At 42.0% G+C, this 72,089-nt stretch overlaps 1 protein-coding gene and 1 pseudogene across 4 annotated transcripts in view; one reads left to right on the forward strand and one right to left on the reverse strand.

Annotated features, from left to right (window-relative positions):
* Positions 1 to 15,956: 15,956 nt before the first annotated feature.
* LOC129854834 (ethanolamine kinase 1-like) lies at positions 15,957 to 44,645 on the forward strand (annotated as a pseudogene).
* A 20,205-nt stretch (positions 44,646 to 64,850) lies between these two features.
* The window catches only part of LOC129854990 (transcription factor SOX-6-like), a 184,290-nt gene continuing 177,051 nt past the window's right edge, over positions 64,851 to 72,089 (reverse strand). For all 4 annotated transcript variants that reach the window (XM_055922213.1, XM_055922214.1, XM_055922211.1 and 1 more), the window contains one exon: positions 64,851 to 68,160. In XM_055922213.1, the coding sequence (XP_055778188.1) occupies positions 67,857 to 68,160 (304 nt within the window). In that variant the 3' untranslated portion in view covers positions 64,851 to 67,856. The remainder of the gene's footprint in view (positions 68,161 to 72,089) is intronic.

A 72,089-nucleotide genomic window follows, 5' to 3' on the forward strand; every position in this document is an offset into this window, starting at 1 on the left:
TGTGTGTGTGTGTGTGTGTGTGTGTGTGTGTGTGTTTGTGTTTGTTTGTGTGTGTGTGTGTGTGTGTGTGTGTGTGTGTGTCCTGCTGCTCTAACATAACATACATGGGTGAGAGTTTTAAGCACTTATAAATATATTATAAACTAAAGAGTCTAATTACACATTGAGCAGTCCGGAGGTAAACCACTTTGAATGGCTGTCTGTGAGTCCTGCTCTTTGTCAGGACTAGGGCTCTGTAACTGAATAAGCATACGGGAAATGTTTTCCTGAATAGCTTTATTTTCTGCACTATTGCCCACAATTTGTCCTGACTGAATATAAACAGTAAATATAACAACAACAAAAAACTGTTATTACTCTTGATACTGTTTCTAACATGTATGATTTTATCAAACGAGAGGGGGCCATTAAGGCTGGACAGTGATTTTCTCAGAGATGAAAGTGAATATGTAATTAACACTCCCTATAATTGCTATCAGACATTCTTTTCATATGAAAACGAAATGATTAACATTCTCTTTCAAACCAAGGTCAGATGCCTAGTCAGACATATTTAATAAAACAGGATCAACACACGTTTGGCTGCTAAGCGAAATGTCATGGTATCGTATGCTCTGTCGGTTGCTTATCCACACAGTCGTGGGTGAACAGGGAGTACAGCAGGGGAGTTGTTGCTTATCCACACAGTCGTGGGTGAACAGGGAGTACAGCATTAGGAGTTGTTGCTTATCCACACAGTCGTGGGTGAACAGGGAGTACAGCAGGGGAGTAGGAGTTGTTGCTTATCCTGTATGTGTGCATATTAATATGCATTTATAGGCCTGTCTTAGTGCATTAGGAGGCATCTCACCATGCTAAACGGTCTATTTCAGTGCACCGTGTAGTGCTAATTTCCCCTACTTAGAACTAAAAACAGTAGCCAGACCTCAACTCTCCATTACTCGCTATAAAACTAAATTGGGGACTCATCTGGTGACGTGGTTATGGTGGCTTGGTCTCCGACAGATGATTTCAGCACTAACCCACTGCCTCTATCCATAAACACAACCCCAACCACTCCACTGCTTCCCTCGCATTTATTAACATTCAAAGACCGGGGAAGTCTGCTAAAACGCTTTCCGAACACGGAATATATAAACCAGGAATTGTACAGTTTTATTGGCGAGTATAAGCGTGTTATCGAAGTAGGTTTAACAAGACTAGCCGTGGTGAGGGATATGGCTGCTTTGAGCAATGAGCCGAACGGATTCATAGAGGGTACTACGGATGAGTCCCAAATGGCATTCTATTCCCTACATAGTGCACTACATTTTTGGGGGTGATATATACAGTACCAGTCAAAAGTTTGGACACAACTACTCATTCGAGGGTTTTTATTCATTTAGACGATTCTACATTGTATAGTAATAGTGAAGACCTCAAAACTATGAAATGACACATATGGAATCATGTAGTAACCAAAAAAAGTGTTCAACAATTCAAAATATATTTTACATTTTGGGTTCTTCAAAGTAGCCACCTTTTGCCTTGATGACAGCTTTGCACAGACTTGGCATTATTATTAATATTTGTTGTAAAGATAAAGAAAAACCCTGACTGGTACTGTATATACTGTATATTTATTCTGTTTTTTTCCCCTCCAATTTCAGATTACTTAAAGTTGCATAGAGTAAGATGGTTCCCTATAGGTCCTGGTCCAATGTAGTGCACTATGTAGGGAATAGGGAGCCATTTGGGAAGCCTGAGATCCTTGTAGAAGCTGCTGTTAGCATCAGACTAGAGCCAAGCTTTGTGTGGGTGACCTAGTGGACTGTGGTTTGGATGGCACTCCAATGACGAACAATGTTTAGAGCTACAGTATATGGTTATAGAAGGTTACAGTACAACATGATCTCAACGGTTTCCGTCCTCCTCTGCTTTACATTTGACAGTCGCCATCCTGTTGAGTGTTTCTCCAACATTTGATGTCTATCCTTACTCTTGACTGTCAAGTAAATTGATTGGTTAAACATTGCCTACACACTTCCATTACACACTGGAGACAGTACACACACGCACACGCACACGCACACACACACACACACACACACACACACACACACACACACACACACACACACACACACACACACACACACACACACACACACACACACACACACACACACACACACACACACACACTGTGTGTTTACTTACTCTGTTTTCCTACCAGGCATAAGAAAGGGCCTCACTGCATCTGTAACAGTACTCTTCTTGCGTTGTGTACAATCAATCCTCGACACGAATTCCAACGTGTTGCACCAGTCATGGAGATTTATTCTGGTAGGAACAGCACAAAATTGCACGTCATGCAATGCACGGCTCACCATCAACTCTGCACTCACGCACGCTGGTTTGGTGCTGTTCACTGGGCCATGTAGTTACCAAAATAATACAATTACAATATACAATATAATATCTTTAACAATGTACCTGGTAGGAACAGCACAAAATTGCACGTCATGCAATGCACGGCTCACCATCAACTCTGCACTCACGCACTGTACAAAATATATGAACCCCCCCCACCAGACACAGTAAGTTGCTAGCTAGTACTGGCGGGAATTCTTTACAACCAAAATGCACAACCAATATTCTTCAAAAAACACTGCATCTGATGTGTGATGTTCGAATAACATTTACAAACAAATGTATATAAATTGTACACTTAAATCATCACTTGGGAGTATAAAAATCACTTTTGATGTACAGTGCTTTGCAACCAACAACTTACCGCTGGTTTCGTGCTTGTTCACTGGGACAATTCTAACTGAAACATCCTCCCTCGTAAGCAAGCTACGCAAACCAGCCAATAAGATGCCATGTTGAGTAGGTGACGGCAAGACAAAACTAACACCAAAAACCCATTGGCTTAACAATAAAGTGGCAAGGGGAATCACCAATAAAACCCTGTTACACATCCACTTATCCCCAAAACAATAAGTTACATGCTTTTCTAATGAAGAATATTAATCATTCCTTGCTTCTAGATTCCCTATCTTAAAGCAGCGACTTCTATAGTGTGAGTCCACAGAAGAATAGTTAAGCTTTGTCCCCTACGTCACCCTCTCCACATAATCAACTGACAGCAGGACAGTGTCATGTCTTGGTTTGAAGAGTAAGCCGTATTAAATGGTGTAACAGGCAGCATTAGAACCTCAAAATACCAGTGTACACCCACAGTTATTACCATTCCCCCTTGAAAAAAAAAAGAAGGCATTTGTCTGGCAATAAAATTGGATATCAACCTGTCTGAAAGCCGACTCGGTTTGTCTCTAACAAACGTTAGCGGCGACGGCAAACAGTTTGACACACTTCCATAAAATGCGAGTGAAGGCGAACCATCCTTTGGTAATAGCCCCTCATTGTTTGCTCTATTCATACCGGTGTGGGATTGAAAAGAAAATTGAATGCCTTGTGATGTGATAAATGTGTCCATTACTGCCTTTGAACACAAAATGTCCATGGAAATTACAGAGGGGAGCCAAGACATCAGAGGGTGGGGAGTTGGGGGGAGGGGGAGAGCGCCGGGAGGACATATTGGATTCTATTTGAGCTGAAATATAAATATACTGTACAGCCAGATGAAATGAGGCCGTGCTGCATGATTTCTCATAGGCATATCACAAATGAAATCCTTTGAGAGACCCAATTGTAAGACTATATAAAAAGGTTAAATGTCTCCATAGTGCTCTGTACTGTAAATAGCTGTTTGATAATGGACACCGTCTAATGTTTGCCTACAGTAATAAAAGGGAATATTTCCTGTGAATAAGTTCTGAGACTTCCTTCCTCCGAGAGGAAAAATAAATGGAGATATGTGGAGTACAGTATGTGCCCACTGTTATGACAAAGGCCATCTTGGATGTTCTCAATTATAAAAATCTATATAAGTGTCATTTCTTCACATCTTACAAAACCATCTTTGTGATTCAACAGAGCTTCATGTTAATTGAAGACCTGATGAAATTATACATTTATTCATTTATTCATCACCTTAAAGGACATGGTCGCAATCCAAATGACACTCCGTTCCCTATATAGTGCACTACTTTTGACTACTTATGTAGGGGATAGGCTCTGGTCAAAAGTAGTGCACTGTGTAATGCTAACCATGTAAGCCTATATGGTGTTTGGTTCAGAACATACTATGTTATCTTTACGTTGATGGTTAGGTTGGATAAAGTTATGATCAGAAATATTGTCTTAATCTTTTACTGGTTCCTGATAAGAAACTGTTGTTGTGATAAACTCTTACAAAATACTTTTATTTTGAGGAAACGCTGAGGTTATCGCTGAGACATTGTAGAAAAATACAAAATGATTCATTGTTAGTAAAAATGGGGCTAGATTGTATAAGCCACACACACATGCATATGTGGAAAGATTGGAAAGAGATTGTAGACAATTGACCCAGACAATTAAAGAAGACTTGGGTAGTCAATCAATGAGTCATCTTGCTTGAATACATCAAAAAGTAAAAAGAGCTAGTCTGAAGTTGCACACAGATTTCTAAAGTTGAATGAATTTTGCACAATCAACCATAGTCCATTTTGTCTTCAGTCTGATGATACTGCAGAAAAAGACAGGGCAACAGTACCCGACACCACCCCAGTCAAAATAACACAACTCTGTTATTCTCTCATGTTCTCTTCAACTCTTGTCTGCTTTGTGATCTTTTTATCAATTATTCATTTCTCCCCAGTCATCTCCAAGGTCTGCCTCTCCCCTGATTCAAACAGGACTGTGAGTCTGAAACGGAAACGTGGATAAAAGAGAGGGGGATAGTGACAGTGTGAAAGTATGTAAGGAAAAGTGACAGAAAGACATAAAAGGTGTGCGGAGTCTGTGTGTGTGTGTGTGTGTGTGTGTGTGTGTGTGTGTGTATGTGTGTGTATGTGTGTGTGTGTGTGTGTGTGTGTGTGTATCTGTGTATATGTGTGTATCTGTGTGCGCGTGCGTATCTGTGTGAGTGTGTGTGTGTGTGTGTGTGTGTGTGTGTGTGTGTGTGTGTGTGTGTGTGTGTGTGTGTGTGTGTGTGTGTGTGTGCGCGCGCGCGTGTGTGTGTGTATGTGTGTGTGTGTGTGTGTGTGTGTGTGTGTGTGTGTGTGTGCGCGCGCGCGTGTGTGTGTGTGTGTGTATGTGTGTGTGTGTGTGTGTGTGTGTGTGTGTGTGTGTGTGTGTGTGTGTGTGTGTGTGTGTGTGTGTGTGTGTGTGTGTGTGGGTGTGTGTGTGTGTGTGTATCTGCGTCTGTATGCCATCCCAGTACCCTTCTACCGTGCTACTTACTGTATGTCCAACTTGTATGTAAAACATGTTCAGCCAGCACTACTTTGAATCTCTGCTGTTCTACAGTATCTCCTAAATCATTTATGTATACAATCATCTCCCTTTCAATACACAACATCTTTGATGGCGAGGCGCCCTTTGATGACAACTGAATTTAATTTGCGTCTAAAAGCCTGGAAAATATGAATTCATGATGATCAACATAATCACGACTTCTAAGAAATTACTGTAATTATGTAAAATTAGAAACTTTGGACGACATTCTAAATAATTCAACATGTAAACAGCCTGTTATTACATATCATCCATTCAATGTGGTAGAATGTTAAAGGGGAAGTTCAGGATTTTACAAATTGATGTTAAATGGTTCCTCACCCTAAAAGTAATCTATGGGCCAGGAGAAACTGTAATCCATACCCTAGTATACCGTATACTGGGGTAAACCGTATACTGGGGGATTTTGAAATATAGACCATTTGATTTTCTTATTTTTATTTTTATTTTTTTTACCACATTTCCGTGGTATCCAATTGGTAGTTACTGGTAAATCTTACAGTCTTTCTTGTCTCTACACTGCAACTTCCGTACGGACTCGGGAGAGGTGAAGGTCGAGAGCCGTGTGTCCTCCGAAACACAACCCAACCGCACTGCTTCTTGACACAACTGCCCACTTAACCTGGAAGCCAGCTGCACCAATGTGTCAGAGGAAACACCGTGCACGGCCCGCCACAGTAGTCACTCATTTATTTATATTTTATTTATTTCACCTTTATTTAACCAGGTAGGCTGGTTGAGAACAAGTTCTCATTTACAACTGCGACCTGGCCATGATAAAGCAAAGCAGCTCGACACACACAACAACACAGAGTTACACATGGAATAAACAAACATACAGTCAATAATACAGTAGAAAAAGTCTGTATACAGTGTGTGCAAATGAGATAGGATAAGAGAGGTAAGGCAATAAATAGGCCATGATAATTACAAATAGCAAATAAACACTGGAATGGTAGATGTCCGGAAGATGAATGTGCAAGTAGAGATACTGGGGTGCAAAGGAGCAAAATAAATAAATAAATACAGTATGGGGATGAGGTAGTTGGATGGGCTATTTACAGATGGGCTATGTACAGGTGCAGTGACCTGTGAGCTGCTCTGACAGATGGTGCTTAAAGCTAGTGAGGGAGATATGAGTCTCCAACTTCAGTGATTTTTGCATTTCGTTCCAGTCATTGGCAGCAGAGAACTGGAAGGAAAGGCGGCCAAAGGAGGAATTGGCTTTGGGGGTGACCAGTGAGATATACCTGCTGGAGCGCGTGCTACGGATGGGTGCTGCTATGGTGACCAGTGAGCTGAGATAAGGCAGGGATTTACCTAGCAGAGACTTGTAGATGACCTGGAGCCAGTGGGTTTGGCGGCGAGTATGAAGCGAGGGCCAGCCAACGAGAGCATACAGGTCGCAGTGGTGGGTTGTATATGGGGCTTTAGTGACAAAACGGATGGCACTGTGATAGACTGCATCCAATTTGTTGAGTAGAGTGTTTGAGGCTATTTTGTAAATAACATCCCCAAAGTCGAGGATCGGTAGGACGGTCAGTTTAACGAGGGTATGCTTGGCAGCATGAGTGAAGGATGCTTTGTTGCGAAATAGGAAGCTGATTCTAGATTTAATTTTGGATTGGAGATGCTTAATGTGAGTCTGGAAGGAGAGTTTGCAGTCTAACCAGACACCTAGGTATTTGTAGTTGTCCACATATTCTAGGCTAGAACCGTCCAGAGTAGTGATGCTGGATGGGCAGGCAGGTGCGGGCAGCGATCGGTTGAATAGCATGCATTTAGTAATGCACAATGGGACAAGGACAATGGGACAAGGACCCTGCTGGCCAAACCCTCCACTAACCCGGACGACCCTGGGCCAATTGTGCGCCGCCCCATGGGTCTCCCGGTCGCGACAGAGCCTGAACTCGAACCCAGAATCTCTAGTGGCACAGCTAGCACTGTGATACAGTGCCTTAGACCACTGCGCCACCTGGGAGGCCTGACCATATAATTTTCAATACAGTTTTGTTGGTTAGGGGATGATAGTTAACTTAATCTCCAGCTCAGGGCTTAATCTTAATCTCTTTATCTCCCGCTCAGGGCTCCAGCTATGCATTTGGTTTTGCTAACTTGCTAGCTAAGTGGCTAGCTTGCAAGATCAAGCTATTTGGTTACAGCAGAGACAATCAATCTCCTCCTGGATCAAGATCCTTGCCTGTATTTGTTTCGTGCTTCAAAGAAATGCATTTGGAAAGAAATAGTGCTCCTTGTGTGCACTGCCAGTAATGCTGTATACCTTGGTATGGTACAGGAACGGTATGAAGGTATAAAAATCTGGATACCGGCCAACCCTAAAACATGGTTCCGCTTTTTTTAAACAGAGGAAACCCAGCCATCTACCTTAAAGTTGTCAAATCTGGAACTTCCCCTTTAATATATTCCATGGCAATGAACTAGCGATTAGTAATACTGAATTGATGCTAAATAATGTGATGTTTAATACATTTTCAAGAACACCACAGAGATGGCTATGCTCAGACAGGACCCTTGGTAAAACGTCTTTGCAATCACAACAGCCATCTTCCAAACTATGCAAATGTCTTCTTCACCCATCGAACACAAACTGCAACTCACATTTATGACGGCAGTCAAAGGTACTGTACTTGTGGTAGACAGGCAGCCACAAAAGGTGTTAATATATAGCCCCTATCTATGAGCGTACATGTTTTAGCTTTGGTAATGCCTTTGCTCGAGTATCTGCGAGCTCGATGGTTAATGTGTAACTACGCAAACTAACTGAACTCAAAGTGGTGTGGATGCCCAAAAGGAACTTTGATAACCAAACTGGCATGGCGTGCTGAGTCACTGGACATAATGACTGGACGCATGGGTGACAAGGTAGCACCGTAATGACAGTTTGAGCCCACACCACCGCAGCACATCGCTGTGTCTGAACGCTGTACTGAACACTATGTGGGTCTGAGCACCTTTTGGATTTGCATTACATCACTTGGTTGAACAACATTCCACTTACTACTAGTTTGCCTGAACACCGCTCAACTTTTTCTGGCTACCGTTCAACTTGGTCTAAATACTAATTACCAGATTGGGCTGACTACTTCTCATCAGGTTTCAGACCCTGAACCGTCTTGAGCGTTGACCCTTCTTCAGGGGGTCATGGATTGTGGATCTTAAGGCCCCAGAGGTCAGCTACTGCACCTGGATGTGTGTGTGGATGAGAAGGAGCCTCACAGTGGTGTCCTAGAGGTTCTCAGCAGACTGAGGCCCCAGTGGAAGCCACAGACTATCCAGAGGAAGGTATGTGAATGGATGAGAGGTATCATGACAAATCTAAGTTGGCGCATCAGTATGTCAGTGGGCAGAAATTGGCAGAAAATGACCTAATTTCAAGCATGGTTTTGGTTCTAATAATGTAATTTCAGCCAGTTTTGACCACTGGAATGTAAGTAAGAAGTATTAGTGTTCTGAGAAATTAGTACACTCTTAGAAAAAAAGGTGCTACCTAGAACATAAAAGGGTTCTTTGGCTGTGCCCTTAGAAGAACCCTTTGAAGAACCTTTCAGTTCCAGGTGGAACCCCTTTGGGTTTCAATGCACAACCTTTTCCACAGAGGGTTTTACATGGAACCCAAAAGGGTTTGACCTGGAACCAAAAAGAGCTATACCTGGAATCAAAAATAGTTATCCTATGGGGACAGCCGAAGAATCCTTTTGGAACTCTTTTTTCTAAGAGTGTAGTATGTTCCCCTGGTTTTCTTCTGGTGTGCATCAGACCTTGAAAATGTTTCATTGAAAGACATTCCTCTCAACCTTCAACCGGACACTCAGACGTAACAACTTCTGCAATAAGGTTGGACACCGTGTTACATTAGTAGAACATCTGTCCTCAGCTAACATAGCTTCTCTGAAGGATATCACACTTAATTTGTGTGTGCAAACAGTGGGGCAATCTCCCAGAGAAATGGGATCCATGTTTGTCAGGGTCACACTGAAGCGAGACAGTGACCTCTCAATCTAGAGTAGGTCTAGTTTAAGCACACAGAGAGGTGGATGCTAACTTCCAGAGTTCCCCCTCAAATGCACATTGTGTCAGTAGGTTTGTGGGACTACGAGCAAGCGATTCAAAAAGGAAAGAAAAGGGGATATATAGACATCTCAGAGAAAATCTATCATATTAAAGGAAGCATAGCCTCTCAAACTGTCTACGGATTAAGTTGAAGCTTTTCTGTCTGCTTCAAATGTTTTTGCTCTGTCAATCTCGACTCCCAGACAGACATGCTTCAACATAATTCAGAGGCTCAGTTGAATAGATGAGTCAGGTTGAATCAGGGCGACAGACTCTTCAGTCAGTTGGATAGAGAAATTATCCTCCTCAGCAGAACTTAGACCACGACAGCTAAACTGAGTGTACAAAATATTAAGAACACCTGCTCTTTCCATGACATAGACTCACCAAGTGAATCCAGGTGAAAGCTATGATCTCTTATTGATGTCACCTTTTAAATCCACTTCAGTGTATATAAAGGGAAGGAGACAGGTTAAAGAAGGATGTTTAAGCCTTGAGACATTCAGAGGGTGAATAAGCAAAAGATTTAAGTGCCATTGAATGAAGTATGGTAGTAGGTGCCAGGCGCACCGGTTTGAGTGTGTCAAGAACTGCAATGCTGCTGAGTTTTTCACAATCAACAGTTTCCTGTGTATATCAAGAATGGTCCACCACCCTAAGAACATCCAGCCAACTTGACACAACTGTGGGAAGCATTGGAGTCAACATGGGCCAGCATCCCTGTGGAATGCTTTCAACACCTTGTAGAAACCATGTCCCAATGAATTGAGGCTGTTCTGAGGGCAAAAGGGAGTGCAACTCAATATTAGGAAGGTGTTCCTAATGTTTTGTACACTCAGTGTAGTTTCACTGACTGGGTTGTGTTCATTAGACATGAAACCGAACAAAACGGACTGAAACAGGGAGGTACTACATGGACTTTACGTTTCCGTGGCAAAGATGAAAAGATTTCCTACTGCAAAACTTCATAGATGTTGAGATTTCACATCTATTCATTACCAAGGCAATGTGAGATCACAGATTCATTCAATGAATGTAGTGGTTCTCATACCTCTATTGAAGTACGAAACAAGTGGTCTAATCATCTTTTAAAAAACCCCATCAAATATTTTTCTAATAAAATGAGGCAAACACTTCTCCTTGAACCAAGCACCGTGTTTTGGCGTCAGAAATACAGCTAATTGTTCTTGCCAGGTAATTGAAGAGCATGCATCCTCTAATTTGTATGAAAAAAACCTTCCTCTGAATCTTAGAATACGGATCCTCTGGTTACCACAGTCAGTAAATCAATCACTTTTATGATGGATCAACAAAGCAAGCTATTCTCTGTTAGCAGAGGTTCCGTGTAAGGTGACTGCACATCAGCATATATTGTTATTGGTGAAAAAGCCTATGGGTACACACTGGTTGAATCAACGTTGTTTCCACATCATTTCAATGATTAAGTTGAAAATTAAGTTGAACCAACGTGGGAATAGAGATGCTCACCACATTGTGCAAACCCAGAACTAAATCTTCTGTATACCGGCCAGATAAAAATTGTTCTAAGAGTCTGTCACGAGAGACAGTGTAAACTCCCTCAAGTTCGCTACAACATTTCTGATTGCTAGCCAACGAAAGGCAGATTCTAGATAGTATACACCCCTCACACAAACAGTTTGTAAATGCATGGTCTTTGCTTCATATTCAAGAAAAGGTTATGGCGTTGATTTCTTGCTCCGACATACCACATCGGTCTGATGACAAAAGCCGGTCGTATTTGATCACAATATTTTGTGTTAGATGTGGCATGTTTGTTGAAGAGTCTCTCATTCCAGTGCTATGAATACTTCATCAAATGTCAAGGCGACAATGTTTGTTCTCTGCCGGTGTTTCATGCGGTCCCTTCGGAGATTGAGGACGCTTTGGGCAACAGTGGAAGTGAGAGAACGCTCAGCAGGCAATGAATGGAAACAAACGTGCAATGATGAGGCCTTGCTAGCAAACACAGGCCAACACAGACTGCTTATGGAGGGTCTGATATTGCTGACAAAGGCAATAGCATAACCACTGAAAAGTGTCCTGTTGGTGCTCAATAATGCAAGTTGCCTGTTGGGTTTGTCCCTCAAATTTTTACAATCAGTTACTTAATACACTGGAGTGACTATAAACGCTTACAAGAACAATGTTTAAATGTGTCCTTTTAATATTCCCTCAGATTAAAGGGATAGTTTACCCAAATTACAAAATTCCATGTTGGTTTAAGCAGTTTAAGGAACAAGGTAAGACAGCAATCCATGTTTTGGTTTGGTTTACCTAGCTACTGTCTCCAGGGAAGGTAATGGTATGTCATTTTGTAATTTGGGTGAACTCTCTCTTTAATGAGTAGAACCAAACCCTGCTGACTGCTCCCTCCCTAAGCGAGTCTCTGCTGGCTTTGAATAACACATGGGTTTGCTCTCTTAGTGTTTATTGGGTTCAATCATCATAGAATTGTTATCTTTAAGGTATAAAGTTGGAATTCATAAACTCCTGTGACCTGTCATAATACCATAACTTTAAAGGCAATAGAAATACCTCCCAATTAAAGTGTTATGCAATTACTTTAAACAGGAACTTGTGACTTTTTGTTAGTTTCATATTGAATGTTGTTGTTTACACACAAGGGGCAAGCCCATGCAGAACACTCCATAGCACAGCATCACTACTATTTTCCCATTTTAATCTCATGTAGTATCGACCCTATCCTGACATCACAACCACCAGACTATCCCCACTATCCTGACATCACTACCACCAGACTATCCACACTATCCTGACATCACTACCACCAGACTATCCACACTATCCTGACATCACCACCACCAGACTATCCACACTATCATGACATTACTACCACCAGACTATCCACACTATCCTGACATCCCCACCACCAGACTATCCACACTATCCTGACATCCCCACCACCAGACTATCCACACTATCCTGACATCACCAACACCAGACTATCCACACTATCCTGACATCCCCACCACCAGACTATCCACACTATCCTGACATCACTACCACCAGACTATCCACACTATCCTGACATCACTACCACCAGACTATCCACACTATCCTAACATCACTACCACCAGACTATCCACACTATCCTGACATCACTACCACCAGACTATCCACACTATCCTGACATCACTACCACCAGACTATCCACACTATCCTGACATCACTACCACCAGACTATCCACACTATCCTGACATCACTACCACCAGACTATCCACACTGTCCTGACATCCCCCACCACCAGACTATCCACACTATCCTGACATCACCAACACCAGACTATCCACACTATCCTGACATCACTACCACCAGACTATCCACACTGTCCTGACATCACCCACCACCAGACTATCCACACTATCCTGACATCACTACCACCAGACTATCCACACTATCCTGACATCACTACCACCAGACTATCGACACTATCATGACATTACTACCACCAGACTATCCACACTATCCTGACATCACCACCACCAGACTATCCACACTATCCTGACATCACTACCACCAGACTATCCACACTATCCTGACATCACCACCACCAGACTATCCACACTATCCTGACATCACTACCACCAGACTATCCACACTATCCTGACATCACTACCACCAGACTATCCACACTATCCTGACATCACTACCACCAGACTATCCACACTATCCTGACATCACTACCACCAGACTATCCACACTATCCTGACATCACTACCACCAGACTATCCACACTATCCTGACATCCCCACCACCAGACTATCCACACTATCCTGACATCACTACCACCAGACTATCCACACTATCCTGACATCACTACCACCAGACTATCCACACTATCCTGACATCACTACCACCAGACTATCCACACTGTCCTGACATCACCACCACCAGACTATCCACACTATCCTGACATCACCAACACCAGACTATCCACACTATCCTGACATCACTACCACCAGACTATCCACACTATCCTGACATTACTACCACCAGACTATCCACACTATACAGACCAGGTCTATTATAATACAGACCAGTTATAATATAATACAGGCCAGGTCTATTATAATACAGACCAGGTCTATTATAATACAGGTCAGGTCTACAGGTCAGGTCTATTATAATACAGGCCAGTGTATTATATTGTAACTGGTCTGTATTATAATAGACCTGGTCTGTATTATAATAGACCTGGTCTGTATTATAATAGACCTGGTCTGTATTATAATAGACCTGGTCTGTAGTATAATAGACCTGACCTGTATTATAACAGACCTGGCCTTATAATGTGTCTGTATTCTAACCTCAGACACATCTCAACATCAACTGTTCAGAGGAGACTGCGTGAATCAGGCCTTCATGGTCGAATCGCTGCAAAGAAACCACTACTAAAGGACACCAATAAAAAGAAGAGACTTGCTTGGGCCAAGAAACACAAGCAATGGACATTAGACCGATTGAATCTGTCCTTTTATCTAACGAGTCCAAATGTGCAATTTTTGGTTCCAACCACTGTCTATGTGAGAAGCAGAGTAGGTGAACGGAGGATCTCTGCATGTATTGTTCCCACCGTGAAGCATGGAGGAGGAGGTGTGATGGTGTGTGGTGCTTTACTGGTGACACTGTCATGATGTATTTAGAATTCAAGGCACACCAGCATGGCTACCACAGCATTCTGCAGCGGTACGCCATCCCACCTGGTTTGCAATTAGGGGGACTATCATTTGTTTTTCAACAGGACAATGACACAACACACCTCCAGGATGTGTAAGGGCTATTTGACCAAGACGGAGAGTAATGGAGTGCTGCATCAGATGACCTGGCCTCCACAATCACCCGACCTCAACCCAATTGAGATGGTTTGGGATGAGTAGGACCGCAGAGTGAAGGAAAAGCAGCCAACAAGTGCTCAGCATATGTGGGAACTCCTTAAAGACTGTTGGAAAAGCATTCCAGGTGAAGCTGGTTGAGAGAATGCCAAGAGTGTGCAAAGCTATCATCAAAGGGTGGCTACTGTGAAGAATTTCAAATATAAAATATATTTTGATTTGTTCAACACTTTTTCTGGTTACTACATAATTCCATGTGTTATTGCATGGTTTTGATGTCTTCACTATTATTCTACAATGTAGAAAAAATTGTCAAAATAAAGAAAAACCCTTGAATGAGTAGGTGTGTCCATACTTTGACTGGTACTGTACATTTACACACATACATACTGTACATTTACTGTACAGATCTGCAAACATGACCCACAATTCACAAAAAACTACAATTGACCCATATTAGGTTTTTCCCAAGGACCATTTGAACAGTGTCAATCCACTGGGTCTCACACTGGATCGTAAAGTTAATTATAACAGTGGAGCATGGAAATGGAGGGATGAGGGAATGGAGGGATGAGGGAATAGCGGGATGAAGGAATGGAGGGATGAGGGAATGGAGGGATGAAGGAATGGAGGGATTGTGTGTGTGCGTGTGTGTGCGTGCGTGCGTGCGTGCACGTGCGTGTAAAGTAAAGTTGGGGCGCTAATTCAGATTTGGATCCGGAGGATGGTTTCTCAGTGGGTACCAGAGTAAAGGGTATGTTTTGTTTTTCAAGACACAGTGATATAGGGCCAATATGTCATTAACAATTTGATGGCTCCTCCAGTTATGCTAGTGGACAGAACCCAGACAACAGATTTGGCTCCTCCAGTTATGCTAGTGGATCGAACCCACACTGTTAGCCGTTTTTGTAATTTTATCAGTAACTTACCCTATTAATTAACAGTACGATACTTTATACACTGAATACAGTAGATAACTGTAGAATGCACAGTAAAATATTGTACATTTGTTTTACAGTACACTATAAGAATCTTCTGGAATTGCAACAGTAAAACACTGTAGAATGCACAGTAAAATACCGTAAACGTGTTTTACAGTATTAATTATGGTGCATCGTGAGAAAATGTTGTGGGCGGGGAAAAAAGGCTCTTGCTCATTAACATATTTTAGGGCATGCCATGCAAAAGGATATATTTGTTACCATGAATATCTCAGTATTGTATTGGCACTATCCAGAGATATATCATAAGATATCTTGTTTTAATTACAATTATTTTGAAGACCTTAACTGCATCAATATTTTCAGTAATGGTTACAGAAATGTTTTACTTGCCATGGCTGGGATGTGTTTTTTTTAATCAATCTTGGTTGAATGCACTGACTGTAAGATGCTAAGATGCTAAGGGCTCCTAAGTGGCGCAGTAGTCTAAGGCACTGCATCTCACTGCATCTCGCACAATTGCCCCAGCGTCGTTAGGGTTTGGTCAGGATAGGCTGTCGTTGTAAATAAGACTGACTTAACTAGTTACATTTAATTTTTAAAAATGTAAGGAGAAGAGCACCCGCTAATTGGCCAAAAGGTAAACGTAAATGTAAAAAATGTATGCAAAGAACACTGGGTAAAATGTCGCTGCATGGGTAATTCCAGTAATATACTGTAAATTAGATTACAGTAAAATGTTCCCCGTAAAATTGATTACAGTAGTTGCACTGTAAAATAAATTACCTTAATTTACTCGCCAATTTCTGCCAGTAAGTTTATGTCGTTTTTACAGGAAATGTTTTACAGTGCAGACAGCAGGTTTGACTCCTCCAGCTATGCTAGTGGATAGTATTCAGACAGCAGTTTTGACTCCTCCAGCTATGCTAGTGGATAGTATTCAGACAGCAGGTTTGACTCCTCCAGCTATGCTAGTGGATAGTATTCAGACAGCAGGTTTGACTCCTCTAGCTATGCTAGTGGATAGTATTCAGACAGCAGGTTTGACTCCTCCAGCTATGCTAGTGGATAGTATTCAGACAGCAGGTTTGACTCCTCCAGCTATGCTAGTGGATAGTATTCAGACAGCAGGTTTGACTCCTCCAGCTATGCTAGTGGATAGTATTCAGACAGCAGGTTTGACTCCTCCAGCTATGCTAGTGGATAGTATTCAGACAGCAGGTTTGACTCCTCTAGCTATGCTAGTGGATAGTATTCAGACAGCAGGTTTGACTCCTCCAGCTATGCTAGTGGATAGTATTCAGACAGCAGGTTTGACCCCTCCAGCTATGCTAGTGGATAGTATTCAGACAGCAGGTTTGACTCCTCCAGCTATGCTAGTGGATAGTATTCAGACAGCAGGTTTGACTCCTCTAGCTATGCTAGTGGATAGTATTCAGACAGCAGGTTTGACTCCTCCAGCTATGCTAGTGGATAGTATTCAGACAGCAGGTTTGACTCCTCCAGCTATGCTAGTGATTGGAATCCAGACAACAGGTTTGACTCCGGCTATGCTAGTGGATAGTATCCAGACAACCGTAGGCAAACCTCAGGGCCAGTCTCCATCTATCAGCCTGCTCAGTTTGATAGCCTGTAGCAAAAGCCCACTGGCTCCATGACACCACAAACACTCTGCAAAACATGCACTCTAGCAATCAATAGGATCCTAAATGAAACAACATTTCGTTTGAATAGATTGCTTAATGGAAAGATAGCAGCTATCTATTTCTGGTCCAGAGTTTTTTTCTGCAATATCTTGGCTCAGTCTCATCTGTAGTTATGGTATAAATTATCCTAGTTTTTTTCCCCTGCAGATTGATTGCGACAGAAATTGGAAAAATCCTCTCGATCGAGTTCGAATCTGACAACCCTGCAGAGAATATTCTGTGGAAGAAGATGGCACAATTTCTCAAACTTGTCCAGCAGGCTCAGAGCAGAACACCAGCATCGCAGAGGTGAGTTAACACTACAAGATCTACTTAGACATTTTCTATTTTGCTAAATATTTTTTTGTAAAGCAAAGATTTGCACTTTCCTCTTCTTCCATGAGATGTGTTGACGGTGAAGTCTGACTCGTTTAGCCTGTTCTTTCTGTCGCTATCAGTCCACTCTCTTGCCATGTGGCACCAAGCAATGATTGGCCCATTGAGGAGGTGGGGGAACAAAGAAAATAAGACATTAGCTCGGCTTCCTCGAACGGTCTCTCTCCATTATCAATCAAATGTTCTGTGTTGTTTACGATTGCTGTGAGGGTTGAGGGGTCGGAAGTCCATGCAAACTAGAGTCAAGCTAGAGTCCTAAAGTACTGGGTCTGCTTTAGCTCTTTAGATTGAAATAATATCACCAGACTGTTCCAGTATGTTCTTTGTGTTTTGTGGAGAGAGGTCAAGAGGTCAAGGCAATTAGCTATGGATTGGGTCATCCATTTAATAGACAACTGCTATGGGGAGATTGGGACCTTTATGATAAGAGAGAAGCAGCTTCCTGCATACATCTGAGATGGAGCCAACATGTCTCTAGTAGTCTTTTTTTAAACATTGCTATGACAGGACACAGGCAACTAACTTTCTGTGAGTAACAGCCCATATAGCTCTATTCTGAAGTGTTGTCATGATGTGACATTACACAGGGGGGGATTATTATTATTATATGATAATGGAAGTATAAGCAAACCATTTTCATAAATCTTTGAAGTAACTAAGGGCTCCGTTCAATCGGTATCGCTGAACCGTTACAGATTGCGCAATAGACATTTACAGGAAATATCCGATTGAGCTGACATAGGCAGCGTTTACATTGAATGCAGTCTCCGCTAACGTGGAAATGTTACCTTTAAATTTAAATCACAATGTAGTACTGAACTTCCGTGACACTGATTGAATAGAGCCCTAAGATTATGTTAACAGCCAAGTATGTAAACGAAATTGCTAACTTGTAAGCAATTTCCTTACATAAAGGACATTTCATTTTACAGAGCGTATACCAGCCTTTATCACAATTGCACCGCATTCAGAAGTCCAATAGATGGAGCTATATTGTGATATATTTTAAGCTGGATCACTCGATCCACATTTAAAAGTCTCAAAATGAAATTCATATGACAAGAAAGCATCAAAGAGAGAACAAATATTATATATCATACTCAATATAAGGTGATTTCTGTAAAAAAAAATATATATATATTTTTACATCTCTCATTGTAAGGTGTTCCACTTATTCAAGAAATTATTGAAATGTATTGGCTTTTACAGGTCAATAATCAATAAAAAACATACATTAGATTGCTTTGAATGTGTGTATGCATGTTGTTTCGTACACAGCTAATTCTACTTGTATATTTCCCAGAATGCCTTGCTTTTCGAGTGAATTGTAGCGTTACCACCCATGATTGTATTTGTTATACCCTTTCAAAAGCAATATTTGATAACCTTTAAAATTTAAGTGTGGCTTCTGTACCTTTAGAGACAGAAGAATTCTGTATAGAATATTAGGTATTGTTTCCCTGTGTTGTTTTTCTGCTATTTTTTAATGGTAGGGTAGATGTTTTCTCTCTACTAAATGTATTGGTAAGTTATTGTATTTAACAGACTTCAAAGTACTTTTCTTAGAGGCGAGTGGTCTGAATGCAGGCAGGCTGCACACAGGCATCGTGAGATCATTTCATTGACATTTCAACCAGAAGTTGCCGCCACTACAGACAAGTCAAATGCCTGTTCAGTGGCGCTTCAAAACTATCTCCAGAGAAGGTTTCATGGCGGCTTTTTAAAAGCTGTACCCTTTCAGACAAACAAACATGCTGTAGCCGAGGTGCTTCAAGGCGCCACATTCCATATGTCTGAAAGGGGTGTTAGTGACAGAGACATGGTTGTTCCATTCATCCATTTCAATCACCAAGTGAGATCCTAAGCAAATATGTTATCATAAAAATGTAATTATTCCACTCAATACCACCAGTATTCCATAAGCCCTTATTTTAAGGCCCTAGTTTTACCCTAATATAGTGGCATGAAACTCATGGTTTACAGGCCACATCAGGCCTGCAAGTCACATTATGCTGGCTTGAAAAGTGATGTGTGATTCTTATTGGAATCCAGCCAGAGTGAGGAAATCCAACGTTTTGAATTTTTATTCACCCATAACCTGCATTCAGAATGAATGCTAGGTTTTGAAGAGTAAGACAGGAGAATACCTAAACCATTTAAACTGGAACAACCATTTCAGTACCCGGGTACAATAAGTCCAAATAACAGATTTGATTAGTTTAGACAAATTTATGTTATTTATATTTGAGTAGCATACGATTAATTAATCAATCATGCAAAATCAGAGATATTGAAACAAACAATTCTAAAAATCAACAAGCAATAGAGCATGCTGGGAAACACTGGTTAGTAGCACCAAGACTGGGGTTATTTTACACCACTGTGTTAATTTAATATTTATTTAATATTAATATTACATATATGAAATATTAATTAATTTTCACTTACAGAGTTCATTTAAAACCTGAGTCAACCTAAGAAATGTTACACTGAAAAATCAACACTGTCCAATTTGCTGTGTATCTAAATGGAGCAACAGAAGGCCCGGGTGAGAACCAGTCGACACACAAAAGCATCAGAGAGACTTTTCTACTTGGGCAATGCATGAGTGCTTGTGAGAGAGTGTGTCTTCCGAGGAAACGTGGGGAAAGGGGGAGCAGGAGAGTGGGTGCACCTGCAGAAGAGCTCTGTCTGAATCAGATAGTCACCCACTGGGGTGGGAGGCAGAGGAGAGAAAGGAGAGGAGATACATCTGTGGTGTTGAGGAGAGGGGGGGAAGAGGACCGAACAGGAGAGGAGGGGAGAGGAGCTAACAGGAGAGGAAGGAGAGGACCTAACAGGACAGAGTCGGACAGGAGAGAACATGAGAGGGGAGGAACGCAGGAAAAGAGAGACACAGTACAGCTGCACTTTCCGAGGAAAGCGTAGAAACCGGGAGAGCAGCCTCCTGCTCTGCTCAAAGCCCTCCCGCTAATTCTCCCATTTGACACTCAACACAAACCACACAATACTGCCATAATCACTGCTGCTCCACTGGAGCTGGTAATCAGATGTAAATAAGGCACATTGATAACGAGCCGCCAGAGGAGGAAATTCCTCTAATTGCTGTAGTAGCTAGCTCTCCAGAAACAGACTTCACTGAGAGACATAAGAGGAGGCGAGCATCGTCCTCCACGACCGCCTGCATCTGAAAGGCATTGGGCAAGAGAAGGGGGAGAAAGTCCAGATAGCAGAGTGGTGTTACGATGTGAAATGCTTGGGAGCTTGTTTATATATATATATAGAATAGTTGATAGGAATGAATCATGTAAGTTTCACCGAGGATGGAGCCTTTGAACAAACATTAGTTTTCATATGAACAGTTATTCTGCAAAGAGAATTAAAAATGAGTATGCATTTTTAAAGAGATATGGAATTTGTAAACCACATTTAATATTACATATTTTCATGAATATTCATGATATAAATAAGTTGCCTATCCAGAGCTAATATATGAACGAAATACTAATATAATACAACTATTTATTCTGTACTATGCTATTTTTCTAAGCAAAACTAACAAAAAAACAAGGTTATTCTGAAAATGCAAGAATGAATGCTACAACAAAACTATGTCACAATATATCCCAGAAATCCAGATACCAGTTGTCAGTGAATAGGGCCAAAAGCCTTTATGAGTGATGAGCAAAGTGTCCATTTTGCAACCACAACTAAAAAACGATGGAACACAGCAGAACGAGAAACTCTTCCATCCAAATGAGCGTGTGCAGCTGAGGAAGTAGTGAAGGAGGCTGTAGGAGGGGAGAAGAGACCTCTATCATGACTGTAAACAACGGCCTATGTCACTGCATTTATTGTACGTTCCTAACAGACCTCACTAAATTATGTCGACAACTGTGTATAATAACACCGCAACTGTATGTCTCCTTGCATAAATAGGTATAACAGTGTTTAAATTATATATTTTGTGGGGGCCGATTGAAAGGAGACATAAAAATTCATCAGAACGGTACAATGCTTACACAGCATTTCGCAGGTGCATTTTTTTCAAGTAGCGTCCGTGAAAATACGACCTTTGTTGATTGATAGAGCTGTCCCAAGAAGGAAAAACAAGACATTGTAAATAGCATGTAACCTCTCCAGATGATATGGTGTGCTGTCTGGTGTCATAAACAACTTGTGTTGCTGTAAACGCATGCAGGCCTGGAGAATGCATCTACAGGTTGGTGAACTATTGCATTAACAAGTAGTTCTCCCCCTGATAGAATATAATACCGGGCCAGACGTTTTCCTCTTCTAGTCTTTGTAGGCACAGGAAATGATGGACTTTATTTATTTATTTAAGTCATTTTCACTGTGAGACTACTGGTTGATTAATGGCCCACATGGCCTGGGTGTTATACAAGTAACTTGAAACATGGAAATATTTCCAGTATACCTGTATAATTTGTTTTTTGAAAATGTCAGTATCCAGTCAGAGGTGGAAATTCTTGAAGGCACAATAAAGTAAGTAAGTAAGTAAGCATACTATATACAGGAAATATTTTAAAAGTCAGTTCCAATACCATATTTACATGTGCAGGAATACTGGAGTGATGGAGGTAGATATGTATAGTGATGGAGGTAGATATGTATAGTGATGGAGGTCGATATGTATAGTGATGGAGGTAGATATGTATAGTGATGGAGGTAGATATGTATAGTGATGGAGGTAGATATGTATAGTGATGGAGGTAGATATGTATAATGATGGAGATATATATGTATAGGGGTAAGTAAGGTGACTAGGCAACAGGATGTAAGATAAACAGAGTAACAGCAGCTTGTATGTGAGTGGGTGTGCAGTCAGTATAAATGTATGGGCATATTATGTGTGAGTGAGAAAATGTTGGAGTGAGTGTGTGTTTTGTAGTGACAGTGTGTGTGTGTGTGTGTGTGTGTGTGTGTGTGTGTGTGTGTGTGTGTGTGTGTGTGTGTGTGTGTGTGTGTGCATAGAGACAGTGTGTGTAGAGCCCTGTGTGTGTGTGTGTGTGTGTGTGTGTGTGTGTGTGTGTGTGTGTGTGTGTGTGTGTGTGTGTGTGTGTGTGTGTGTGTGTGTGTGTGTGTGTGTGTGTGTGTGTGTGTGTGTGTGTGTGTGTGTGTGTGTGTGTGTGTGTGTGTGTGTGTGTGTGCATAGAGACAGTGTGTGTGTGTGTAGAGCCCTGTGTGTGTGTGTGTGTGTGTGTGTGTGTGTGTGTGTGTGTGTGTGTGTGTGTGTGTGTGTGTGTGTGTGTGTGTGTGTGTGTGTGTGTGTGTGTGTGTGTGTGTGTGCATAGAGACAGTGCAAAGATTGAAATAAAAGGTCAATAAAGTAACAAGATTAATTCAGATAGTCCGTGTAGATATTGTGTTAGCTATTTATCAGTCGTATTGCTTTGGGATAGAAGCTGTTCAAGAGCCTGTTGGTGTCAGACTTGATACACCGGTACGTCTTGCCAAGCGGCAGCAGAGAAGATTGTCTATGGCTTGGGTGGTTGGATTCTTTGAAGATTTTCGATGCCTTCTTTTCACATCGCCTGATATAGAGGTCCTGAATAGGGAGCTCAGCCCCAGGGATGTACTGTACTCCTACAGCCCTCTGTAGGATCCAGTTGCAGAAGGAGGTGTTCAGGCCCATAGTCCTACGCCTGGTGACGAGCTTGGATGGGACAACGGTGTTGAGCGCTGAGCTGTTGTCAATGAACAGCATTCTCACATAGGTATTTCTCTTATCTAGGTTGGTGAGGGCAGTGTAGAGAGCAATTGAGATTGCGTTGTCTATGGATCTGTTGGGGTGGTATGCAAACTGGAGTTGGTCTAGGTTGGCTGGGATGGTGGAGTTAATGTGTGCCATAACCAGGTTCTCAATGCATTTCATATAATACAGAAGTGAGTGCTACGGTGTAGTAGTCATTGTGGCATGAAGCCTTAGAGTTATTAGGATCAGGAATGATTGTGGTTATCATAAAACAAGTAGGGATTACAGACTGGGACAAGGAGAAGTTGAAAATTACTGTGAATATTTCTTTATTTAGCCTTTCTTTAACAAGGCAAGTCAGTTAAGAACAAATTCTTATTTACCTATTTAATATGCCTGCCAGCTGTTCGGTGCAAGCTCTGAGAACGCACCCTGGAATACGGTGTTGACCTAATTAAAGACCCTTCTCACATGGGCCTCGGAGAGCGAGATCAACCAGTCCTCTGGGCCGGTGACGGCCCTCACACCCTGCTTGTTGTTGTTGTCAAAACGTGCATAAAATGCATTGAGTTGGTCTGGTAGAGAGGCCTCGCTGGGCAGATCACGGCTGGGTGTCCCATTATAATCCGTAATGGACTGTAGCCACTATCACAGGCGGCAGGCGGCGGAGCCTGAGTAATATGATTCTACCCTATTCCTTATAAACGTGTATATTTACTGCAGACCATCTGTAGTACTTTATAACATATAGTATAATTATGCCTCCCTTCATCTAGGGGTTCTCTGCATTTTCTCCAATGGAGACATAGTCTATTTGTTTTTGAAAGTGTATTTGAAAGTAATTCAAATATGAAAAAGACCATAAAGACGATAAATACCTACTAAACAGCTAATTAAACACTGCATGCATAATAGCATGAGATCAATTTGAATGTGATGATACTATTTGAATGTGATACTGATACTTTCAGTGCCTGCAATACGTAACAGTTATTTTTGTATTTTTTTTGTCCACATAGTTACAAACTGCTGAAAGAGTTCCCTAGCATCAAAACCCTGTCAGATTAAATGGAAACGTTGAAAAGACACCTCTCTCTGATCGGCTCGCAGACCGTGCTTTGTCACAACGACCTCCTGACTAAAAACATCATCTATGACTACAAAGAGGGTGGATGATGGGTCGTAGTGCCTGGAATTTGAGTTGCAAGGCTGACATAAAAAGGGTTCCAAGCGAGTTCATGTGATCATTTAAAAAAGCGACGCAGTATGAAGAATAAGTGGATTCATTACTACTGAACTGATTGGTTATAGCGTTTGTTCTGCCATTCTGATGCAATATACCATCAGTGTCAGTAAGAATACAAGATTGCCATGTTTTAGACTCAATAACTTGGATGTCCTTTGATTTAACTTATTTCCATGAAATGGTCCAATTGCAAGACATGTTCCATTTTAACACTTTGACAAAATGTGGTTCACAAAACGGTCACATCTTTCCTTTCTTTTGCTATGGATAATAAATCTATACCCTATTCTCTTAATGCTCTTGTCATTTCGTTATGTCATAATGTCATTTCATTATGCCCTTATGTGCATACGTACGGCCTTGATCATCATTATGATTAATGTATGCAACACGATTATAATGAAAACATTATTAATGTTTCTCTGAAGATTTTCAGGGACGTTGTTGTTGTAACAGTAAAGCACAAACTAAAAGAATATGATATCTGAACTAATCATACATACCAGAACATAATATGGAGTAAAGTGGAAAATTGTTTCATTGTATCTTTATTTTTTTTATTTTTTTTATTGTATCCTATTGAGGAATTGTAGCATTGACTATTAAAGCTTTCAGAGCACACTATCAATTATAGCGGCATACAGTTAACTGCCAAAATAAAGGAAACACCAACATAAAGTGTCTTAATAGGCAGTTGAGCCCTTATTCCACTCCAGTCATTACCATGTGCCCAATTAAGGTGCCACCAACCTCCTGTGACACACACACTCACACTATTCTCCTTTTGAAACCCCTCTTTCAAAGTCACTGAGATTATTATAATAATTTTTTTTATTTAACATTTATTTAACTAGGCAAATCAGTTAAGAACAAATTCACATTTACAATGACGGCCTACACCGGCCAAACCCGGACGACGCTGGACCAATTGTGCGCTGCCCTACAGGACTCCCAATCACGGCCGGTTGTGATACAGCCTGGATTCAAACCAGGGTGTCTGTAGTGACACCTCTGGCACTGAGATGCAGTGCCTTAGACCGCTGCACCACTCGGGAGCTTCAAGATCTCTTCTTCTAGCCATGGTAGCCAAAATATTGGGCAACTGGGCATTTTTGTACATGACCCTAAGCATGATGGGATGTCAATTGCTTAATTAACTCAGGCATTTGCTTTCAATATACCTTGTATCCCTCATTTACTCAAGTGTTTCCTTTATTTTGGCAGTTACCTCTACATAGGGTACGGTACTGGGTTTCAAATATTTGAAAAAATCATTAAAATACTTCGAGGCTTTGCTTGTCTGCCTAGTGGGTGGTGTTTGCAGTTTTGGGACTTTTCTATTTGTTTATTAAGCCAGGCATGCTCAAACAGGCCAAGTATTTGAATATATTGGTCAAGTAATTTCAACCTAGGTCTGATAGAGTAATAATTATATTGCTGAGGTGCTACAGAACAGTGTGTATGTGTCATTGCAATAAGCTGTATGAACCGTGCATTGCTCTCGTCTCCTTTAGGTGAGATTCATTGACTATGACATTTTTGTCATTTAGCAGACGCTCTTATCCAGAGCGACTTACAGTAGAGTGCATGCATTTTATTACATTTTTTTACATACTGAGACAAGGATATCCCTACCGGCCAATCCCTCCCTAACCCCTAACCCGGAAGACACTATGCCAATTGTGCGTCGCCCCACGGACCTCCTGGTTGCGGCCGGCTGCGACAGAGCCTGGGCGTGAACCCAGAGACTCTGGTGGCGCAGCTAGCACTGCGATGCAGTGCCCAAGACCACTGCGCCACCCGGGAGACCTTCTGAAGTATGCTGTATGCTGATGATAACTAACAGGCCTTCGACATAGGCAACCCCTTCAATGAGTTTGCAGGTGCCTTCCTTCAGTTGACAGTTCATTTCTGAGGTGTATCTCACAGACGGGGAATCAGAGCAAAATGTTTTTATTTTATTTCAATGTATTTCAAATATTTCATTTTGCCTTCAACGTTGAACTAAGCAAGCGCATTAAAGGGACATTACACCTTTGAATAAAAGTTTGTCAGATGTAAAGTAGTCTAATGTCAAGATGAAACCATTTCCCACAACATTGGTCGTGTAGATCCAGCTATTTGCCTCCACCCCAAATGAATGTAAAATATACGCTAACAAACTTTCCTTTAAAGTTTCCCTATACACAATTTACGTAAAGATTTACAGTGTGATCTTTTAAACAGTCAGGCCCACCAGTCCCCCTCCCCTTCTCCATCTCTCTCTTTTTATCTCAAATGCACGCACACTCTCTCTCTCACACACACACACTCTCTAAAACACACACACACGGGCACACACACACACACACACACACACATGAAGTCTGGGAATTTCCAGGGACCTCATGATACGTTACAGATCTCCAGAGTGGTACAAGGGTTTCTAACCCATGTTGTTGCAGTATCATCCAGCCTGATTGGTTTGACAGGTTCTCATTAAATTTGTCTGTGTGTTTGATACGTCCCCAAGGTGTGAAAGGCATTGACTACAGCCTGTATCCCAGCCCTGAACTGCAGAGGGACTGGTTGACTGCTTACCTGGAGAGCTACAAGCACAGTGTGGGGCTGGGAGCCACAGTTACAGGACGAGAGGTTCAGGAGCTATATGTTCAAGTCTTCAAGTTCTCACTGGTGAGAGACACTGGCACAGCACCCATTAACCTGGCCTACGACGTTGATATTTCACAACAGCACCTATTAACCTGGCCTACAGCGTTGATATTTCACCACAGCACCCATTAACCTGGCGTACGACGTTGATATTTCACCACAGCACCCATTAACCTGGCGTACGACGTTGATATTTCACCACAGAACCCATTAACCTGGCCTACGATGTTGATATTTCACCACAGCACCCATTAACCTGGCCTACGACGTTGATATTTTACCACAGCACCCATTAACCTGGCCTACGACGTTGATATTTCACCACAGCACCCATTAACCTGGCCTACGACGTTGATATTTCACCACAGCACCTATTAACCTGGCCTACGACGTTGATATTTCACCACAGCACCCATTAACCTGGCCTACGACGTTGATATTTCACCACAGCGCCCATTAACCTGGCCTACGACGTTGATATTTCACCACAGCACCCATTAACCTGGCCTACGACGTTGATATTTTACCACAGCACCTATTAACCTGGCCTACAACATTAAAATTTCACCACAGCACCTATTAACCTGGCCTACAACATTAATATTTCACCACAGCACCTATTAACCTGGCCTACGATGTTGATATTTCACCACAGCACGTATTAACCTGGCCTACAACATTAATATTTCACCACAGCACCCATGAACCTGGCCTACGATGTTGATATTTCACCACAGCACCTATTAACCTGGCCTACGACGTTGATATTTCACCACAGCACCTATTAACCTGGCCTACGACGTTGATATTTCACCACAGCACCTATTAACCTGGCCTACGACGTTGATATTTCACCACAGCACCCATTAACCTAGCCTACGACGTTGATATTTCACCACAGCACCTATTAACCTGGCCTACAACATTAATATTTCACCACAGCACCCATTAACCTGGCCTACGACGTTGATATTTCACCACAGCACCCATTAACCTGGCCTACGGCATTGATATTTTACTACAGAACCCATGAACCTGGCCTACGATGTTGATATTTCACCACAGCACCCATTAACCTGGCCTACGGCATTGATATTTTACCACAGAACCCATTAACCTGGCCTACGATGTTGATATTTCACCACAACACCCATTAACCTGGCCTACGGCATTGATATTTTACTACAGAACCCATGAACCTGGCCTACGATGTTGATATTTCACCACAGCACCCATTAACCTGGCCTACGACGTTGATATTTTACCACAGCACCCATTAACCTGGCCTACGACGTTGATATTTCACCACAGCACCCATTAACCTGGCCTACGACGTTGACATTTCACCACAGCACCTATTAACCTGGCCTACGACGTTGATATTTCACCACAGCACCCATTAACCTGGCCTACGACGTTGATATTTCACCACAGCACCCATTAACCTGGCCTACGACGTTGATATTTCACCACAGCACCTATTAACCTGGCCTACGGCATTGATATTTCACCACAGCACCCATTAACCTGGCGTACGACGTTGATATTTCACCACAGCACCTATTAACCTGGCCTACGACGTTGATATTTCACCACAGCACCTATTAACCTGGCCTACAACATTAATATTTCACCACAGCACCCATTAACCTGGCCTACAACATTAATATTTCTCCACAGCACCCATTAACCTGGCCTACGACGTTTATATTTCACCACAGTCTAAGTAAATACTGTATGTCTACTTTCTGATTCCCTTTTATTTCTCTGTGTGAAATTTACAGGATATAAATTCATTGGCTGATCTCCATTTTAATGTGGGTGTTTGTCAATGCAGAGACCAAAAGTAGTTTCACTATAGTAATGAGCACTGGCAAGATTCAATATTTCAATTCACATCAAACAATGTCCTTTTACGGGTCCATATTTCCAAAAACCGAAGTCCCATCCACTCTGTATGATCCACTTACCGCTGCAATTTGACATTCTATTGGAGCTGATTTGAAACCACTGCAAGAAAAATGACAGACAGCAGCCAAGATGTGTTTTTTTAACAACCACAATTTTCAGTCTTTGGTGGCTCAAGTGCTGCTGGACTTAACTAATGGTGCTTTCATAAGTGGACACAATACGCAGGATTGTTTTAGTAATTTGGGGGGGTAGTGTCGATGTCGCTCAAAATAGTCCAGAAATGATGAGAAAGCCTTTTCTTTTTAAAATAACTCTGCCTCAGCCAAAACGTGTAAGGGAAGAAAAAAAAAACATGCCTGGAAATGAATAAGAGCAGCGATAACATATTGTTGATTGAAATCAGATTTCTGTGACAAACCAAGAACTCTGGCTTGGTGAAGTGGGAGAAGTCCCTCATTGACAATGAATGGGTGAGTCAAGTTTCCTGTCCAAGTTAAGTCTGGCATAGAGATGGTGGATATGGTTGTTTATCAAAACAATCACGACAGAAACGTTTGGCGTAGCTGGTTTTCATTTAAATCTAGAGATATGACTAGAACTTTCTGAACATCCCTCCCAGACTCTGGTTTTTAGTCATGTGACCGGATCGTTATGGTTTGCCAGTGTTTTTAGACTACCATTTCAGTTAATGGGAGGACCTAGGTCTACTGAAAGGAAGCGTACTTTGTCCAACTGATATCAATGCCCTATTGAACTGCAGGGTCTGTTGTGATATTTCCCAGGGTCCTTAAATAGACAAATCGTCTTCGCTGTGGCATCACTAACAAGTAGTTCTCTGCCAATGTTCTGGGGCGGGAAGCTTCTCCACTGATCCTCTCCCTATCTTAAGCCGAGACAGAGTAAGCCAAGGCACACTGGGCTCTTTACGCTTCTTCTTGGCCCCCTCTGGGAACCCCCCCCCCCCAAGTACTGGAGGGCCAAAGACTGTGACTCCGTGATGTCACCCCCCTATCTTGTTGTAGTATGCTTCCTCTCTGGGCTTTTCTGAATGGCTCCCTGTCACTGGCCATCTCTGCTTAGCGTTAGGCTAATGGCATCTTAATGGAGGGGAGTTATTAAACATAGTAGAAGAACTGCACTCAATCTCCATCTACAACCGGGGAGAGATATTACAGTTGAAAATGTGCCAGGAAAAAATGGAGAGGAGAAACCACACACTGCTCCAGTATTTCATTCCGCCCTTTAGTTGATTATCAAATAAAAATGTGATTCTATCACTCGACCACAACACAGAGGCTCGCCTGGAACTCGTTAGGAAATGATTAGTGGTCCCACTGTGGATAATTACTATTAGGGTGGATGACAACAGAAATGTATGGATGCGTGGAGTGTTATGGACCTAAGGGAGCAATTCCATTAGTACGGGAACAATTCAATATGAGCATTACACTTTTCCCCTTTTTCTTAAGAAGCAAAACACAGGGAAATCTAACCAATTTACTTGTGGTTTATGGGTACAAAAAATCTGCCATGAATAACATCCTAACACAATACAGCTCTCACATACATGTAAGTTCATTTTCTAGTTTAAAGACGTAAACATTTACGAAACATTTACAAAACGTATAGCACTTTCTTACCAAGACTCTAGGTAATGTTACTAAACATATCGTGAGAATATATATTTTAAATTAGTTACACAGTTATTGTTTTAGTTAATGCTCCATTTCAACACTTGCTTTAAATTCTTCCCGGCACCGCAATGGACAGTATTTTCTGTCAGCCTTGACGGCATTTGCCGTTGATGTCTCATTGAAAACAATGTTATAAGTTTTTGTCCTGCCTTCATGAGTCGCTCGAGACGCTGCATAAGAAAGTTCGTTACAGAAGTAGGATCTTCATGTGAGAACGCTTTCATTTGCTGAGAATTTTGCTGCGCTGCAGTAACTGCAGATGAGCTTTGTGATTTACATAAATTCACTGAAAACCCACTCTAACACTGTTATATCACAGTTCTAAAACAAAGGTCATGTGGTTTGGTAAGAAGAATGCCCCTCTCCCCACAGGTGTTATTACTACCTCTGAGGGTTTAGAGCTTGAGGTAGTCACCTCATACACGTACTTGGGAGTATGGCTAGACGGTACACTGTCCTTCTCTCAGCACATATCAAAGCTGCAGGCTAAAGTTAAATCTAGACTTGGTTTCCTCTATCATAATCGCTCCTCTTTCTCCCCAGCTGCCAAACTAACCCTGATTCAGATGACCATCCTACCCATACTAGATTACGGAAACGTAATTTATAGATCGGCAGGCAAGGGTGCTAGATGTAGTGGCTAGATGTACTTTACCATTCGGCAATCAGATTTGCCACCAATTCTCCTTATAGGACACATCACTACACTCTATACTCCTCTGTAAACTGGTCATCTCTGTATACCCGTCACAAGACCCACTGGTTGATTCTTATTTATAAAGCCTCTTAGGCCTCACTCCCCCTATCTGAGATATCTACTGCAGCCCTCATCCTCCACATACAACACCCTTTCTGCCAGTCACATTCTGTTAAAGGTCCCCAAAGCACATACATCCCTGGGTCGCTCATCTTTTCAGTTCGCTGCAGCAAGCGACTGGAACGAGCTGCAACAAACACTCAAACTGGACAGTTTTATCTCAATTTCTTAATTCAAAGACTCAATCATGGACACTCTTACTGACAGTTGTGGCTGCTTTGTGTGATGTATTGTTGTCTCTACCATCTTTCCCTTTGTGCTGTTGTCTGTGCCCAATAATGTTTGTACCCTGTTTTGTGCTGCTACCATGTTGTGCTGCTGCCATGTTGTGTTGCTACCATGTTGTTGTCATGTTGTGTTGCTACCATGCTGTGTTGTCATGTGTTGCTGCCATGCTATGTCGTTGTTTTAGGTCTCTCATTATGTAGTGTTGTGTTGTCTCGCTTGTCGTGATGTGTGTTTTGTCCTATATTTTTATTAAATGTATTTTTATTTTTCATCCAAGCCACTGTCCACGCATGAGATCTTTTTCCTTTCGGTGGGCCGTCATTGTAAATAAGAATGTGTTCATAACTGACTTGCCTAGTTAAATAAAGGTTAAATAAAAATAAATAAATAAACATTAACAGTATTGCACTTTTCATGTAGCCTACTTTTGTCCAACCACCGATCAAGCAACATTATGGACTAAATGTTTAAATCCTGTTGCTGTAGGATAATTTTGCTATGACAATATTCGTACAGTTAAGATCCAACATCAGTCTATTTCAGTCATGTAGCACACAATATTGCACCATGAAAGGTACATCCTTAAAACCACAGCATTGTGGAACAAAGGCTTCTGGGAACATACAGGACAGGACAATATAACCGGAGAGGAATTGTAATGGTTTTCTGGGGTCTGAAACACCAGCTCTTTGCAGGCTACAGTGTCTCGATACGACCACTTAGTGGGTACTTCAATCTCACTGAACTTTAAAGAGATACTCCCCCAGACTCAGATGAACTCATGGATACCATTTGTATGTCTCTGCATCCAAAATGAAGGAAGTTAGAGGTACTTTGCGAGCCAATGCTAACTACTGTTAGCGCAATGACTGGAAGTTATGGTATCTACTAACATGCTAGCTCATACCGTAAACTTCCAGTCATTGTGCTAAAGCTAGTTAGAAATTACGCTAACGCTAGCATAGTTGTGGCAGGTAGCCTAGCAATTAAGAGCGGTGGACCAGTAACTGAAAGGTTGCTGGTTCAAATCCCCGAGCTGACTAAGTAAAAATCAGTCGATGTGCCCTTAAGCAAGGCACTTAACCCTAACTGCTCCTATAAGTCCCTCTGGATAGGAGTGTCTGCTAAATGACAAAAATATAAATGTCTAGTTAGCTTCTTCTTTCAAATTGCACGCAGAGACACCCACGAGTTGATCTGCGTTGGGGAAAGAGATTAAGGGCTCCTTTGTCAAAATCCCGAAGTATCCCTATAAGAAAGACAGGATTCTAAATTATATTTAACAATAAGAAATATTTTAAAATGTAGTGACAGGGTTAAGCATTAGATTTATACAGAAGAGGACATCAAGTACATGTCAAGCTGAGAACAACCCTGAATTAGGTGTGACCCTTCCCCTTCTCACAAACCTATTCGCAGGTCTCCAATTTCTTCTGGAGTCTCTGGGCAATCCTGCAGGCCAGATACTTGTCCATTGACTTCAACTTTGAAAGGTGAGTGACCAGGTATCTCTTGAGTCAAGACTGTGGGACTTCGGTCTTACAGTAATAGTATTACTTCTAAATGCTGATACAAAGTAAAACCTAATATTGTTTACTTAGCTTTACTATGAATAGCCTTTCCTCACCTCAGACCTCTGCCTCCCCATACTCACACCACCTCCCAGCCTCCCCATACTCACACAACCTCTCCGCCTCCCCATACTCACACAACCTCTCCACCTCCCCATACTCACACAACCTCCCCCCGCTTCATACTCACACAACCTCACCGCCTCCCCATACTCACAAACCTCTCCGCCTCCCCATACTCTCACAACCTCCCCGCCTCCTCATACTCACACAACCTCTCCACCTCCCCATACTCACACAACCTCCCCGCCTCCTCATACTCACACAACCTCTCCGCCTCCCCATACTCACACAACCTCTCCGCCTCCCCATACTCACACAACCTCTCCGCCTCCCCATACTCACACAACCTCCCCGCCTCCCCATACTCACACAACCTCTCCCCGCTTCATACTCACACAACCTCCCCGCCTCCCCATACTCACACAACCTCCCCGCCTCCCCATACTCACACAACCTCCCCGCCTCCCCATACTAACACAACCTCTCCGCCTCCCCATACTCAAACAACCTCCCCGCCTCCCCACACTCACACAACCTCTCCGCCTCCCCATACTCACACAACCTCCCCGTCTCCCCATACTCACACAACCTCCCCGTCTCCCCATACTCACACAACCTCTCCGCCTCCCCATACTCACACAACCTCTCCGCCTCCCCATACTCACAAACCTCTACGCCTCCCCATACTCACAAACCTCTCCCCGCCCCATACTCACACAACCTCCCCGCCTCCCCATACTCACACAACCTCCCCGCCTCCCCATACTCACACAACCTCCCCGCCTCCCCATACTCACACAACCTCTCCACCTCCTCATACTCTCACAACCTCCCCCCGCTTCATACTCACACAACCTCTCCGCCTCCCCATACTCACACAACCTCCCCGCCTCCCCATACTCACACAACCTCCCCCCGCTTCATACTCACACAACCTCACCGCCTCCCCATACTCAAAACCTCTCCGCCTCCCCATACTCTCACAACCTCCCCGCCTCCCCATACTCACACAACCTCCCCGCCTCCCCATACTCACACAACCTCACCGCCTCCCCATACTCACAAACCTCTCCACCTCCTCATACTCTCACAACCTCCCTGCCTCCTCATACTCACACAACCTCCCCGCCTCCCCATACTCACACAATCTCCCCGCCTCCTCATACTCACACAACCTCCCCGCCTCCCCATACTCACACAACCTCCCCGCCTCCCCATACTCACACAATCTCCCCGCCTCCCCATACTCACACAACCTCCCCGCCTCCCCATACTCTCACAACCTCCCCCCGCTTCATACTCACACCACCTCCCCGCCTCCCCATACTCACACAACCTCCCCGCCTCCTCATACTCATACAACTTTTATGAGGAATGAGAAAACACCTAGCACAATGGATGAACTTCAATGGAATCACCTAGTAACACATTAGAACCAGTAACAAACATTTTGTTTTTTCAGGGGGACAAAAATTATGAAAAAAATATATTATGAACAGCATAGTCCTCTGAGCAGAAAGTGTTCCTTTCCTCCTCCTCTCGTTCTTCCTCCTCTCTGCTACCATGCCCCATTGTGCCCCACAGCAGCAGCAGCAGCAGTCTCCACTGTGCTGATGTTAATCACTATTGACACACAGCACCCTCCCCTCTGTGTGGCGTCTTCTCTGCCCTCTCTGTGGACCAGTTACAGGTGTCCCACCTCTTCTTCTCTATCAGAACCTTGGAAGAAATGTGATACATCAGGAGCAGATGGAACAGTATTGTTCCAGTCTCATTGGTCCTCCCTGTCTGTCTCTCATCCCCGGTTGGGCCACATGTGGCTGTTAGCCTGTCTAGCTCTACCAAGCTCCATGCACAAGTTGCCCCAAAGTGCATTGCGAGGGTCAGGTTACATCCCTATACCCCAAATCTAAGTTGAACCATAATGAGGTGGAGAACGACGAGTTTGCACCAGCTGCTTGTGTGGGTAAAGTCTCTCTCTAGAGCTTCCAGTAGAGAGCATATGTCCTAGACTGGGAGGAGAGTCCTCGCGATTAAGGTTTGTTGGGGTGTTTCTCTCTATGCCTGTTTCCTCGCTGCATTATCTCTTTGAGCCAAATCTCTGCTGACTACTCAACGAATGACAGGCGACTGCTAGGCTTCCCGCTTAACCAAAGACAGATGTGCATGTGACAATAGGGAGCCGCAAGGGGAATGCATGCACCCCATCCTCCCTGCCTCCCACCCTACACTCTTAGAAAAAAGGGTTTTGAAAGGATTTGTTGGCTGTTCCTATTGGAAAAGCCTATTTTGTTCCAGGTAGAACCCATTTTGGTTCCAGATAGAACTCTTTTCGGTTCCATGGAGAACCCTCTGTGGAAATGGTTCTACATGGAACGCAATAGAGTTCTACCTAGAACCAAAAAAAGTATTTCAAAGGGTTATTCTGTGGGGACAGCTGTAGAACCCTTTTAGGTTCTATATAGCACTTTTTTAAGTGAGTAGGAGGCCCACTGTTTGAGTAGAAGGCCCACTGTCTCAGTAGGAGGCCCACTGTTTCAGTAGGAGGCCCACTGTTTGAGTAGAAGGCCCACTGTTTCAGTAGGAAGCCCACTGTTTCAGTAGGAGGCCCACTGTTTCAGTAGGAGGCCCACTGTTTCAGTAGGAGGCCCACTGTTTGAGTAGAAGGCCCACTGTTTGAGTAGTAGGCCCACTGTTCAGTAGGAAGCCTCCTGTTTGAGTAGGAGGCCCACTGTTTGAGTAGAAGGCCCACTGTTTCAGTAGGAAGCCCACTGTTTGAGTAGAAGGCCCACTGTTTGAGTAGTAGGCCCACTGTTTCAGTAGGAAGCCCCCTGTTTGAGTAGGAGGCCCACTGTTTGAGTAGGAGGCCCACTGTTTCAGTAGGAGGCCCACTGTTTGAGTAGAAGGCCCACTGTTTGAGTAGTAGGCCCACTGTTTCAGTAGGAAGCCCCCTGTTTGAGTAGGAGGCCCACTGTTTGAGTAGAAGGCCCACTGTTTCAGTAGGAAGCCCACTGTTTGAGTAGGAGGCCCACTGTTTGAGTAGGAGGCCCCCTGTTTGAGTAGGAGGCCCCCTGTTTGAGTAGGAGGCCCACTTTTTGAGTAGAAGGCCCACTGTTTCAGTAGGAAGCCCACTGTTTCAGTAGAAAGCCCACAGTGAGTAGGAGGCCCACAGTTTGAGTAGGAGGCCCACTGTTTGAGTAGGAGGCCCCCTGTTTGAGTAGAAGGCCGACTGTTTGGAATGGGTCAAGTGAAGAAAAGCACATTGTGAAATGGTATACCTGATTTTGAATGTGTGTATTTGCCCCCCTTTTTCTACAGTAAATAGTAAATAGGAAAATGTTTATTACTACATTTTATCGTAAAACATACATTTTCATGGCATCCTATTGGAGAAGTTAAATGTCTTTTTTTTAACTGCACTTCATGTGGTCATGTCCTACATTAGGCCAACATGATATAACCATAGACTTATGTCATCTTTAAGCAAGAGGGAAAAACTGCAAATTACGACAGCTGGTTCGATGGAAACAGACGTAATTAAATATTTTTTATCAATCATTCTCAACAAGAACTATTTCTGTTTAACCAAGTTACTCTCAGAAGACTGATGATGACTCTAAAACAGGTTTTTCAGATAAATAACCTTTTCTAAAATTGAACAGTGAACAATTGTAATCATCCTCTCCATGATGTCATTGCCAATTTGAGGCACAAACTAACAATTTTAACAGAATGACAAATTAATCCAAACAAATACAACAAAATAACCACACATATATATGGGCTGAGTGTGGAATGCTAAGTTGTGAAACTGGAAAATAACTTTATGTCATACAACTGTTGTATACGAAATTAGTATTTTCGCCACGGTAAGACGGCCAGTTAGGGCAACTGTGAGATTCAGTCTATGTACTGAGCTGGCACCGAAGAGTTAACGATCATCTCCTTTATGTCTCCATTTTCTGTTCTTTTTTTAAACTTCACTCTTTCAAAGATGAGCCAAGGGCAAGAGCATCAGATTTACTGAAGTGTTGAACAACTTGGTTCAAACAAACACAAAACCACTTTTCTCGCGGTTAAGTTTTCAAACATGTCGAGGCTTCTGTGCTACTTTGAAAGAAAGTACTTTGTTGAGATGATGAAAGTCAAAGCCGACTTAATAATGTCATGGCAGGCAACTACCTAAATCAATGCCATTTTGGGACAACTTCTGTGAAGATACAACATACTGTAACAAAGTAAATCAGTTCGTCCAAAGTAAGAGGGAAACAGGTCCCGTGGAATAAAGAAAATGTGTAATCTTTTGATTAGAAAATCTTATCTCAATTAGTTTTCCTAATTGATTATTTGATTGTCAACTCCCATTATCATCAGTTTATCTACAGGAAATCAAACCACAGGTTGAGATGTTGATGAATTATCAATTCACATGAATTCCAATCTTTTGTTACTGTATTTCTATTTCACCATTCTAATTTGTTAAAATCAATGAAACATTTTTTTACTGTTTAATGTCAAGCCATCTGTTTCACTTGGTTCATCTCTTTCTCTCTCCTCTTTCATTAATGGCATTCAACCGGATCCTACCTAACCTATCACTTCTCCTTTTTGTTATTAATCACTCCCTATTAAAATGATTTTTCTCAGCTGACCCTCTTCCCCTTGATAGGAAAAGCATTGTAGAATGAGGAACATTTGAAGTGCTTTCACTGAACATCTTCATTTCCATGCCTGAAATGAGCTACTTTTGTCCGGCGTCGCTGAAAGAACTTTGTCATAATGGTTATCAAATGAATAATGCCTTTCCTCCCTTGAAAGCAAGCGTTATGACAACACAACACATTTGTGTTGATGAATAGGTCTCTACGCAGTTCATGAGTGTATAAAAGCCAGAAAATGCAATCCGGGGCCAGCAATACAAGACTCCGACTGATCCGGAATCATCTCAGGTCCAAATGCTTTTGACAGAACAGATATCGTGGCAATGTAACAGTTAAAAAAAGTATAATTTTTATTAATCTTTTTACTCATCTGCATGTAAATCCATGATTGAAACATTCATAGCAGTGCAGGTGAAAAGGTTTGGTTTGAATGGTGTTTTATGGCAGACAGATTGTAGCCCTTAATTTAATTTGAATGTGAATTTAACTGTACTTTACTATAATGAACTGTTGACAATAAACAAAGAAATGTATGTTTCCATCAATGTCTGTCACACCCTGACCTTAGAGAGCCTTTTTATTCTCTTTTTTGGTTAGGTCAGGGTGTGACTAGGGTGGGTACTCTAGTTTGTATCTTTCTATGTTGGCTTGGTATGGTTCCCAATCAGAGGCAGCTGTCTATCGTTGTCTCTGATTGGGGATCACATTTAGGCAGCCTTTTCCCACCTGTTGTGTGTGGGATCTTGCTTTTGTATTGTTGTTTGTTAGTCCTACAAAGCTGTACGTTTCGTTTTGTTACTCTTTATTGTTTTCTTGCTGGTTCACATTAATAAAAATGATGAACGCCTTCCACGCTGCACCTTGGTCCAATCCTTCAAACAACAATCGTTACAATGTCAAACCACCAGTGTTCATGCAGGTGTGTTCATGAGGAGACTTAGGCAGGGATTAAAGGTGCGTTATAAAGCAGCCCACTATAACAGACTTTTTAAGGTCATTTACACTTAAACCGACATTTACAACATTTAATGTGACTGACAAGAACTTCTGGTCATTAGATCAGCAATTACTGACCACAAATTCTACTTTGCTGACCTGGACCCTTGGTTTGGATTACACAAAGCAGCCCCATTCATCCCGGATTCTCTGTTAAAAAGACATGTTGAAAATCAAATCAAATCAAATTGTATTAGTCACATACTCCACATAAAACAGGTGTAGACCTTACAGTGAAATGCTTACTTACGAGCCCCTAACCAACAGTGCAGTGTAAAAAAATATGAATAAGAATAAGAAATAAAAGTAACAAGTAATTCAAGAGCAGCAGTAAAATAACAATAGTGAGACTATATACAGGAGGGTACCGATACAGAGTCAATGTGCTGGGGCACCGGTTAGTTGAGGTAATATGTACCTGTAGGTAGAGTTATTAAAGTGACTATGCATAGATAACAACAACAGAGAGTAGCAGCGGTGTAAAAGAGGGGGGGGCAATGCAAATAGTCTGGGTGGCCATTTGATTAGATGTTCAGGAGTCTTATGGCTTGGGGGTAGAAGCTGTTTAGAAGCCTCTTGGCTTCTGGTGCTCCGGTACCGCTTGACGTGCGATAGCAGAGAGAACAGTCTATGACTAGGGTGGCTGGAGTCTTTGACAATTTTTAGGGCCTTCCTCTGACACCGCCTGGTATAGAGGTCCTGGATGGCAGGAAGCTTGGCCCTAGCGATGTACTGGGCCGAATGCACTACCCTCTGTAGTGCCTTGCGGTCGGAGGCCGAGCAGCTGGCATAACAGGCAGTGATGCAACCAGTCAGGATGCTCTCGATGGTGCAGCTGTAGAACCTTTTGAGGATCTGAGGACCCATGCCAAAATCTTTTCAGTCTCCCGAGGGGGAATAGGTTTTGTTGTGCCCTCTTCATGACTGTCTTGGTGTGCTTGGACCATGTTAGTTTGTTGGTGATGTGGACACCAAGGAACTTGAAGCTCTCAACCTGCTCCACTGCAGCCCCGTCGTTGAGAATGGGGGCGTGCTCGGTCCTCTTTTCCTGTAGTTGAGGGAGAGGTTGATGTCCTGGCACCACCCGGAGAGGTAGGAGAGCTGGCGTTCTAGTCAGACTCCGTGGGAGGGCAAACCAATGTACAGTTTCTAGACAATAAGGTAGACAAGCTCATAGCAAGGATCTATTCTCCTTCCAGAGCACACGAGAGATTGTAACATCCTTTATTTTACAGAAACATGGCTCTCCCCGGCTACACCTTCTCCTGCCATACAGCCTGTTGGAAAGTGCAAATCACCGCATTTAACCACAGTAAAGTGACTGGACATGGACGAGGACAAACAGACCAGCTATGACTTCCGTAAGTCAATCAAAGAGGCAAAAATACATTACATGGATAAAGTGGTGTCGCAATTCAATGTCTCAGACATGAGACGCATGTGGCAGAGACTTCAGATAATCACAGATTGTAAAGGGAAAACGAGCCAGGTAGTGTACACTGACACCTCAGTCCCAGACAAACTTAACACATTCTTCACCCGCTTCGAGGAAAAGAACACGCTGCTCACGAGGACTGCAAGCTCCCGATCTCTGCAGCCGACTTGAGTTGGGCTTTCAAACGTGTTAACCCTCGCAAGGCTGCTGGCCCAGATGGCATACCAAGCAGAGTTCTCAGTGCATGTGCAGACCAGCTGGCTGGACATGTGACCAACCACCTCGATTCGGTCTTATGTAGCAACATTTCAAATTTACATTGGATAAAAGTAGAGACTCAGAGCTACAAAATGGTATGTCATACACTGCAGTTGAGGAACAATGGGAAAGTAATTCTGCTTTGAAAGTTGATAAACTTGAAACCCCACTTTTGAGAAAAAGTACATCTACCGGAGACATCTTCTTTGTCTTCACCTATTCAGCATCGTTCACACCCTCTTAAGCCTTAGCCCCACCCATCTCTTTAAGGATTCACATGTGAGGACATGTGCTAAACAGAATGAGTAAGGTAGTGTAGTAAACAACTAAAGATTTTAAGACTAAAAGTGGTAAAAGTAGTAGCCTACAACTCATCTCTCGGCATGTGCAGCCCATTCATTAACTCAGACAATCATGGCTAGTGGGAAGGTTCTTGCCTTTTTCATATTTTTTTGTAATTTAACAATTTTATTCAGATTTACAGATGGCACACACGTTTGTTATTAAGGCACATGAAAGTTCACATGTTTCTGCCAAAAAACGAATCTGATGAAAAAAACCTAAATGACGTTTAATTGCGTCTCCTGTGAAGTAGTGACGTGCGACATATGCCTAGCTTCCTGAAACAGGTCACATATTCAACCTCTCCCTATCCCAATCTGTTGTCCCCACTTGCTTCAATTGATCCTGTACCCAAGCAAGCTAAGGTAACTGAACTAAATGACCATCGCCCCGTAGCACTTGTAGCGGAATAATGAGATAAGGTGATGCTCGCGACTAGCGATTGGTTGGCGTGGGAGTACAGCGTAATGACTCAATCAATGGCAGACTATCTGTGGGCTATCACAGGGATAAAACACATCTTATCTGTGTCAATTTCGATGAAGAGATGCTCTCACTGAAGTCCTGGGGTCACTGATGCCAGGAAAGGTGTGACAACTGATAAAAACTTGACATGATGAATTTGGTGGTACTGTGTGAATTAAAATGTCGTGTTTCGTTTGTTTCAAAATCTAATAAAGAGCTGCACATTTTGATATGTCTTATTGCATTTGATGTTTTCTGGTTGATGTATTTTTAAAGTGACTCGATTTTATGTTGGGTTTACTGGTCATCAGGCACATTCTTGTTGTCTGGTCATAACATCCACATTGAGTTTATTCGATTAGAATCTGGGTGTGTTGTTCATACCTTTGGTTTTCACTAACAAAGTGTTAAGAAATATTATTTCAGGTTGGGGGTGCGTTCCTGCTTGTATTTGGTTTAAAGGGCAGTGAATTCGCTCATATTTTGAGAACTTGCTACCAAGCTCCTGTGTGTATCAGACACACATCGTTTTTTCTCTTAGAGATTATTCTGAATTGAACACATGTGTAACCACGTTAAGTCGTAGTCTGTTGGTAATAGTCATTTACTCTGTGCTATTCTGTAATGTGTCATGTATTTCATGTACAATGTAATTATTTGTGTCAATTAGTGACTAATACATTCTATTAGTTGAATTGTGTAAATGTATTCCTCGTTTTACAGAGTAATTTTTTGATTGACTATATGCCTATAATTTAGTAGTTCTATTGACAGTTGTTCACTGCACTATATGTTTGGGTACCAACTTGACATCTCTGATCTGCTTGCCTCAATAAATTAATGCTATAACATTGGTTGCCAGGATTAGCTATATTTATCTAGCCTCTTAATAATTGCATAACATAGCAAGCCAGACACATGTTCATTATAGACATACTGAGACGGTGATGCAATGATTCACTATCTTGCTAGATCCTCCAGAGACGCACAGGGCCTGTTGCATTTATTCACATAATAATGGAGTCAGATTGATAAATGTAGTTTATTATTATTCAACATAATTTCAAACAACTACACACTCACCTATGTTATCATGAAGTGCTTTGAGAGGCTAGTCAAGGACCATGTCACTTCCACCTTTCCCAACAGCCTAGAGCAGGGGTCTCCATCAGGAGCTAGCAGCCCATCTAGGAGAATCTCCACAAGCAATTCTGAAAAGTACATGCATTTTTTTGTGTTCCATCACAAACTGTTGGTAAGATAAAGTTCCCAGCTACTATCCAATCAAAGCTACCTTGACATTATCCCACCCCTGGTTAGCCACTATTGGATAAAAAGCCAAACTTAACCCCAATATCTGCCAATTCATTTCAAGCAATATTGCCCCCGTCTATCTGTTTGGTTCGCGCATTTGTCTATCTCTCCATATTCAGCATTCCTCTCTTTCTTAATACACAATTAAAAATCGAAATGTCTTCATTTTTTTAATACCGCAAAATTGGTCTTCTATGTGATTTAAGCATTGGCAATGGCTCAGAATAAATTACCATTGTTTCCCTATGAATAATTATAATATTGAGAGTAAAAAAAATGAAAAAATTCTAAAACCAGGTTTAAACGTGTCTCTAATGCTATAAAAGGTTGAAGACCCTTGCCCTAGACCCACTACAATTTGCATACTGCCCCAACAGATCCATGGACCACGCAATCGCCGTCGCACTGCTCACTGCCCTATCCCACCTGGTCAGGTGGAGGAATACCTATGTGAGAATGCTGTTCATCGACTACAGCTCTGCTTTCAACACCATATTGCCCTCCAATCTTGTCACTAAGCTCATGGCCCTGGGTCTGAACTCCTCCCTGTGCAACTGGGTCCTAGACTTTCTGACGGACCGACCCCAGGTGGTGAGGGTAGGCAACAACACCGCCGTCACTCTGATTCTCAACACAGGGGTGCCCCAGGGGTGTGTGCTACGCACGACTCCAACTCATTTAATGAGTTTACTGACAACATTGATAGGCTTGATTACCAATAACGACGAGACAGCCTACATGGAGGAGGTTAGAGTCCTGGCATAGTGGTGACTGGAAAATAACCTCTTACTCATTGTAAAAGAAAGAAAGGAGCTGATCGTGGACAACAAGAGGCAGATGACGGTCAATTTGTTATTGACGGGGCTGAGGTGGAGAGGGTCAACAGCTTCAAGTTCCACAACACTGAGGACCTGAAATGGTCCCATTACACCGACACCATGGTGAAGAAGGCGCAACAGTGACTCTACAACTTTAGGCGTCTGAAGAAATTTGTCATGGCCCCTCAGACTCTCACAAACTTCTACAGATGCACCATTGAGAGCATTCTGACGGGACGCATCACCACCTGGCAGAGGGTGGTGCAGTCAGCCCATCGCATCACTGGGGGAAAGCTGCCTACCTTAGAGGACATTTACTGCACTCAGTGTCAAAGGAAGGCCAAGAACATCATCAAGGACCTCAGTCACCCGAGCCACGGTCTGTTCACTCTGCTACCTTCTAGCAGACAGAGGAGGCACAGGAACATCAAACCCGTGACGGAGAGACTGAAAAATAGGCCATCAGACGGTTGAACAGCCATCACTAGCTGGCTTCTTTCCCTGTACTCTGCCCTGCACTTTGAGACAAATGCCCAGAGTCATTGAATGCTGATCACCTCATATTCTGTTTATATACTGTTGTTTACTCACTGTGTATGTATATACTGTGTTCTCCACATAGCTCATTCTAACATACAGTACATACAATTTTCGTTCCAAATTGTATACTGTCTAAACACACCACATATTTATGTTCTGGATTATCTACTCTTGATTGTTGATTGGATCCGTTGTGTCATTTCCTGATTTCTTGTTTAGATTTGTTTATTTATTTCTGCATTTGTATTGTATATGCGAGACATTCTGCTGCACTGTTGCAGCTAGAAATATAAGTGTTTCGCTGCAAATCTGTGTATGTGACCAATAAACTTTGATTTGAATGTGATATCCACGAACATCGAGGTAAATGCATTTCAAAACATGCATTGTTGGATGTCTAGTGCGCTGTGCAATAATGCGACTTGGATTGAATCCCAGCATAATGATTCGCACTGCATACCTCATGGTCTTTCATCACCTATACTCTATCTGCAGGTATGCCATGGTCCAATTCAGCTACTACTTTGAGAAGAAGGAAGAATACTTTGGATTGACTATCAGCTAGGACACTGAGACACAAAAAATTGAAATAGTTACAGTCTGCTGCATCTTTATTTGGATTTGAAATAGTATTTTGGTCTGTACTGTACATATACAGGGCCTTCAGAACGTATTCACAGCCCTTTACTTTTTCCACATTTATTGTGTTACAGCCTGAAATTGAAATTGATTACATTTAGATGTTGTGTCACCGATCTACACACAATACCCCATAATGCCAAAGTGGAATTATGTTTCAGCAAATTTTACAAATGAATACAAAATGAAACGCTCAAATGTTTTGACTCAATAAGTATTCAACCCCTTTGTTACGGCAAACCTAAACTTTAGGAGTAAAACTGTGCTTAACAAGTCAGATAATAACTTGCTTGGTGTAACTCTGTGTGCAAAATGCAAACATTTCAAAGATTTTACTGAGTTATAGTTCATATGAGGAAATCAGTACATTTTTATGAATTCATTAAGCCCTAATCTATGGATTTCACATGACGGGAAATACACATATGTGCCTCACAATGCAACTGTGTTTGTTGTTCGTAGCTTATGCCTGCCCATACAGTGCATCTGGAAAGTATTCAGAACCCTAGACTTTTTCCACATTTTGTTATGTTACAGCCTTATTCTAAAATTGATTAAATTGTCCCCCGTCCCCCCCACCCCCCCAACAATGTACACACAATACCCCATAATGGCAAAGCAAAAACAGTTTCTTATTTTATTTTTGCAAATGTATAAAAATAAAAAACTGAAATGTCACATTTACATAAGTCTTCAGACCCTTTGTTATGCGACTCAAAATTGAGCTCGGGTGCATCCTGTTTCTATTGATCATCCTTGAGATGTTTCTACAACTTGATTGGAGTCCACCTGTGGTAAATTAAATTTATTGGACATGATTTGGAAAGGCACAAACCTGTCTATATAAGGTCCCACAGTTGACAGAGCATGTCAGAGCAAAAACCAAGCCATGAGGTCGAAGGAATTGTCCGTAAAGCTTGTCCTAGACAGGATTGTGTCAAAGCACAGATCTGGGGATCATTTATGCAGCATTGAAGGTCCCCAAGAACACAATGGCCTCCATCATTCTTAAATGGAAGAAGTTTGGAACCATCAAGATTCTTCCTAGAGCTGGCTGCCCGGCTAAACTGAGCAATCGGGGGAGAAGGGCCTTGGTCAGGGAGGTGACCAAGAGCCCAAAGGTCACTCTGACAGAGCTCCCGAGTTCCTCTTTGGAGGTAGGAGAACCTTCCAGAAGGGCAACCATCTCTGCAGCACTCCACCAATCAGGCCTTTATGGTAGAGTGGCCAAACGGAAGCCACTCCTCAGTAAAAGGCACAACAGCCCACTTGGAGTTTGCCAAAAGGCACCTAAAGGACTCAGACCTTGAGAAACAAGATTCTCTGGTCTGATGAAACCAAGATTGAACTCTTTGGCCTGAACGCCAAATGTCACGTCTGGAGGAAACCTTGCACCATCCCTACGGTGAAGCATGGTGGTGGCAGCATCATGCTGTGGGGATGTTTTTCAGCAGCAGGGACCGGGAGACTAGTCAGGATCGAGGGAAAGATAAACGAAGCAAAGTGCAGAGAGATCCTTGATGAAGTCCTGAGTGCTCTGGAGCAGGTTCTCAGACTGGGGCGAAGGTTCACCTTCCAACAGGACAACGACCCTAAGCACACAACCAAGACAACGCAGGAGTGGTTTCAGGACAAGTCTCTGAATGTCCTTGAGTGGCCCAGCCAGAGCCCGGACTTGAACCCGATCGACCATCTCTGAAGAGACCTGAAAATATCTGTGCATCGATGCACCGCATCCAATTGACAGAGCTTGAGAGGATCTGTAGAGAAGAATGGGAGAAACTAGCGTTATACCAAAGAAGACTCGAGGCTGTAATCTTTGCCAAAGGTGCTTCAACAAAATACTGAGTAAAGGGTCTGAATACTTACAGTGCTGTGAAAAAGTATTTGCCCCTTCCTGATTTCTTATTTTTTGCACATTTGTCACAACAACATTGTAGTTATTCCACAATACTAACCTAAATAATGGAGTGAAAAGAAGGAAGCCTGTACATAATACAGCATTCCAAAACATGCATCCTGTAATAGGCTTCGTTCCAAGATGGCGTAGCAGTCGGACGTCTGTTTTGTCTTGTCTTGTCCCGTCTATATATAGTTTTCTTTGTATATATTTTGCTTTTAAATTATTATTTTTTATCTCAATTTCCATCGACGGACTGAACATACTCTCCTGCAACCCGCCTCACCCAATGTGGTACGATCTGCTATTTTTTATACTTTAGATCCAGAACCCCCAGCAAACTAGCTACTAGCCAGTAGTCTGTTAACTCGGATATCAGCCAGCCTCAGCCCGGTCAATTCCTGCCAGTCTGCACAGTGCGATATCAACCCAGAGCATAATGGACTGCTTTTTCTCTACCACATCTCCGGAATCCTACCGCAAGCTCTGAACCTTTTCACTGGATCATCACAGATAGCTAGCTGCTATCAGAGTGTCTACTCCTGGCTAACGTCTCTATCCCAAAGCAAGCACCAGTTAGCCTGGAGCTAGCCTCGAGCTAGGCCCATCTCCCAGCTAGCAGAAGAGATCCATCAGAAAATTCCATGGCTACAATACCTCTTTTGCCAATTGGCCTGGACCCTTTACTGCCGACACGGAGCCCCACCAATCCATCACGACTGGTCTGCCAACGTTACTGTCCGAGGGGGTTTCAACATGCTATTCCATTGCGACGTCCCCCAGAGGCCCATCTGCGAGCCTGCTAGCCCCGGCCTGCTATCTGTCTGAATCGCCATGTCTCCAGCTCGCCTAGCTACTCACTGTGATCACTCAGCTACACATGCCTCTCCCTAATGTTAATATTCCTTGGCTATTGCTGTTTTGGTTAGTGATTATTGTCTTATTTCACTGTAGAGCCTCCAGCACTGCTCAATATGCCTTAGCCTCATCATCGCTCAATGCCTAGGCTTACCTCCACTGTACTCACATCCTACCATACCCTTGTCTGTACATTATGCCTTGAATCTATTCTTCCGCACCCAGAAATTTGCTCCTTTTACTCTCTGTTCCAAACGCACTAGACGACCAGTTCTTATAGCCTTTAGCTGTACCCTTATCCTACTCCTCCTCTGTTCCTCTGGTGATGTAGAGGTTAACCGAGGCCCTGCAACCCCCAGAATCACTCCCATTCCCCAGTCACTCTCATTTGTTGACTTCTGTAACCGTAAAAGCCTTGGTTTCATGCATGTTAACATTAGAAGCCTCCTCCCTAAATTTGTTTTATTCACTGCTTTAGCACACTCTGCCAATCCAGATGTCCTAGCCGTGTCTGAATCTTGGCTTAGGAAGGCCACCAAAAATCCAGAAATTTCCATCCCTAACTATAACATTTTCCGACAAGATAGAACTGCCAAAGGGGGCGGAGTTGGAATCTACTGCAGAGGTAGCCTGCAGAGTTGTGTCATACTATCCAGGTCTGTGCCCAAAACATTCAAGCGTCTACTTTTAAAAATTCACCTTTCCAGAAATAAGTTTCTCACTGTTGCCGCTTGTTATAGACCCCCCTCAGCCCCCAGCTGTGCCCTGAACACCATATGTGAATTGATTGCCCCCTATCTATCTTCAGAGTTCACACCGCTAGGTGACCTAAACTGGGATATGCTTTACACCCCGGCCGTCCTACAATCTAAGCTAGATGCCCTCAATCTCACACAAATTATCAAGGAACCTACCAGATACAACCCTAAATCTGTAACCATGGGCACCCTCATAGATATCATCCTGACCAACTTGCCCTCTAAATACACCTCTGCTGTCTTCAACCAGGATCTCAGCGATCACTGCCTCATTGCCTACGTGTGTAATGGGTCCGCGGTCAAACAACCACCCCTCATCAGTGTCAAACGCTCCCTAAAACATTTCAGCGAGCAGGCCTTTCTAATCGACCTGGCCTGGGTATCCTGGGAGGATATTGACCTCATCCCGTCAGTAGAGGATGCCTGGTTGCTCTTCAAAGGTGCTTTCCTCACCATCTTAAATAAGCATACCCCATTCAAAAAATGTTGAACTAAGAACTGATATAGCCCTTGGTTCACCCCAGACTTGACTGCCCTTGACCAACACAAAACATCCTGTGGCATTCTGCATTAACATTGAATAGTCCCTGCGATATGCAACTTTTCAGGGAAGTCAGGAACCAATATACTCAGTCAGTTAGGAAAGCTAAGGCTAGCTTTTTCAAATAGAAATTTGCATCCTGGAGCACTAATTCCAAAAAGTTTTGGGACACTAAAGTCCATGGAGAATAAGAGCACCTCCTCCCAGCTGCCCACTGCACTGAGGATAGGATACACTGCCACCACCGATAAATCTACGATGATCGATAGTTTCAAAAAGCCTATTTCTACAGCTGGCCATGCTTTCCACCTGGCTACCCCAACCCCAGCCAACATCTCAGCACCCCCGGCAGCAACTTGCCCAAGCCCCCCCCCCCCCCCTCCTTCGCCCCAATCCAGACAGCTGATGTTCTGAAAGAGCTGCATCCCTACAAATCAGCTGGTCTAGACAATCTGGACCCTCTCTTTCTAAAATTATCCGCCCGAAATTGTTGCAACCCTCATTACTAGCCTATTCAACCTCTCTTTCGTATCGTCTGAGATCCCCAAAGATTGGAAAGCTGCTGCGGTCATCCCCCTTTTCCAAAAGGGAGACACTCTAGACCCAAACTGTTATAGACCTATGTCCATCCTGCCCTGCCGTTCTAAAATCTTTGAAAGCCAAGTTAACAAACAGATCACCGACCATTTCGAATCCCACCGTACCTTCTCCACTATGCAATCTGGTTTCCGAGCTGGTCATGGGTGCACCTCAGCCACCCTCAAGGTACTAAACGATATCATAACTGCCATCGATAAAAGACAGTACTGTGCAGCCGTCTTCATCGACCTGGCCAAGGCTTTCGACTCTGTCAATCATCGCATTCTTAGCGGCAGACTCAATATCCTTGGATTCTCAAATGACTGCCTCGCCTGTTTCACCAACTACTTCTCAGATAGAGTTTAGTGTGTCAAATCAAAGGGCCTGTTGTCCGGACCTCTGTCAGTCTCTATGGGGGTGCCACAGGGTTCAATTCTCAGGCCGACTCTTTTCTCTGTAGATATCAATGATGTTGCTCTTGCTGCTGTTGATTCTCTGATCTACCTCTACGCAGACGACACCATTATGTATACATCTGGCCCTTCTTTGGACACTGTGTTAACAAACCTCCAAACAAGCTTCAACGCCATACAACACGTCTGTGGCCTCCAACTGCTTTTAAATGCTAGTAAAATAAGTGCATGCTCTTCAACCGATTGACTAGCATCACTACTCTGGACGGTTCTGACGTAGAATATGTGGGCAACTACAAATACCTAAGAATCTGGTTAGACTGTAAACTCCCCTTCCAGACTCACATTAAGCATCTCCAATCTCCAATCCAAAATTAAATCTAGAATCGTCATCCTATTTCGCAACAAAGCCTCCTTCACTCATGCTGCCAAACATACCCTCGTAAAACTGACTATCCTACCGATCCTCGACATCAACGATGTAATTTACAAAATAGCCTCCAACACTCTACTCAGCAAACTGGATGTAGTCTATCACAGTGCCATCCGTTTTATCACCAAAGCTCCATATACTACCCACCACTGCGATCTGTATGCTCTCGTTGGCTGGCCCTCACTACATATTTTCGTTGCCAAACCCACTGGCTCCAGGTCATCTATAAATCTTTGCTAAGTAAAGCCCCGTCTTATCTCAGCTCACTGGTCACCATAGCAGCACCCACCCGTAGCACGCGATCCAGCAGGTATATTTCACTGGTCATCCCTAAAGCCAACTCTTCCTTTGGCTGCATTTCCTTCCAGTTCTCTGCTGCCAATGACTGGAACGAACTACAAAAATCACTGAAGCTGGAGTCTCCCTCTCTAACTTTAAGCATCAGTTGTCAGAGCAGCTTACCAATCACTGTACCTGTTCACAGCCAATCTGTAAATAGCACACTCAACTCCCTCATCCCTATATTATTACTTACCCTCTTGCTCTTTTGCACCCCAGTATCTCTACTTACACATCATCATCTGCGCATCTATCACTCCAGTGTTAATGCTAAATTGTAATTATTTCGCCTCTATGGCCTATTTATTGCCATACCTACCTACTCTTCTAAATTTGCACACACTGTACACAGATTTTTCTATTGTGTTATTGACTGTACATTTGTGTTGTTTTTGTCGCACTGCTTTGCTTTATCTTGGCCAGGTCGCAGTTGTAAATGAGAACTTGTTCTCAACTTGCCTACCTGGTGAAATAAAGGTGAAATAAAAAAATATATAAAAAAATAAGCACCAAAGTAATACTTAAAAAAATATGGAAAATAAATTAATATTGCCTAATTTATTGCCTAATAATTATCTACTCATTGGTTGATGTGATTGGAAAGACTTGTCTTCCTCTATCCTTTTTACTACAACACTTAGAAATGCACCATTTTCACATAATGTTGATGTTGGAGTGGTGATGGAGATGATGCCTATGAAGTTGAACATTTTTTAAATTTCCCTTTAATGAAAACTACAACTCCCTTGAGCCCATCGTCCAACATACTTAATGACTTGATTTCTCTCGTGAATTATTTGACTTCTCTCTAGAGAAATGGCGCGTTGGGCTCACACAAAAAAAATGAAGCTACTGTATACTGTATACTCCCAAAAATATAATTGCTTAGTGAAAGAGATATTGTTTAACAAGTAATCATTTACTTTTCCCCCCTCCTGTTTTCAATACCTTTTAATACCTCACCTTGCAAGGATAATGACACTGAGCCTTTTTCTCAAATGTTTTATGAGTTGTAGAAGGGAGGAATCGTAAAGGGATCTTAGACCATTCCTAAAATTAACCATTTCTTTGTTGATTTTGACATGTGCTTGGGGTTATTGTCTTGCTGGAAGATCTACTTGCAGCCCAGTTTCAGCCTCCTAACAGAGGCAACCAGGTTTTTGGCTTAAATGTCCCGGTACTTGGTAAAGTTCATGATGCCGTTGACCTTAACAAGGACCCCAGAACCAGTGGATGAAAAGTAGCCCCACAACATCAAAGATCCACCATCATATTTTACAGTTTGTATGGGGTTCTTTTCTGCTCATGCATTCTCATGCAAAAATGTTTTGGTTAGTTTCTGTGTCTTTATCTTTTATTAAAAGAAATGCAAATACAAAAGCTATTGTAAAATGGTTATTGATGTATGGCTGTTACTCTTTGGACATATGACAATGCATTCTTTTGCAACTTTAGAAATACAGCTACACACAATTCCATTGATCAAGGCTACGATAATGTGTTTGAGTCACACAATCTGACAAGCTTTCAAAGGAACATTGTTGAATATAGGATATTTAATTAATGGACTAAGCATGTGAAAGCAACCAAGGACTTTGATTCAAGAAAATAAAAATTGGCCTTTTGTCAATTGACCATTTTCCTTTGAATGTTTCATTTTTCAATTGAATGAATGTAAGTACAGAATTCTATACAGTGTTTTGGAGACATTGAAATATGGGCATCACCAAAGCCTGTCTTACAAAGGCAATGTTTTAACATTTTCTTTTATTTGTGTAACTTGCATTTAGTGTTTTACGATGTCCAAGGTTGACACTTGGTATTTTAATTACTAGTTTTCCTGAACTGAACTTTTTTTAAATGTACATTGCTACTTTAAAAATTTACAGGGCGATTCCATGCCAGCGTGAGTGGAAAATATGTTTAGTATCTCTTAGAAACGCAATTGGGAGTAAGGATGTTTGACATGCTTTTTCATTTTGTTTCACAAACAATATTATGCAATTTTTAGACATGTACATTAAGACCTTATGATCCATGAACTGTACACGATAGACAACCTTTTGGTGTCATTATAGTCAGTTCGTATACATTTGTGCCCTCCAAATAATTGAGTTAATTAAAACAAAAACATTATCTGCAACGTGAAAACGCCTTATTTTGTAAATGTTTTCGTTTTTTGCAGCAATGGAAAAAAAATGAAAATGTTATCTCCCTTTTGCATATAAACCAAAAAACTACTTACTTGATATTTAGATTTTTACAAGTGGGTGGGTTTAAATGTGTAATGCCTGTAATTGGCCAAACACTTACTGTCCCTACAAAATGGAAGTTCACCCTTTTCACTTCATTGTATTAATCTACTATCTATTAAGTCATCTATTAATAGCTAGAAGTGTATCCATTAATGTCAAGATAAAGTGACATTTCTCATTTCTATTTTATACTTAAGATTATAAGATAGTCACAAAAATTATAGTGTTTATTGACCTATTAATGAACTGATGTTACTGTAAATGGTTAGGTAACTGATATATCCTAGCTCCCTAATTAACCATTGGCAATCTGAGCATCGTAGATTATATCATTGCTGATGAGGTGTCATTTCAGATTGAGGGGTGCTGTAACTCTGCTTGAATTGCTATTCTGTCTGTCGAGGGCATGAGCTCAGGAAAGGAGGAGAGTGGAGGTGTCAGAGAACTACATAATTTAACAGAGGGACAATGAAGAGGAAGTGAGCAGGGTGAGAGTTTCAGATTAAGACCCACAGGTCTGAGGCTACAGAGACGACCCACAAATAACTGTCCAGGCCACCACACATATACCTGCAGTACACTCCTCTCCCCACCACTCACTCACTCACTCACTCAGGCACTCACTCAGGCACTGTCTAAAAATTTTACTAGCTGTCAAATCCTTGCTTCCTCTGTCCTTGTTTCCTTCATTCCTCACCTCCCTCTCAAAGCATATTAGGGGAGAGGATTGAAGGTTCCTCCCCTTAGACATCCTCCTCCAATGTGCTTTAAAGCGAGGCGAGGAATGGAGGAAACAAAGACGTATGAAGCAAGGATTTGACAGCTAGTGGGTGGGTGGACAAAATGCAATACAACCATAAAGAAACCATAGTGATACAAATGTATTTATTAAATGGGCCTTTTCCTATAATGATATCGGCTCAAATAGGGGACTCAATTAGGGGACCCATTCTTACTTCTGAACAGTGCTGAATCTGCTAATTACGTGGACAAGGGGGACCTGATCAGTAATCCTAGATCAGCAATGCTACTATGAGACACCTTGTGAATACAGGCATGGATTTTCCCTACATTTGAGTACTTAGCAGGCAGGGGAAGGAGGCGGGGAGAGGAGTGCACTGCAGGAGTGTGTGTGGTGGCCTGGATAGTCATTTGTGAGTTGTCTCTGTAGCCTCAGGCCTGATGTCATTCTCTGACCCTTCGACTCTCCTCCTTACCTGAGCTCATGCCCTCGACAGAGAGAATAGCAACACCAGCAGAGCTACAGCTCCCCTCAATCTGAAATGACACCTCTTCAAAAAGGATGCTCTGATAATCAATGGTTATGTAGGGAGATAGCATGTATCAGTTAGCAAACCATTTACAGTAACAGCAGTTAATGAATAGGTCAATAAACACTATCATTTATGTGACTATCATATATTCTTAAATCTAAAATATAATTGGAGAAATATCACTTAATCTTGACATTGTTGGATAAGTTAATAGATAGTAGATAAATACAATGAAGGGTGATCTCCTTTTAACTTAATTGTTAACCAACACAGGAAGTGTTGGTTGTGCATTTGGCCAATGAAAGGTAGTCCACATTTATCCCCACCCACTTTTGAAAATGTAAATATCAAGCCTTTTTGGGTTTCTATGCAAAAACGATATTAAAAAAAAGCAATTTTTCAGTTTTGGGTTCTTCACATTGCAGATTTTTCCGTTTTAACTCTGAAAAACAATTGGCAAAAATGTGCACGGACCATACTCCTTATAGTGTGCTCTAACATATGGAGTATGTCTACATTCTGAAACACACTTTTTCACATACATTTATTCAACATTAATAATATTAAAACTACTATTTTTGATTGTGTTCATTTTAAGACATATTGTTTGGAAGTATATACTCTACTACAAGTACATAACATTTCCAGAGTGGGCTCTGTTAATTCAAATTCTGAAGTAGTAATCCATTTTAGGAACATCACCAACGGGGAGAGGATATAAGGACAAGCCTGGTGCTAAAATTGATGACGCGCACCTGAGAGTTGAGTGGAGATGAATGGATTTGGTTCAGTCAGTCATCCTGACCAGCTCTTCCCAGCTTGCTAGTTTATGCTGGCTAGCTGGCAACAACAGCAGCATGGTGCTAGTTAAAACTTGTAAAAGAAGGTGATGTTTATTTCGATGGGCGAGGGAGAAGTAACTTGTAGTAGGCATTCTGGATGTCACCATGCCATGTCAATTAGCTAGCATAACAACAAGATGCTGCGGATAAGCAGTGCAATGGTGTTGTATCGAGGTGCTTGCTAGCTTCTTCGCTCGGGCAACATGTCTCCCAGTGCCACCCAATATGGTTGGGCGAAGAGGCTCGTGCTTCTCACCGGGGAGCGCAGTTGCTTCTCATCGGGGAGCGCAGTTGCTTCTCATCGGGGAGCGGTATCAAGTCGCCAGTGGTAGCTAAAGTGGCCAACTTGTTCCATCCCACTTGATTTTACTTGGAGTAGGATAATAGCCTACACGAGAAATAACTTGAAATATTGATATTTGGTACTAGTAACCATCTGGATGTCACTGTGATCAGGGATGGGCAAAAATTACAAAACAATTACAAAATAAAGATGCAAAATATCATAAAGATTAATGTATCAAAATAAAATACTTGTATTTTTTCATGTATTTAATTAACCGGCCCGAAAAACATGTACAAAACATGAGGAACATCTTCCTAATATTGAGTTGCACCCCCTTCTGCCCTCAGTACAGCCTCAATTCATCAAGGCATGAACTCTACAAGGTGTCGAAAGCATTCCACAGGGATTCTGGCCCATGTTAACTCCAATACTTTGCACAGTTGTGTCAAGTTGGCTAGATGTCCTTTGGGTAGTGGACCATTCTTGATACACACGGGAAACTGTTGAGCGTGAAAAACCTAGCAGCGTTGCAGTTCTTGATCTACTCAAACCGGTGCGCCTGGCACCTAATACCATATCCTGTTCAAAGGCACATGCATATTTTGTCTTGCTCATTCACCCTCTGCATGGCACACACAAAATCCATATCTCCAGACTTAAAAATCCTTCTTTAACCTGTCTTCTCCCCTTCATTACACAGATTGAAGTGGATTTAACAGGTGACATCAATAACGGATCATAGCTTTCACCTGGCTTCACCTGGTCAGTCTATGTCATGGAAAGAGCAGGTGTTCCTAATGTTTTGTACACTCAGTGTATAAAAGGCATTTTCAAACATTCTTCCTCCCACTGAAGTTTCTATGTGAGAATTGCCAGAACAATCTGAGACAGGCCTACCAAAAATTGTTTCCGCTTGGGCTGGCATGGAATCGCCTTACTGTAGGCCTTTCTATCAAAGCTGATGATGATTGCTAGTGTTACGCCATGGGGACACTAGATCTACCGAGGCAGTTTGTTTTGGCACACAGCACAGCATGCCACACTCACCTGGGTCAAGATCCAGGAGAGGAAGGCAGACACAAAATAATCTCATATCTGTGGCATTTGTAATTGAATGAAGTAAAATCTGGATCCCTGCCGGTGAGTGGGGCATGCTGTGCTGTGGTAAAACAGACTGCATCAGTACTTGGACCTACTTGGACTGAATTGATGAACTGATAGTTGTTTATTGTACTTCACCTTCTAGCTGTAGCAAAGACATCTAATGAGACAACATTGGCTGATAGAAGCGTGTTAGCATGACCAAACCGCCTACTATAATGACCTCCCTCATCAGATACCACTACCTTTGATGCTTCTTCGGGAAGAGAGAGCCTCCCCGAGATGCTTGGACAGCCTGCCTTTGTAATAATGATCTATATTTCTTTTGATCTGAAGCAAACATTTCAGAGAAAAACATATATTATTTTGTACTGAAGTTGTGCCTTGAGGGTCTATCTTAAGGAGAGTCTTTCATAAGAAGATCACCCAAGAGCAGAGCATGTGATTATGTCACAGTTCCTCTGTAACCATAGAAGAAGAAAGGTCAATCAAAGTCTGTGTAATTAACGTCAGTTTATTAGTATATCAATCTTTCTCTTTGGCATAAGAACCAGTGTTAGACAAGAGTAGAACTCGTCTGCTTTTTCAGATGTTTGATGCATTTGAAGATAGTGGATTAGTACTCAAGTGGTGTATTAGAAATCTCTCAGCATATTTCCAAGTGAGGCACCAGGTAAATGCCCAAACATTATTTCTCCACTTGGTGGGTTAAACATGCCTCTGGATGACCTGTGTCAAACCTGTAGTCAACAACAAAAAATGTCCAAGTACATTTTTCTGGAGTTCTAGCACTAAACATTATTGGTAGCTTTATTTTTGACACCTGCTCTTTGCCAAACTTGGTTATGTTTGTATTTACAGTTTCCTGTCTCTGTTAAACAAATGCAATTATATAAATAAATCAATTGGTCTCAAAAAACATCAGAATTGGGCTGCCTGTCTAAACATAGCCATTACATACCGTATAAAGGTGCATCAACAATATCAGAAAATTACAACTCCTTGGGCCCTTGTGTCAAATTATCCTACCTTTTTGCTTAACACTTTATGACTATTGCCATACAGTAAAGTGAGACATACGAAAGAAAGTCAGACATGCAGGATTTATTCTCAAGTGGGGGCAGATAAGAATCTGGAAATGTCATTCTCAGTCGTGTTCATTAGGGCAAACAAAGGAAAACACTTTAAAAAATTGAAGATTTGATAAAACGTACATTACAGTGGCTTGGAAAAATAATGTCACGTCAAAAGGAGGAAAATAATTAGTATGAAAAACATTTGTCATCATTTGTCAACATTTGTCATCATGTCGCTAGATTGACTTTAGATGCAGTATAATATTAGGTAGCTAGCTAAGATTCAGGTGAGACCAACAGATTTTAGCTAGCTAACATTAGCATTAGCAGGTATTCTTGACAAATTGTGCCAATGATGATGATAGCAAAGTTGTTTCCTGCTGAATGTTTGCCTAGTTTAGCAATGTCATCGTATTTCCATGCCACTATATTGTAATTGAGATGAAACAGTAATTACCCACTGGGCATACAGTGGTTGAATCAAAGTCAAATTCTGTCATCATGAAGTGCTTTGAGAGACTAGTCAAGGACCATATCACCTCCACCCTACCTGACACCCTAGACCCACTCCAATTTGCTTACCGACCCAATAGGTCCACAGACGACGCAATCGCAACCACACTGCACACTGCCCTAACCCATCTGGACAAGAGGAATACCTATGTGAGAATGCTGTTCATCGACTTCAGCTCAGCATTTAACACCATAGTACCCTCCAAACTCGTCATCAAGCTCGAGACCATGGGTCTCGACCCCGCCCTGTGCAACTGGGTCCTGGACTTCCTGACGGGCCGCTCCCAGGTGGTGAGGGTAGATAACAACATCTCCACCCCGCTAATCCTCAACACTGGGGCCCCACAAGGGTGTGTTCACAGCCCTCTCCTGTACTTCCTGTTCACCCACGACTGCATGGCCATGCACGCCTCCAACTCAATCATCAAGTTTGCGGACGACACTACAGTGGTAGACTTGATTACCAACAACGACGAGACGGCCTACAGGGAGGAGGTGAGGGCCCTCGGAGTGTGGTGTCAGGAAAATAACCTCACACTCAACGTCAACAAAACAAAGGAGATGATTGTGGACTTCAGGAAACAGCAGAGGGAGCACCCCCCTATCCACATCGACGGGATAGTAGTGGAGAAGGTGGAAAGTTTTAAGTTCCTCGGTGTACACATCACGGACAAACTGAATTGGTCCACCCACACAAACAGCGTTGTGAAGAAGGCGCAGCAGCGCCTCTTCAACCTCAGGAGGCTGAAGAAATTCGGCTTGTCACCAAAAGCACTCACAAACTTCTACAGATGCACTATCGAGAGCATCCTTTCGGGCTGTATCACCGCCTGGTACGGCAACTGCTCCGCCCACAACTGTAAGGCTCTCCAGAGGGTAGTGAGGTCTGCACAACGCATCACCGGGGGCAAACTACCTGCCCTCCAGGACACCTACACCACCCGATGTCACAGGAAGGCCACAAAGATCATCAAGGACAACAACCACCCGAGCCACTGCCTGTTCACCCCGCTATCATCCAGAAGGCGAGGTCAGTACAGGTGCATCAAAGCAGGGACAGAGAGACTGAAAAACAGCTTCTATCTCAAGGCCATCAGACTGTTAAACAGCCACCACTAACATTTAGTGGCCGCTGCCAACATACTGACTCAACTCCAGCCACTTTAATAGTGGGAATTGATGGAAATTATGTAAAAATGTATCACTAGCCACTTTAAACAATGCCACTTAATATAATGTTTACATACCCTACATTACTCATCTCATATGTATATGTATATACTGTACTGTATATCATCCACTGCATCTTGCCATCTTTATGTAATACATGTATCACTAGCCACTTTAAACTATGCCACTTTATGTTTGCATACCCTACATTACTCATCTCATATGTATAGACTGTACACTATACCATCTACTGCATCTTACCTATGCCGTTCTGTACCATCACTCATTCATCTATCTTTATGTACATATTCTTTATCCCTTTACACTTGTGTGTATAAGGTAGTAGTGGAATTGTTAGGTTAGATTACTTGTTGGTTATTACTGCATTGTCGGAACTAGAAGCACAAGCATTTCACTACACTCGCATTAACATCTGCTAACCATGTGTATGTGACAAATAACATTTGATTTGATTTGAGTTGTTTCCACCTCATTTCAATGAAATTACGTTGAACCAACTTGGGATAGACGTAGAATTGACATCTGTGCCAGTCGGTAGCCTCAGTTCAGAATGACTGGGCTTATCACGACTTTTGGCCAACACTATAGCAGGGGGCGGATTGAGAACGTTCATAACAATGACATGATGCGACCGAGTGACAGGGGTGCAACCTATGAATTGGAAAGTCCCAGTAGTCCCCCCCTTTCAGTCTATTTTCTTCCGTTTGGTGCCTAATGAACACAACCCAGTTCTGTCCCACTCAAATTTGTCTAGAACTCTCCCCTAACTGTGTAGTCAGTACATAGGATTCAATTGTAGAGGCAGAGCAATGCAGTCGTGTTAATGATCTGCAGCCCAGACATCCAGGACTTTGTGCTAACATTAACTTTACTAGGCAATCCAAAGACTACACTTAAGATCTAAGTAATCATTCCTAGTATTTGGAACACACCGGCAAAGCACACACAGACACACACACACACACACACATACACTACTGTTAAAAAGTTTGGGATCACTTAGAAACGTTTTTAAAAAGACGGGTGTTTTGCGGGTACTATTTAATGAAGCTGCCAGTTGAGAACTTGCGAGGCGTCTGTTTCTCAAACTAGACACTCTAATGTACTCGTCCTCTTGCTCAGTTGTGCACCGAGGCCTCCCACTCCTCTTTCTATTCTGTTTAGAGCCAGTTTGCGCTGTTCTGTGAAGGGAGTAGTACACAGCGTTGTACGAGATCTTCAGTTTCTTGGCAATTTCTCGCATGGAATAGCCTTCATTTCTCAGAACAAGAATAGAGGGATGAGTTTCAGAAGAAAGGTCATTTCTTTCTGGACATTTTGAGCCTGCTAACAAAATTGCAAAAGGGTTTTCTAATGATCAATTAGCCTTTTAAAATGATAAACTTGGATTAGCTAACACAACGTGCCATTGGAACACAGGAGTGATGGTTGCTGATAATGGGCCTCTGTACGCCTATGTAGATATTCCATTAAAAAATTGCTGTTTCCAGCTACAATAGTCATTTACAACATAAACAATGTCTAGACTGCATTTCTGATCAATTTGATGTTATTTTAATGGACAAAAAAATTGCTTTTCTTTCAAAAACAAGGACATTTCTAAGTGACCCCAAACTTTTGAACGGTATTGTATAAATATACACACAAATGATCCTTTTCTATTGATCTGGCATACAACAAACTGTTTATCCTATTACAAACTGTATATCCTATTACAACATAGAAAAGGAAGGGGAAATGTCAATTATTATGACTTATTTAATGAGATAAAGATGGCGACGGCACAAGTATGATTTCAAGCAGGCTCGTCTCCTGGGAGCCACACACACAGACACACTCACGCACAGAGCAATGTGACAAACTTCCCAGCGCCCCTCTCAGTGTGATGCTACAGTCAATTTGGGAATTGCAATAAGATTTATTGTGTGGCTGCATATGGCAAATTCTTCCGTCTCCCGCTGGATGTCTGGGACTCTTATGTAGCAAGCACCGGCGCCACGCGTACACACCACAGCGTAGTGAGAATATGTGGCGGTCCCACCCACGCACGCACGCACGCACGCACGCACGCACACACACACACACACACACACCAGAGTTGGGCTCAATTCCGAATTTTGGAATTGACTCCCATTCAACTCATGGGTTGAAATTAAAATTGAATTGGCCACACCCCACAGGATGTAGAATTTTCATTTGAGTGACAGGAAGTAGAATTGAATTCAGTGCAATTCAAAGAAATTCCACTCAGAACATGAGATGTGAATTGAATCTGACAGGTCACACTTCCAGATACCAAAGAATATATCACTTTTCTCGGGGAACAATGTTCATAATACTCTTTTAACCTTAGTGCTAAAATAGCCAATTATATTTCCACCAAACATTGAATCTGTTTGGCTTCTTTTTGAAGGCCTCAGGGTCAATGAAGGTTAAACTAATGCATTATGGGAGAAGTAGTATTTTCCCCATATGAGACTCGTTTCAGGAAATTTGGTGTGTCGCACATCACTGCTTCAAAGGAGGCATTTAAATGTAACTTTTTTTTTTTTATCAAAATGCATTTTTTTGGCAGAAAGGCCTTCTGAAACATGTAAACTTTCATGTGCCTTAATAACATAATACAATTGTTAAATTACGAGCTTAGTTGGTTTAACCACGGAAAAAGTCAGGAACCTTCCCGCTAGCCATGATTGGCTGAGACAAATGGATGGGCTGGACATGTTGGGAGATGAGTTTGGATTGGTCTGCCATGTAGCATGCTTCTGTTTATAACATGAGTTGCTCAGTATGTGTTGATAGTCCTTTCTACTGCTCTGTTTTTGAAAGATATAATGTTAGCCATTGAGAACTACAAATGTTTCGCTACTTTTTCAACAACATTGATATGCTGTTTACCAGACGCTATCGAAAGATCCGTTGGGAAAAGTGATGGGCTACTTTCTGCACACACCATGGTCAGTGTGAACCGGAGTGACTTGACACAACGCTGGCCAAATTCTTTTTAGTTACAAACAAAACGGAGTTAAAGGTTATAGTCTGCCGTGAAGTGTTCAGTCATGTATACAGGTAAGAGTCTCGGTACATCTTCGTGGCTCACTAGCTAACGTTACTTTGTTTAATCTGTGTAGTAATATTATTCAAATCAGAACTCCAGTTGCATTGCTAATTATAGCATAATATTAGCTACATGTAGCTAATATTGTACCTAGTTGTTAGCTTTAGCCACCTGCAGATTCATACTACAGCTATGACAATGTTTGTATTGGTAGTAGTATGAGTTGGGATTATGTGGATTTATTGTTTAGCTAGCTAGCTAGCTAGCTACATGTCTAAAGAAAAGACTCCACTTCACCAGATGATTACATGACCCATCAAGTTAGCCAGGTGTGTCTGGGGATGATTACGACCATCTATTGTATTTAATGAACATGTGTACATCTCTAGACAATAGTGACTCATCCATTTAGCTAGATGTGGCTAGGGGGTGGTTATAGGATATTGCTACTATGCAAGTAACCATTTCACTGTACCGTTTACAACTTCTGTATCCTGTGCATGTGACAAATACACTTAGATTTGATATAGTGCGTGTTTACCAGAGACGGTAATGTGAACAACAACATGACCTGCACCAAAGTCAGATTAGGAAACATGACTAGAAATTTTTTATTTTTACCTGGAGTTTTTCCTTATTTAGTCTACTAATTTCGCCACTTTTAGTCTTGAAATCTTTGGTTGTTAACTAAACTATAGACTCATGTGAATCCTTAAAGAGATGGGTGGGGTTAAGGTTTAAGAAGGTGTGAATGATGCGGAATAGGTGTAGACAAAAAATAACTCTCCAGTAGGTGTACCAATACATTCAAGCACGTTTTTCTCAAAGGTTTATCAACTTTCAAAGCAGAATTACTTTCCCATTGTTCCTCAACTGCACAAGATGTACATTTGTTTACACTACACCTAATATATCCTGAACTAAAATATAAACGCAACATGTAAAATATTGGTCCCATGTTTAATGAGTGGAAATAAAATGTTCCATACGCACAAAAAGCTTATTTTTGTTATATTTTGTGCACAAATTTGTTTACATCCATGTTAGTGACCATTTCTCATTCGCCAAGATAACCCATCCACCTGACAGGTGTGGCGTATCAAGAAGCTGATTAAACAGCATGATCAATACAGAGGTGCACCTTGTGCTGGGGACAATTTAAAGGCCACTCTAAAATGTGCAGTTTTGTCACACAACACAATGCCACAGATGTCTCAAGTTTTGAGGGAGAGTGGACAGCTGATGCAACTGTGGGTTTGCCCAACCAAAGAATTCTGCATAAACTATCAGAAACCGTCTCAGGGAAGCTCATCTGCGTGCTCGTCATCCTCACCAGGGTCTTGATTTGACTGCAGTTCGGTGTCGTGACCGACTTCAGTGGGCAAATGCTCACCTTTGATGGCCACTGGCACGCTGGAGAAGTATGCTCTTCACGCATACATCCTGGTTTCAACTGTACTGGGCAGATGGCAGACAGCATGTAAGACATCGTGAGGACGAACAGTTAGCTGATGTCAATGTTGTGAACAGAGTACTCCATGGTGGCGGTGGGGTTACGGTATGGGCAGGCATAAGCTATGAACAATGAACACAATTGCATTTTATAGATGGCCATTTGAATGCACAGAGATACCAGGATGTATCAGTGAAGAGCACACTTCTCCAGCGTGCCAGTGGCCATCGAAGGTGAGCATTTGCCCACTGAAGTCGGTTGGCCTATGGTTCTTTTTAGTGCATTCATATTTTTGTTCAGTGTAGAAATTAGAGGGATTTGAATTTCACTTTATAATTGGCTCGGCCGTCGTTGTAAATAAGAATTTGTTCTTAATTGACTCACCTGGATAAATTAAGGTTAAATAAAAAAAATTATAATCCGAATTGTAATTCTGTATCCTGTTTAGTACTTCAATTCAAATTAAAGCATTGAATTGGAATTTATGAGACATTTTCAATTCCGAACTGAGCCCAACCCTGAAACACACGCACACGCACACGCACACGCACACGCACACGCACACGCACACGCACACGCACACACACACGCACACACACACACACACAAAGGATAACTCATTATGAAGGAAAAGAACAATAGGCCATGTTGAAATCGGTTCCCAAAATTATACGAATAGAAAGGGTAATTACCAAATATTATTGGACGGCGGGTGACATGGATGGGAGACGGTATACAATTGGAATGTATTATATACTTCTGTAGGATTACCATGGAAAAACAGCCAGTTTTGAAAGCAGTTCCTCCATGAAAACCCCAATTTAACCATTGATAATAATAGCTTGTGTTTGAGTCAATACTATTTCTGAGAAACCACCTTCTAATCAACAAATGTCGAACATTTCCTCTGATCTCAATTTATAAACACTGCTCTCTTTTCTTTCTCATCACACCATATTGAAAAGAGAATATCCTTCATATGGCATGTTCCTTCTTAGTAAATGTATGCATGGACTCAGTTGCTGCAACTACCTTCCTACTGTGTGTGTGTGTGTGTGTGTGTGTGTGTGTGTGTGTGTGTGTGTGTGTGTGTGTGTGTGTGTGTGTGTGTGTTTAGATCAGCTTGGTATTAGTCTCTTGTTTAAGATACTGCTTTAGTGTTATAATCATTAATAAACAAGTAAAAACGTACAGCAAAAAGTACATGTTGTCTTCTGTCCACTGATAAACACCTAATACAAGTCAATGATTAGATTCTGAATTTGTAAGGAAATCTCAGTCTTTATTTTTTTCTGATTGTCTTTCTCACCAAGTTGTACTGACACTTTTAGAGCCAACACCGGCTAATAAATACAAGGAAATGTTAAAATGCACAATTGAATTTCAAATACAATACTTAACACAAAATGTGTGGGGCCAAGAAAAATGACGTCTGCTTCTGTAGGTTGAAACTGACCGGTGGTCTGAATGTCCTTTGAATTTGTGTCAAAGGTCAGAGCACTTCAGGCAGCACTGAAGCTAAAACAACTATTTCTGCATAAATAATACAAATGTTACTAAACTGGAAATGTACTCAAATCTGGCGTCCAAACAGGTGATGTTTTGTTTGTCAGAATTTTGTCATTGTTGTTTTCTAATGACAACTTCACATTAGACAGTACTGAAATAATACCACTCATATCCAGTGCCTGTGATGCTTATAAAACTTGAAACAATGTCTTTGCATGAGGTGAACAGTACAGCTCTCATTTTTTCTGTAAATCAAGCTAAATCAAACTTCAGTCATAACAAAAATGTAATTTTCTACTAACCTGCAAAAATATAATTCGAATACAAATCACATACAAATCAACCAGAAAACAGAGTAACCTAAACCCGCCTAAAATAGAGATTGTAAAAGTATACATATTTTCAAAGTAGAGATGGGCATATGAAAATAGGACTTATGGGTATATTTTAATTTACCTGAAATATCTGTTTCAAAATATTCTTGCACTACATTTTTGAAATGCTAGAGCTAATATTGACCAATATTGATGTTATTTTTTTTTTGGCCAATGTACCAATTTTACAAAAACAAAACATTGGCTTGTATTTTGAAAACCATCTCTGGCTACATAATTGTAAACTGATCAATTCACAGAAACAAATCTGATCTTCTGTATCTAGGTACAATTACAGTAAATAAAACCTACATTAAAAAAAATATATATATATATATGGTGGCCCTACCATATAGATGAGTGTCGGGACCGCTCCTCTGCATTTTCCTGTGTGACAAATAGAACTATAAGAGTTCAACTTTAAGACTTATTGTGCCTATTATGATGTCCTGTGTCTTTATCAACATTTGATTTGCAGAGTCTATATAACACATTTTATTCACAACCTCTATACTCAAACAAAAGAGATTTCAAACCTAAAAGCCACTCCAGCTGAATGTCAGTGTACTGTAACAGTTTACCAAAATAACGAATTTGATCGTTTTTTGGCCCCTTTGCATTATGGATTATTTAAAGGGGAAGTTCAGGATTGTACAACTCGATGTTAGATTATTCCTCACCCTGAAAGTATTCTATGGGCCAGGAGAAACTGTAACCCATTGTTTTTTAGTTTTCTCTAAACAGCCAATACAAACTTATGCTAGATTCAAATCAGGTTAAGTGTTAACCGGCGAGAGCCGACACCCGCATAGCTGATGTTTTGGCGGTGTCGGAGGTGTAACTGCGTTGGAGCTGTCAAATCAGTGAGCAGCTGCTCTCGATCATTGTCACGAAGTCACACCCGTCTCACTCACGTTAGAAGTTCAGAACGAGAAAGTGCAGGCTGTATACTGTAGAAATAATGGCGCTCAAACTGAAAATTATTCAGTGAAAAAAATGTGGATTTCTATCAGCCTAATTGAGGTGTAAATTACATCTCACATTCCAGTGTTCGAACTTGTAAACAAAGCTGCATGGGATTCCTCTTAATGCGACTCCGTGTAGCCAATGGCCAATGTCTGCTTTAGGTATAATGCCAAGACCTTCTTGTGGATTTGACAGCGCTAACGCAGTTCCACCTCCGACACCACCAAAACAACCGCAATGCAGATGTCAGCTAAAGCGGCAGCTTTCTCCTAATAGGGACACCTCAGCAATAAAAACTGATTGTATAAGACTTTTTGCAGCATCAGCATTAAGACTAGAATATTTCTGAGTGATGTGAATGTAGGTTTGGCACATTTGAAGAAAAACTGTACAATATCTCAGAAAATAATAATTATAATAATAGGTATTTTCTCCTCTGTTTCATTGTCAGTCTGAAAATTTATACCACTCACTCGTATGAAATCAAAACACATTCACAAGCTGGCACAGCATACCTGAGCAAGGATATAAAACCCATCATAAACAGTAATGTAACATATTGTAAGCATTTGTGGAGAAAGGTGTAGATGTACTGTACTCATAATTAATAATAAGGTTAGACGAGAGCTAAGGATTTATATTCACTTTCAAATATTAAAGTCCTGACAGTCCAAGGTTTTGCAGGCAGTAAGTAACCTGTCAGGAAAATGTCCATGGAAATCCAGAAACCCACAATCAAAGGAAACATCATAAAAACTTAATCACACTTAAAATAAACATTTAACACCGATAGCTGTTGAGGACCAATTTCTGATGTCTCAGTCAAGTCCATGGACTCTCCTTTAAAAAAAACACACGCAGAAATGTGTCAGTTATCTCTTTGTTCGAACATTCTCTTCTCATTGCCCTAACTCTTACTAGTTCTTGTCTGTGTTGGATTGTCTTGTTCACTGTCTACCTGTCTGGAGGTTGTCTCAGCCCAATCACTTGGTACGGGATTGTTCAGAAAAAGTGTTCTTGTCCAAAATGGTAGTTTGAGAAACATGGGCGGTCGGTGAGATCTTCGAATGCTCAGTGTATGTCACATCCTGTCCAGATTCAATCAGAGAATGCTCAGTGTATGTCATGTCCTGTCTAGAGTTAATTAGAGCATGCTCAGTGTATGTCACATCCTGTCCAGAGGCAATCAGAGAATTCTCAGTGTATGTCACATCCTGTCCAGAGTCAATCAGAGAATGTATGTCACGTCCTGTCCAGAGTAAATCTGAGCATGCTCAGTCCGTGGTGCATCAAATCCCGGACAAACTGTTCCGCCCCCCTTGTACTGTTGAAAAGTTGTTGTGAGCAAAACCTCAGTCTCTGTCATATTGTCCTGCTTAATTTTTTTTCTAAAAGTTCAGAAGTTCTTCTGAGCAGGTTCAGTTGGCAATGACAGGCTCCCGTGTCTCGTGGTCGCTGCTGTAGTCCGATTTGTCCTCAAAGTCTTCGTACATGTCTATCTCGTCCCCCCCATTGACCGGGTGGTCACCGGTCACCATGGCAACCGGCTCGGGCTTGACCACGCCGAACGTGCTCTGGATGACAGGGATTGCGGGCTCGGGGCTGGCCGACGCACTGGAGCAGTCCGATGTCAGGTGCGGTGAAGGCGTGGCTGTCGCCATGGTGATGGCACCCGGGTAGAGGCCGCCAGCGCTGTTGCTGATGGGGATCTGAGGCTGTGGCCTGAGGTAGAGAAGAAGAAAGAAAGAAAGAAAGAAAGAAAGAAAGAAAGAAAGAAAGAAAGAAAGAAAGAAAGAAAGAAAGAAAGAAAGAAAGAAAGAAAGAAAGAAAGAAAGAAAGAAAGAAGAGAGGGAGGGATAAGGAAGGAAAGAGAGAGAGAGAAAAAGAGTGAGTGGGAGATAGAAAGAGAGTGAGAGGAGAGAGGGAGCGACAGAGATAGAGAAAGAGATTGAGTGAAAGAAAGAGGGAGAGAGGAGGAGAGTGAGAGACAGAGAGAAAGAAAGGGAGGGTGAGGTAGATGTAGCGAGGGAATGAGAAAAAGAGAGAGAGACAGAGAGGGTGTATTAGAAAGACAGATTAATTCTTTGCCAGACTGATTTTGAAAGGTGCATTAATTCTTCAGCTATTTAAAACAAGTTGAACAGTAGCTCACTCTTCTTTTGGACAAGCCTTAACACAGAGCTTCTGCCAGCACACAGTAATCCTGTGAACGTCAGCTAAATAACCGTTCCATAAATGGATGGAATGAAGGTAAACGCATATCACTCGAGCAAGCCCTCTGGCTCCTCAAATGAAGCACATAAACCAAGAAAATTGCTGTCAGTTTCCTCACCTAACAGTTCCTCCTCCCCCTTCTAGAAAACAATTACAGCAGAGAACAGACTTAAACTACTTAAAAACAACCCGGTTTTCATTATACGGCGAGCCTGGTTGAAATTGGTTATACCTCAACTTATAGCCAAGTTATTTGATTTAGTCATGAGTGAAACTCCAGCCGCTACAGCAAATCAGGCTTTGCTTTCGCTTGACCACACACAGTAAATGACAGAGTTAAGCCTGTGACATCTACCTATACCGCCACTCTCCCCAGTTAGCACATTTGGCTCCTTGGAAGATTTGGGAATGTATGTTTTTCATTTTACATTGGTTATGGGAATGAAGCCATAAGTTTCCTGACCGGTAAAATTGAACGTTTTTAAACGTTCTGAGAACAGAAGTGAACATTTTGCCCGTTCTGGGACTGTTTATTTTTAGGTTGCAGCGAGGTTCTGAAAACATTTTACTCTGGTTCCTTAAAAGTTTTCATGTGAGGTTTTATTAACGCTCTGAGAACGGAAATAGTAAGTTATGAAAACATACATACTGTGTATATACTGTGTATATATATATATATATATATATATATATATATATATATATATATATTTTATTGTATCCTTAACCCTTTACACTCGTGGGAATTGGCCTATGTGGATTGCGCTAAATTGAAATGTTCCTTACAGAAGAAATATGGAACGCATATGTATGAGCATGGTAGCAATTGAAAGGGAACAGTTAGGAGATTATGGGGAAATTATTCGACCAAAGTTCACCTTATACAAGACTTAATCCAAACATTACACAGTTGATTTTATGTGTATTTTACATTTACTGTACTTTCCACTGCATTTGTTGATAACGACATCTGAAAATACTCTGGACACATTCAGTAACATGATAAGAAAATTCCTGGAAAATGTGGGGTAGGTGCAACATGAGACAAAACAAATTGTCCAAGTGGCCACAAACCTCTCCAAAGTGTGCACAGTTCCTATGTAATTTCAATGCACTTTAATGACTCAAAGAAGAGTCTTCAACTATAATGTGATTTTTTGAGCTCTCCTAGCGGTGCCATTGAGGAACTAGAGCGAGCATACACTTACTGTTGTTGTTTACGCAATCCAAAAACAGACCATTTTAAATCACAATCTGGGTCAGATGGGCATCAATTGAAAGCTTGTTCTATTGTCAACATCTAACTTATAAAAGACGATCTTACGGTATTAGGCTTTCACAGAGGAATTCAGAGAAACACATCATCATTTGCGTGTTCCGTGGGTAATTTTCTTCACAATAGACAAACATAGGCTCATTCTCTTAAGGACAACCCAGGGTATGACACCATGTCATCTTGTAACTTTACATTAAACATAGTGATCATAAACTTTGACACTGTATATGACTTGAGTTTTATGATATGGAAACGTGAAGTGCACATTTGGACTCACGGATGTTTGGTTTCCTTGTATGACATCAAATTAGTATTTATTTTAAGCCTTAATGTCTCATCTTTCAAAATACATTGAGTCCTCTCTAATTCACAGCATTTCCCTCACTCAGACAACAAAATTCATTGCAAAAGTTGCCCAAATAGCGGGAGGGATGGGGGTAACTTCTTCTCGCGCGTGGTGCTCAAGTTCAGAACGGCTGTCAGTCAAAACCCATACAGCAATGTGAAGTGCAGAGCCTGAGCTCTGACATCATTTATAACATGTTACTTTACAGCCACTGCATTCCAATTTAGGCACTTATCAGTGACAAAATCTACCATTTTCAACCCACGTATACAGTGCATTCGGAAAGTATTCAGACCCCTTCCCTTTTTTCACATTTTGTTACTTTACAGACTAATTCTAAAATCTATTAAATTACTTTTTTCCCCTCATCAATCTACACACAATACCCCATAATGACAAAGTGAAAACAGGTTTTACAGAAATACCTTATAAATAAGTTTTCAGACCCTTTGCTATGAGACTCGAAATTGAGCTCAGGTGCATTCTGTTTCTATTGAGCATCCTTGATATGTTTCTACAACTTGATTGGAGTCCACCTGTGGTAAATTCAATTTTTTAGACATGATTTGGAAAGGCACACACCTGTCTATATAAGGGCCCACAGTTGACAGTGCATGTCAGAGCAAAAACCAAGCCATGAGGTCGAAGGAATTGTCCATAGAGCTCCGAGACAGGATTGTGTAGAGGCACAGATCTGGTGGAAGGGTACCAAAAAATGTCTGCAGCATCGAAGGCCCCCAAGAACACAGTGGCCTCAATCATTCTTAAATGTAAGAAGTTTGGAACCACCAAAACTCTTCATAGAGCTGGCTGCCTGGCCAAACTGAGCAATCGGGGGAGAAAGGCCGTGGTCAGGGAGGTGACCAAGAACCCGATGGTCACTCTGACAGCACTCCAGTGTTCCTCTGTGGAGATGGGAGAACCTTCCAGAAGCACAACCATCTCTGCAGCACTCCACCAATCAGGCCTTTATGGTAGAGTGGCCAGACAGAAGCTACTCCTCAGTAAAACGCACATGACAGCCTGCTTGGAGTTTGCCAGAAGGCACCTAAAGGCTTCTCAGACTATGAGAACCAAGATTCTCTGGTCTGATAAAACCAAGACTGAACTCTTTGGCCTGAATGCCAAGCGCCATGCCCGGAGGAAAGCTGGCAACATCCCTACGGTGAAGCATGGTGGTGGCATCCTCATGCTGTGTGGATGTTTTTCAGCGGCAGGGACTGGGAGACTAGTCAGGATCGAGGGAAAGATGAATGGAGCAAAGTACAGAGAGATCTTTGATGCAAACCTGCTACAGAGCGCTCAGGACCTCAGACTGGGGCGAAGGTTCACTTTCCAAAAGGACAACGAGCCTAAGCACACAGCCGAGACAACGCAGGAGTGGCTTTGGGACAAGTCTCTGAATGTCCTTGAGTGGCCCAGCCAGAGCCTGGACTTGAACCCGATCGAACATCTCTGGAGAGACCTGAAAATAGCTGTGCAGTGACGCTCCCCATCCAACCTGACAGAGCTTGAGAGGATCTGCAGAGAAGAATGGGAGAAACTCCCCAAATACAGGTGTGCCAAGCTTGTAGCGTCATACCCAAGCAGACTCGAGGCTGTAATCGCTGCCAAAGGTACTTCAACAAAGTTCTGAGTAAAGGGTCTGAATACTTCTGTAAATGTGATACTTCCGGGTTTAAAAAAAAATATATACATGTGTAAAAATGTTTTAAAAAACTGTTTTTGTTTTGTCATTATGGGGTATTGTGTGTGGATTGATGAAAAAAACTAACAATATAATACATTTTAGAATAAGGCTGTGACTAGGATTGC

Source organism: Salvelinus fontinalis, chromosome 5 (genome assembly GCF_029448725.1).
Source record: "Salvelinus fontinalis isolate EN_2023a chromosome 5, ASM2944872v1, whole genome shotgun sequence".
NCBI lineage: Eukaryota > Metazoa > Chordata > Actinopteri > Salmoniformes > Salmonidae > Salvelinus > Salvelinus fontinalis.